The following is a 55,944-nucleotide window of genomic DNA, read 5'->3' on the forward strand; positions in this document are numbered from 1 at the left end:
CTAGGAGTCTGGGGGTCCAAGGTAACAGGCCAAGCCAAGATTGATTCAAAAGACCCATATGAGGAGAGACCGCACCACGCCCGGACGTGGGATACATGGGACACCGTGGAGCCAGGTGAATGCCAGCCCGATGAAGTCACACAGGATCTCCTCCCCATACACCCACCACCTGTGGTGGCAAGAATAAGGGTCTGGTGCATTGTGTTGTGGGTGGCTGTCTTTGGCGGCCATATCTAGTTCTTGGGACATGGAACGGCTTGCGGAACTCCTGAAGTACAGTATACTGTACAGCTTGTATAGATTTACTATCCACTGTTAAAATGAGTCAACACACACCATTACTGAGTAAATAACTGGCAACACAGCGACACGAGTGAGTGCACCTCATGGTGAACATGTCCAAATTGTGTCCAAAGTGTCAACATTTAGTGAGCGTTAGGAAGGAGAGCATGAGTGAAATAGTGGAAAGTATTTCTCCCACCAGAGGAATTTTCCCCAACATTGATCCAATACAGACATGACTGGAATGTCATCGGCACACCGTAAGGAAAAACGGCTTCCTGTTTTGTATTTGACCGCAAACAGCAAGCGGCCCTGACAAGAACCGCAGCAAAACATATGGTTTCATTTGATGCCCCCACCCTCACACTCCCTCCTTCCATTATCCAACACGCTCCACCCCGCCTCCATCATCTCTATACTTCCTTCTCCACCACAACATATTGACCCGAGAGTCAAATTACCATGACGCTGCTCGCAGGAGGCAGCAGCGGCGGGGGCCACAGGTCACGACAGCGGCGACTAGCTGTTTGGCAGCCTGATCAACCTTCAGCTAAACCTGCAAGGCCTCGCTTCGCTGACTCTCCCGCCTGATAAGGAGGAAGGAGGATGCACCATCTGGGATTGGAAGACAGCCGATGAAATTGCATCATTGTAAAAACACGCCTCAGTGGAAGAAGCAGCACGGTAGTGTCTGCTCTTTTTACATTCAGACATACAGTACACTGTCATACATACATGGTGTCCTCCTGCAGCACACAGCACTGTGACCTCCCACTGCCCCATGGCCCTATGCATGCGTGTTATTGTGCTACTGTGAGTATGAAGCAGGCAGACTGGGGGGAAGGTTTTTTCTTCTTTTAAACAGACGAGCTAATGGGGGTTGTCACACCAGGGAGTCGGGGGATGGACGGTCGTCTGCTCTTTGGTACCCTACAGGGGAAAAGAAATGATAGAAATTTGTATGGTAGAAAACATAAATATTCAACTGTCAAAATGATAAAAATATCTTCAAATAACCTTTTTACCACCATCTGCTATGGTCAAACCTTAAAAGGGCTTTTAGTAATTTAAACTTGAGTGGAAATGGACACAACAACTCCACATTGTAAAGCAGCAGTACTACCTGTATGCCATTTATCTCAGCCAGTCTCGGTCTGTAATGAAAGTAATGTAAGTTAGAATGACTTAAAACAAAAAAAAAACAAATATAATGAAAATAGACCATTTATTACTAAAAAAATGGTAATTGTACATTTTAAAAAGTATTATAATATCCTAAAACAATATTTGTTTGGTTTTTGTACTACTGTGTGTAAAAAATACTTATGTTATGGCAACAGCTGCTTCACAATAATGAGAAGTTAATATGATACACACATGTTGATATTTATGGAACAATCAAAATTACCCCGCCAGATGTGCAATTTTATTATTTTAATAATAACAACAATAACAACTTCCCTGTGCTGGGATAGGCTCCAGCACCCCCGTGACCCTCGTGAGGAAAAGCGGTAGAAAATGTGATTGGCTGGCGACCAGTTCAGGGTGTACCCCGCCTCTCGCCCGAGCATACTTGTGACCCTAATAAGGATAAGTGGTATAGAAAATGGATGGATGGATGAACAATAACAACAGTATTTTGAGACTGACTTATGCAGCTTCCACTGCACAATTACCAAGGATCCTGGTCACTTTTGGGATAATAATCACAATATCAAATATTTTTGTTTGCCACCTTAATAAGGATTTATCCAGATTTTCCAAAACCCCCCTCAAAGGAACTTTCACACAAAATTTAAAGAGGACCTATTATGCTCATGTTCAGCCCTTTGTATGGAGATGTGAACTCAAGCCAGCAGCATAACCCGGACAGAAAGCTTTCTAGATCTTCCAGAATCTGGGAGACTGATGGTGTGTGTTTAATACTTTAAACCTGACCATTTACAGCTGTATCCTATGATGTTGTAATAGTTACATAACAGCTAACATTCAGAAATGTGGGTGGGATCGATATATTCATTTGCTCAAGTGTGAACAGTATGTTTCTGAGTGTGTGGGTAGTTTGCATGTAAACACACATGTCTGCCATTTTCGACTAATAATCCTAGATAGGCATTACTATATAAGACTGCAGTAAAATCAGTTAAAATAAAAAAATCAGTGTTCAGGCCCCAATACAAAAAATAATAATGGTCAATTTTGATTGACGGTGTCAAACAGATATGCATTTAATACAGTGGTTGTAGTGGTGTACAACTGTACTGCATAGAATAATACAGGAACCAGTTTCAGCCCCCATTAATGTGTAGGATTAGACAAAGACACACTCATGCAAGTAGAGAAAAGATAACATACACATTTGCTTTATTTCAGCCGCCACATGTGATGCATAGACGGGGGGGGGGGTCAAGAAAAGGACAAGAGCTGACATGATGGCTGGAGGTGTGCATCCACGGCAGGATGCGTACTTGATGGTGATGGCAGGGTGGATGCTCAGTCATATGAATAATAGCAAGCGCTGAGAGGGCGAGCAGCCATTTTTAACACTCTGCATGCCTTCACCAGCTGAATGGCAAATAGTGGTGGTGGTTTTAAGAAGAGAATAGCCAGAAGACATTTATAGTCCATGTTGGGATGATACATTTAGAGCTGCATATTTTCTCAGCAAAGTAGGATGGATGATGTCTTTTCATTTAGTGTATATCAATTCCATGCTTGCTTTTGGTTCACGTAGATAACCATTAGGTTATGTCCTGTGTATGTGTAGTGGAGTGTATAATTTTATATATTTTGGAGCCGAAGAGGAACCAAAATTAAAATTCTGGCATCAGAGAAACATGGTTTCGGACAACCCATTAGATTGGTTTTGAAATGAAAGATATTGCAAGTGCAAAGCTGGATAACTAACTTCCTTTTTGATTTGATTAGTTTGTGTTTGGATCGCATCAGAGCTGAAATCAAAGGTCCGGTTTTCAATCACCTTTGCCTTTCACACAGAACCCAGCAAGACATTATGAGTGCACTTTCATACAGTGACTCACCATCTATTAATCAGAAAATTTGAGGGACGAATAAAGGCATATCTTAATCTTAATCTTAATTTGATAATAGATAATATCGAGCAGTCGAAGGTAAAATTGGTGCAACATAGACACAACAGTTGACCAGTGTCGTTTTTTATACAGAACCCAGCAAAATTGGATATTGTTGTAATTGTGTCACACAGGACTCCTGCAGTCGTACAATTACATGATATCGACTCTAATGTCTGGTGTGTTGGACAGCATGATGGGACAAGTTAAATTTCTGCGCCGCACAGAATTATTGAGGAACCATCTATAAAATAGACTCCCACTATAACACGGATGTAGCAATTCTGTTCACCAATCAAGAGACAGCAGCGTCACTAACTCGCCTCGTGTTCTCTGCAGTCCAGAAAATAAACTGACCGTGATTTGAGCAAACACTGTTGTTTATTTCCTTCCCTTTAGCTTCAGCATCTCCTTAGAGAGTCTCCAGCACAAATCTGTACACCAGCACACTAAAAAGTCTCAAAAAACGGCAACAGGGACAACACACTGAGGCTTCTGTGCCACTGTGGAGAGTCAAAAATCTAAAAACCAGAGCCACACCACAGCAGGGACTAAAATGTGAGCATGGTGAGATGCTACCTCGGCGCTACAGAAGAGCAGCATTCTGTTGAGAGTGAAGCATCAATCCACCCTTTTTCAAGCTCCACACAACCGTGTTCCAAACTGGAAACAGGTGCTCTGAAGAAGTGACTGGGGATTTTTTTTTTATTTTTATTTTTTTCCACTGCATGCATTTTAGTGTGGGCTTTGTGTGTCGGCACATGTTTGCAGGGAAGGGGGCGTAAACCCCTGCAGAAAATAGATTGGTGTGACCTACATATCCACGAGGCTACTTATTAGCATACATACCATTATTATTCACATAAACGCACACACACACACACACGCCAGACAACAGTGACTTGTGTCATAGAGACAGCCAAGAGAGAAGGCTATTTACATTATTTGCATTGTATCCTTTGTTTGCCATTAACCGTCTCGACACCAGAGCAGATGGCACGCACTCTCTCTAACACACACGCACATCCTATGCAAGTGACCCCCTCCAATATCATTTGAATTTTGCATGACTACTAATTTTCATGACGGTGTGCTTTCATTTCCATGATGACACAAGACAGACATGATGGCTGCACAATCTGCTACACGATTCTTTGTGGATTGAAGCACAAAAAGGAATCAAGAGAAATTGACCACAGGGAAATACACACGCCAGAACCTAACACGGGAACATTATGGTTCATTATTACAACTATTGACAATAGTGCAGCACTGACGTGCAAGTGGCCAGAGGTCAGAGGTCATCGGCATGACCCCCTTCTCCCCATGCAATGACATAACAATGACTTTGGCTTTTGATTTTGCTTTTATTCTCCTTTTGTCCTCAGTTCAGACGGCATGTTTAAATGTACATTTAAACCTGCTGTGTATTATTGTATACACTTATTTTCATCACATTTTACTTATTGTATTCTGTTACTACCATGTGTTTTTTTTAATGAAAGTACAATAGACATACAATGGATTGAACAAAAAAGTACAATATTTATAAATGAAACATGTAATGTTATCTGATGTTATGTGACGTGTGTATGGCAAGCCACGTCTCTGTGTTGGGATGACGGACAATGACACAGTGTAACTCCTCACACAAATGTTTTCACTCTTTTATAACTTTGTTCTAACCTGAACACATCAACAGCAGTATCTCCAACACCAAATACGTTTCTAGTTCGGAAATGACACCCGATGACTACGCGATGCATTCAGGACACTCCAAACAGTGGTGGAAAAGTGTATATTCTTATCACTCACTTTGCCACTCTAAATGCAGATGGTCACTTTGTTGCATCCCAGAAAATAAAACTCAAACCAAGTTAAGTGTGGTTTATTGCAACCCCTCATTGGTCATAATAACACGGTTAAAGTGCCATTCAAAAGTTCTGCTACCATTAAACGGGATCTATTATGTTCATTTTCCTGCCCTTTGTATGAGTTGTGGACTCCTAAAGAGCAGCTACACACAATAAACAGCACACAAAGCGTCCTAGTTCTTCCGGGATCTGCACCTATTCAGCTGTATTTCTTCGAAAACGGTCTGTTTTAATGTATTCCACCACGATGTAGTTGGTCACATTTCTAACAGCTTAATAGCAGAGCACAGCCACACCCATATAAGATATATATATCTGTGACATCACAAAGGAGGCAGTTTTACCACACCTTTTGAAACCGTCGTTTTTGCGCAAACCTCATTATCTGAAACTTTAGTATGGTTCAACACGACAATAGAACATTTTAACTATATTTAAAGGTCAGAAAAGTGGAAAAAGCATAATAGGTCCCCTTTAAAGAAACAAGTGTTAGGTAAATACATTTTCTTTCAATTTTATATAAATTGTCACATCATTTGGAGCTGTTAATACATACAAATACATTATAATGCTGTCCTGTCTTTTATCTTTCTTTCAATAAAATACAAAAAATGGGCAAACTATAGACATGGTGACAAACGGTGATTTATCTTAATTTGATAAATTTTTGACAGCCCTGGTTATGTTATGTTGATGTTTGATCAATAAACCTTTTACTTTTTTAACATGAACCTTATGTAGCTAAATAAGGTGATTAATTTGTAAAGGCAGAAATTTAGTTCAGTGATCGTAAGGATTGTAAGGCGTTGCTTGGTTGTAGTTGGTAACACAGTTCTCCTTGTCTAATTCTCCTCTGTGCTGTTTTTCCTCTCTCTCCTCCTTCACATCACTCACTTCACCCCCCTCTTCCTCTTCATTGCTGAGCAGCATCCCCAGGACAACTATTAATCATAGACAGAAATGATAGATGCGTTGCACACCGGCAATGTCATCTATTTTACCTAAGTATGCGCCATAGATGTGCGCTGCATATCTAATCGATGAGAGTGTGAAAACAACACAGCTTCTGCCACAGTGGCACAGGCTTCCGTGGAATAGATATGTGTAACACAACTCCAATAAAGTCCAAAGTACATTTCCGACAGCTTGTATGTTGACAATGTAGTTGATCAAGAATGCTGCAAAGCATTCAATCCAGTTACTTACGTGCTTATCACTTCCTTTGCAAAATGCATATTTTTACCTGTTTTCAATTCAAAAGGAGGTCGTCTAGACAGATTGTTACATGATAATCTGTTCTGTATCATCGCAAATACAGTCGTCCCTCTCCACATCACACTTGGAAGGGTGCTGTTTAACTCCATCCAGTTTTTATTGCTGTTTAGTCATTGATTACGCCTATCATTAATAAGAATATATGTATGTTTAAGCAAAATGTAAGTATTTTTGTCCTAAATTAAGCTCAATTAAGCACAAAAAATTACTAAATGAATTAAAATACAAATATAAGACATCCAGCTGCACGGTGGTTGAGTGGTTAGCGCACAGGCCAAACACAGCTAGGATTCGATTCCCCGGTGAGGCATCTCTGTGTGGAGTTTGCATGTTGCATGTGTGCATGTGTGGGTTTTCCCCAGGTACTCCGGTTTCCTCCCACATTCCAAAAACATGCTAGGTTAATTGGTGTCCACAAATTGTCCATAGGTACATATGAAAGTGAGTGTGAATGGTTGTTTGTCTATATGTGCCCTGTGATTGGCTGGCGACCAGTCCAGAGTGTACCCTGCCTCTCACTCGAAGACAGCTGGGATAGGCTCCAGAAAGAAAAAGGAACTCTCCCAATGCTAACATGTCTACATTATGTCATATTTTCTATTATTATGTCTATTATAAAGATAGCCAAATCGACAAAAATAAAAAAATATATAAGGCATTCGGAAGAAGCATATACAGATGTGAAATGTAGTATTCAACACTGGTCACTAGGTGTCAGTAAAGTTACTGTAGGGACAGCTGAATTGTGTAGAGCTAAGCTGAGCTGCTGTTTAGGGTGGTGAGCTATAGAGGACGCTGTCGGTGTGAGAGCTGTTCCAGCTGGGTTAGAGCTAACTTTTAGGAAATGAGTCCGTAGAAGAAGAGCATTCAGACATGTTGAAGTGTTCATGTTGTGTTTTGAGCATCTGTCTGTAAGACATAGTGAATTGTGTCTATTTCAAAGAAAAAGGCAGACTATTTACAGCCATCCAGATGTGGTGTCATTCAGCCGTTTAAACAATAGACAATAGCCAATGCAGGATGTATGCTCGAGAAAAAAGGGAACTCCCCCAATGCTAACATGTGAGTACTTATATTTCTGCCTTAAATGGCTTATTAGTATATCTTTATACTTGTTAAACAAGTGGGAACTGCATAATTATTTAAAATGTTTATTGTTGTATTCCTAATTTCTTACTATTATTATTGTTTATTCACTTATTTACACGATTTCTATTTTGTCGTAAGGGTATTTCTATTATAGTTCAGATTTTTTTGTATATATTTGTAATTTGTTCACGGTGAAAAGTTGATTGACATGTTATCTTAAAAATCAAAGGCCATGGTTAAAACAATATCATTTTGTTTCTTTTGTAAGGATATGTAAATTGCGGATGGAGAGGGGCACGATATAAAATCTCGCCCAGGGCACCACATTGGATAGGGCTAGCGCTGCTCCTCACCCTTCACCATTTTAGCATATTCGCAGGGGGTGATACTATAGATGCTTATAGATGCTTGGGTATAATGTACAGGGCATGTTGGAATTAATTTAATAATCATCAATAATCTTCATTTAATAATCATCATCTTAAGTAATTATTGCCGTTTTGAATTTTCCTTTTCATTGTATGGTAAAGCAATACTGCTGTACAAGCTGTACCCTGACAACTCAAAAGTATACCCAACCTCTGTTTTGATACCAATGTTCCTTGAGAAGATATAATGCAATAAAAATGGTTGGGGCATAAAATTGCCCTTTGTCATAACTTATTAATCCATGAATGTAGGAATAATCATAATAACAGCTGTTATTATTATGACCCCAGAAAAAGGCTTTATAGGATCTGAACAACACCAAGCAAGCAAACACTATTGGGCGTTTTGATAATGAGGACACAAACCTCAAGTTGAATCTGTAGCTCCCCTCACTCTGCTTGTATTTGTCCAAGTAGATAAATCAAAAATAATTGCCCAGTTTCGGTTGCCACACTGACGACACAATACAATCAGACACCATTCACCTTTCAGTCATCACGGGTCAGTGCCTAAAAAAAACAGGCAACATGGGGTCATTGTTTGTTGGGGAGGATGGCGACAAAGCTGAGTCTCCAATATTATAATGTGATTTCTTCTTATTAGTGTTCTATCCTTTTTACATACGAGTGTCATGGTATCATGTGTCATCATGACATGTGCTAAGGAGAAGCTGCTAGTGTCTGGATCAGCATCTATTATGCCATGCCAACAAGGTACTGGCACATTTGGACACCACGCCTGTTAGCAGCCTTTCAAACTGTCAACACTTTACCAATGTCACTACAGGAGAGTCTCGCAGAAGGAATAAACTAAAATACATACATTGAAGTGGCAGCTTGTTTTCAAATCAAATGCAAAAGGGACTTTTTAATAATGTTGTAACAATCCAACAACTAACCATTAGGAATACCGAATGTGAGGGGAAAAAAATCACTTTTGAGAGAAGAGGTGCTGAAGCTTAAAATTCCGGGTTTAATGACATGGCTGCCAAAGTTAACACAATAATAACCAGTGAACAGAAATTACCATGAGCAGAAAATGCAGTTGATGTTGAGAACAACATCAAATATTGAACAGAAATGGACAAAGAATTTTTATTTTCAACATTATTTGTCACTGTGATCGAAGTACAGTGAGACTCAAATGCAATTTGCTGGACCCAGCTGGAGAAATTGCTGGAACGCTGCATATATTATGTTATTGTCATTTAAACAGTAGTACCTTGGCATACATACAGTTGATCCCAACAAACAATAGTTTTTGGGTTTTTTTTTTTAGCTCAAAGCCATCTTTCGGCTGTTTTTTTGCATTGAACTGCCAAAACTAAAACTTAAAAGCTGTTAGTTACCAGCAGGCATAGCTGAAGACAGCTATTTGGAAGGTTTGTGTCACCTTAGTATATGGGGACAAAGGCGGAAGTGAGCAAACACACACACACAGCACTCAATGATATGACAGTAAAGGCTTGCAAGGGAATTTATTAGTGTTATTATAATTATTTCTTAGCAATTTATCAGTGTTTCTTCTTGTTGTATGGCATCGATTACATTGGACACATGCAGCGTTACAATGTAGACAATAAGGTCATAACATGGCGCTGTCATGGACAAACACAGCTCATTAGCATTAAAGCTACAGATAAAACAATGTTACAATACACCTCCAACACACTATTGTGAGACCTCTGAGATGTATTTAAAATGGAAGAAAAATATGGGACTTTTAAAACATGTTTTCATTCTAGTAGAAGATTTAAAGGCTTCAATTTAAGAGTGTCACAGGAAGCCATTACCAATCACTCTTCAGTCAGGCGGTTTTGAACTTCATCATGAATTGTTACAGCCAAGATGAACTGTTGTTACCCCTGGCGACTCGTTAGTGCTAAGCTAATTACTAGCACTTTGTTGGATGGGGGTGTGGGTGTGAAGGGCGGGAGGAGCCAGGCTAATGAAGGATTAGGCAGAGGTTGTTATACCGTTTTCTTTTGATAGGATTACTGCACTGAGGGCAATTGGTGGGCTGGCGTTTAATGGCAGTTGCTCTGGTGTCACTGGGAACAACACCAACATTGAACGGAAAGGATAAGACGCACTGGCAACATTGTGGCTACTTTCTACCATCATGACAACCACACCTTCCTACTACATCATAATGGGAGGGGAAAAAAGTTACTGTATGCACCAGCAAAGTAGGAAAATCAAACAAGTGCAAATATGAGACACACTGTCATGATATTCTCATATCATGGCGTGTTGTCATGGCAGCTCTGTTGTCACTGAAATGCACACTAGCTTAACAGAAACAGGATGAGTCTCACACACACACACACACACACACACAACCTACCACTTTACCCGTGTACCTCAAAGCTAGGATTCAAATCCTTCTCAGTCCTGTACAGAACTTTTAGAAAAAGTTTAACTTCTTTCAAAGCAAATGTATATATGTGTACATAACTCATAAAAATCCATAGATCTCCCATACATTGTATTAGAGTGGAAGCTCTGCCCCCCCAATTAGGATGTTTTTTTGGTCAAGGTTGAAAATATATGCCAAATATATGCCATATTTTTGCCTTGGTTTGCATACATTGCCCAGTTAGTGTACAATATAGCATGTATCTTGTATTATTAATACACTACGTGCATCCATTATTCTTCATATACTTTTTCATCACAAAACACAAGACAAGACAAAAGCTGTGATCAACCCAACCGTACTACAAAACATAATAACTGAAATTGTAAACATGTTTTAAATCCTTAAAAGTCAACCGAGTACACTGCAGTGCAGCAGCATGCTGTGTATTCATCATAACATACATTTAGGCAGTGGGGATGGTTCCACAGTACAAGAGGTACTGTGGTTGGATTAGTGTGGATTAGGTCATCTCTTAGTCCAGTGGAATGAGGAGACTGAACCTGAAAACACAAAATCAAAGGTTTTAAACAAAAATACACTCCTCACCTTGTTTCTCTCACATACTGTAAGCAAAATTGTATAGTCTTTGTTTTGTTTTGACCGGCTTGAATTCGATTGCTGTTGCTAAATTACACATAATTGCCGCCTGTGAAAGCTTATGCCTCTCATTCCACGCTCTCTCGTGTGTAAGCTGCATTAATACACACTCTGACACAAAACACAGCAAACTTCATGTATACCTTCACATATAGTATGGGGTCTTGTTATTGGGTTTCCTTATTTTGGTTGCCGTTGCCCCCTTGCAGTACACATGTTTGGTAACTGTTTTACTCCCGATACGCTTTTGTTTGTCACTTACTTTTCATATATTCACTATCTCTCCTCTGGACATGCCTGAACCATCTCAGTCTGGCCTCTCTGACTTTATCTCCAAGGCCTCTAACATGTAATGTCCCTCTGTAAATTGTAAATTTCCCCACTGAGGGACGAATAAAGGTATATCTAATCTAATCTGATGTACTCCTTCCTAATCCTATCCATCCTGGTCACTCCCAATGAGAACCTCAGCATCCTCATCTCTGCTACCTAAAGTTCTACTTCCTGTCTTTTTGCCTCAGTGGCACTGTCTCTAGACCAAACAACATGGCTGGTTTCACCACGGTTTTGGATACCTTTCCTTTCATTTTAGCTGAAACTCTTTTATCACACCAGACACATTTCTCCCCCCGTTTCATCCTGCCTGCACATGCTTCTTCACCACCTTTTCACAATATCCATTGTTCTAAATTGTTGATCCCCAAATACTTAAAATTCTCCACCTTCTGTATCACGTCTCCCTGTAACCTCACTCTTCCACTTGGGTCCCTCTTGTTAACACACATATACTCCGTCTTGCCATCTTGCTGTGGCTAATCTTTATTCCTCTCCTCTCCACCTGTTTCCTAACAATGATAAAACTGAGGATATTTGTATTACCGGTACATGCATTTTGACTACAACCCACAGGCGATGCCACAAATGTCATTTAAATCATTTGTGTTAAAAAAAAAAGGATGTACAGTATACTTTAGGAACATATGCATAAACTAACCTCTGTTGACAAATGGTGACTGCTTAATACATACATTTTCTCACTGTTGCACAAACATGCACACCTCAAGCCTAATAATGAGACTGGGGAAACATGATTTATGCTTTCATAGTGAATTCTAATTGAGTTGATTCATCACGTTCCTTCTCAACTAATTCAATTACCAAACATTACCGCGAGGTTGTTGTTGGTGTCACCTTCTTTGTTTACATGTTGCTGGATGATGAGGCTCAATTCATTTTAAGGCTCAAAACACAAAATCCATGATGAAGGCATGAGCCGCAAGAATATCCACCAGGGAATTCTATATTCTACGTTATACTACGTTGATATACTACAGTATGTCTAATCTGATCATCACTGTGCACTACTTTACATGACGCCCCTTGGCCTTTATATACAGTAGATTAGTTTATCCGTTTTATCCAAGCTTAGCATTAATAGTTTATTGCTGTGGTTTTATTTGACTGTCTATTCTGATTGGACAGTTTCTTATTTATGTTTTTTCATCATGGATTGCGGATTTACTGCAGATTCAGTAGACGTGTCGTTTATTTTTACATCCCCCAAAGTGGTTATGTTTTTTTTTTTTAGTTAGCGGGATTATGCAGTGTATTTGTGCAGTATGGGTGGACAAAAAGAACTCCACAAAGACCTTTTAAAAAGAAAAAAAGGGAAAATGTAATTTGCACGACAGGCCAGTTGTCATGCACTTTGAGTCTCTAATGTTTACTCTTTCTAAGGTTCAAGACAGCATTGCGTCAAGAAATAACCACCTGTTTTCTGTCTGTCTGATTTCAGGTTAAAAGAGCCTTAAAAATCTGGTGCAAATGCTGCATTTGCTTAGTTATTTTGGGTTTTGTTTGCTTGCAGAGAGGCAGGATACACCCAGGACTGGTGGCCAGCCAATCACAGGGCACATATAAACAAACAACCATTCACACTCACATTCATACCTATGGACAATTTGGAGTCACCAATTAACCTAGCATGTTTTTGGAATGTGAGAAGAAACCGGAGTACCCGGAGAAAACCCATGCATGCACAGGGAGAACATGCAAACTCCACACAGAGATGCCCGAGGGGGGAATTAAATCCGGGTCTCCTAGCTGCGCGCTAACTGCTCGGTTGGTATATTGCACGGTGGAGCCTCATTTTTCAACAAATTTTCAACATTGAAAAGACAGTGACAAAATATAGGCAGTGCGTACATATGAGATTGTATCATTTGGTGGCCATTGTTTTAGCTATCTCAGAGGTCTTAAAAAGGCACTTCTTATAACGCAACACAAACTCAAATTTCAAACCAACGTGGCCTGTGAAAATAAAAATTTAAGAAAATAAATGAAGCCGCTACGGTCACCTAACCTTGGCTGAACTTGGGTGAGGTCATGATGACAGAATCAGGAATATTTTTATGAGACTTGACAGCTTCACCAGCCTCCCTCAAAACATTATTATATAACAGTGGAGAGAAACATGGGAGGGGCTACATCTTTATGTATAATGTGTGCGTGTGTGTGTGTGTGTACCGGCACTTTAAGATTTAACCTCACGCATGCTCGGCTTGAGAGAAAAACATGGCTCTGTAACGAAGTATCACCACAATGCATTGCATCGACAATCGAATCAATAATAGGAACTTGTGAAGGAACATAAGCTTGAAATGTGAACATATTTTTGTGTGCTTGGCTTTTTATACCACATTTTCCCCCATCAATCTTATTGTCAATGTAATGGCTGCCGGACCCCATCATTGTTATATTACATTTTTAGGTGCCAACACAGGGCAAAGAGAGTTGGTGGCATAATATATAATGGCAGAACAGAAAGTGAGTGAGAAGTGAAAAAAGAAAAGAAGCTGTGAGGAAACGAAGAAGGAGGAGGAAAAAAAACCAGGAGCCCTGAAGTTGTGAAATTTAAAGCTACAGCTAGACCTTATAAAGCCGGTGAAAGAGTGTGAAGATAGCGCACATAAAACGGGATGGCAGGGATAGGGAAGATTGGAAAAAAGAGCAAAGCCAAACAGCAGACAGACTGGTGAGCAGAAAAAAATAGAACATGAGTGACAGGAAGGAGGAGGCGAGGATGCAGGAGGAAAAGATCCTAAAGAGGTCAGTCACAGAGTGGTTATGAAACCAACTCTGACCGAATCTGCCGCGTTTTTATGGCACTGGAATTAGAAGGGTGGTGGCTGTGGATGGACTCAAAGAGAGGAGAGAGACTGAACGCATACTGTGCTGCCTTCTTGTTGAGTTTCTCTCCATGTTTGGTACAGGATAAATTGTTTATAATAGCCATTTGTTTGTCATGTTTTCTTTAGATGCCTAACAAGTGAATTTTGATTTGAATATCACGGTACAAATTTCCCAGCTTCACTAAAATAACAAAAAAAATAATACTGTTTTGTGGTTGAATATGGTCTATTACTAAAAAAAGGGCACATTCAAGCCAATGAGCCTCAGGATCTCGTCACAGTATCTGTGCATTAAAAATGCCATCCTTGAAATGCACCCGTTTGTTGTGCATAACATACGCCTGCCCATACCATAACCCCGACACCATCATGAGCCACTTAATCCACAGTGTTCAGCAAAGCGCTCACCCCCACAATACCATACATGCATTTGCCTACTCAAATTGGTTACAACGACAAACTGCAGTTGGTTTGAAACCCCAATAAGGACGAGGATGCAGATAAGTTTCTCTGAGACAGTTTGTGCAGAAATTCTTTGCTTATGCAAATCCGGGTGGCCTGTCTCAAACAATCTTGGAGGTGAAGATGCTGGACGTGTAGGAGCTGGTGCGGTTACATGTGGCCTATGATTGTGAGGCCGGTTGGAAAAGTATGGTAGAGAAAGGAAACATTTCATTTGTGGGCAACAGCTCTGGTGGACATTCCTGCAGTCAGCATGTCTGTTGCTTGCTCCCTCAACACTTGTAACAGCAGTGGCATTGTGTTGTGTGATAAAACTGTACTATGTTTTGGACTGGGCTTTTATTGTGGCCAGCCTAAGGCACACCTGTCATTCTGTCTAATCACCATCTAGAGATGCGTTATCTCGGCAAAGGGGAATTTCTCACTAACACAGATTTAGACATATTTGTGAACAATATTTATGTTTATGGGCGGTGGTTAGCGCGCAGACCTCACAGCTAGGAGACCAGGGTTCAATTCCACTCTCTGCCATCTCTGTGTGGAGTTTGCATGTTCTCCCCGTGCATGCGTGGGTTTTCTCCGGGTACTCCGGTTTCCTCCCACAGTCCAAAAAAAAACATGCTAGGTTAATTGGCGACTCCAAATTGTCCATAGGTATGAATGTGAGTGTGAATGGTTGTTTGTCTATATGTGCCCTGTGATTGGCTGGCGACGAGTCCAGGGTATACTCCGCCTCTCGCCCAAAGACAGCTGGGATAGGCTCCAGCACCCCCGCGACCCTCGTGAGGAAAAAGCGGTTGAAAATGAATGAATGAATTTATGTTTATATCTGTAGAAAAAGGTTTACATTTTTAGCATGAGTTAAGATGGGAGCAAAAAAAAGTGGTGCAACTGAACCTCACATGAACAATCACTTGGCATTGGAGACAGGAAAAACCCAGTTTCGGGAAGAAACTTTGAACAGAACCCAAGCTCTATGGGGTGGTTGTCTGTCTGGACCGGTTTGGTTGTGATAGAGAGACCAAATAAAGGGGAAGAGGGTAAATAGAGAGAACTGTAAGACAGAGAGGGAGGTGGAGAAGAGAACAATGGGCTCAAAACATTCATATCCACAACAGCAATAGATGTTGTTTATCATTCATTATTTTGTTTCTGATTATATATATATATATAGTATATAATTATATTTTTGCCAGTGTCAAGAACATTGGTGTCCCCATGTGACATGCAGTCCTTGACACATGGTCTTGTTGCAGGTGATAGACATAATGGAGGTAGGTTGCAGTCATGACAAAGTGTCCTCACAAACATCACGATAAGTAGACTATCATGGCCTGTCCAGGACATATTTGGAGAAGTACTCAATGTTCCCTGTGTGCATGTGTCTTCACAGCCTCTCATCACATTGTGATTATAGTATCTGCTGCTGTAGGGACAGGGTGGTGTAATATAAACCTGGCATGATGTCTCCATCAAGAGCTGCAATTCATTAATTAACTTGTGTGTGTGTGTGTGCGTTTGAGTGTGTACTTATGTGTGCACTTATTTTACGCTTTCTGGGGCATTTTGGCTCATTGGTGGTTCTGATAAATGATCCAATAGTTTCTTCACATTAGGCATAGGCAGCTATGAGATTCAAACAGTACAATCTTGGGTTTCATGGTATTGTAATTACAGATCTAAAATTTGTTATTTTGAAATATCTTATTCATTCATTCATTTTCTACCACTGCTGGAGCCTATCCCAGTTGTCTTCGGGCGAGAGGCGGGGTACACCCCGGACTGGTCGCCAGCCAATCACAGGGCACATATGTATATACAAACAACCATTCACACTCACATTCATACCTATGGACAATTTGGAGTCACCAATTAATGTGGGAATGTGGGAGGAAACCGGAGTACCCGTAGAAAACCCACGCATGCACGGGGAGAACATGCAAACTCCACACAGAGATGGCCGAGGGTGGAATCGAAATTAGGTCTTTGAACTTAATGAATGAACTTTTCTGTTGAACATTCATTCGTTCATTCATTTTCTACCCCTTTTTCCTCACAAGGATTGCGGGGGTTGCTGGAGCCTATCCCAGCTGTCTTCGGGCGAGAGGCAGGGTACACCCTGGACTGGTCGCCAGCCAATCACAGGGCACATATAGACAAACAACCATTCACACTCACATTCATACCTATGGACAATTTGGAGTCGCCAATTAACCTAGCATGTTTTTTGGAGTACTCGGAGAAAACCCACGCATGCACGGGGAGAACATGCAAACTCCCCACAGAGATGGCCGAGGGTGGAATCAAACTCCAATCTCCTAGCTGTGTGGCCTGCGCACTAACCACTCAACCATTGTGTAGCCTTTTTTAAACAATATACAGTAATAGAACGTGGGGGACCACACACCTCAGCATCCATGGGAAAGTCTATTCCTCTAGGAGGGGCTCAGAGTACAGTTGCTGTTCCTTCATATCAAGAGGCACCAGTTGAGGTGGCTCCCGAACGCCCATCACCATAAGACATGCTGGAGGGATTATGTCTCACAGTTGGCCGAGAAAAGCATTGATTTGTTTGCTTCTTTGCTTCCATTTCTGGGACATGTAATTGTTGTCAGCAAGTAGTTGCTAAGTAGTTACTTAGTAAAAAGTAAAAGGTTAATACTAAGGATGGCCGATAACCGATGATATCTGCCTGATATCAGCATAAAAATATGATATCGGTAGACATCGATAACGGATTTTTTCCCAAAACCGATATTTAAAAAATGCTGAATCGATGAACATTAATGTTGACTAGGATGACACCATAGGGTGTTCACATAGAGTGCAAGCCCACCTCCTTAGTGCTTTCCATCAGCTCTTTAGTCAGCTAGCTCCTCACATTAGCTTCTGGGATGCTAGCTCTTAGCCATTCAGTAAAGCACAATTTGAAGCCCTACGTTTTTGTCACCTCATAGATCTTGCTTAGTAGTAAATTAACGTTCTCCATGATAATAGAAGGTCCTGAAGGATTGAATCTCCACTTCCTTGCGAGCTGGTTGGCTTTCATCTAAAGGTGTGTCGCTGACGCTTCAATATCAATAGACAGGGAATCACACATGGCGCTCACGGAACGTAAAAATATGCTTCAATCAACAAACAGAGCTGCTTGAAAGGCAGCCACTCTTGGCGACTGTGTTTTAATTCCACTACAATACATATGTACATACATGTACATCCATACCTAGATAGTTTATCACTCTCCAAAAGAAATTCACATTTCCAGCAGCTCTGCAAAAATGGGCTTCCATGTTTGCACCACGCAAAGGATGACCTCATCAAACCGCCTCTCAAGCGTGTAAACAAATGACAGTTGTCACCAGTAGCCGATTAGCTTGCGCCTTCCAACCATCCATTTTCTAGATATGCCGCCTATCCTCAGTAGGAATGTAAGGCAGTAAAATCTGACGCTGTGCGTGTGCGCTCGATTAGGAGGATCTGTGGGGACGTCTCTGAAAATGCTGCTCTTTCATTTGATATGGGGTGTATTTTCAATCGTATATATGTTTATTAGGTCTTCATTTTTGCATTGGATTGAGTGAACACCTTGAGTCATACGACAGCTTCCAATGTTAAGTCCAACTTTAACTTATTAGAGATAGGATAAAAATTTTGATATAATTTCACTTTAATATCTGTAGATAAAATGTCATTATCACATACTACAGTATTAATTGGCCCTGTACCCTAAAAACCGCCCATGAATGATACGGGAAAAGGCCGAAATGATACTGTGTCAAAGCCCAGGGTAATGATACTGATAAAATATAGAGTTTAACCATGTCCAGTATCAGCCCCCGTAGCTGTCCACTCAGAGCGCGCTGCTCTGGTATCGTGCCTGTGAAACAACCAATCAGAGAACAGCGCACGAGCGTGAACACACAGTTTACACTGTTTAAATATAATACATGTAATAAACTGAAAATTTGCTGGAAACAAAATGGTCTTTTGATTAAATAGTACGTGATAATAAGCTCATGATTAAATAGTATGTGATAATAAGATGCCAGTATCAGCCTGATCTGATCTGATACTGACACTTGGGGGCATGATACCTGGCCTGATACCAGACAAACCATGTGATAACCTATAATTCAAGCCTGGAAGGACTGTGTACAGTGTGATGTAAAAACCAATATACGTAGCATGCCGCTGCAGTGGCGATGGCCAGGGGTGGCCGTGACCACCCCACCGCTTATTATTGGACCAGCCTTTTTTTTCAATTTCTTGTTAATTGCAATGCCTGGTACCACTACAGGTGTTTTACCTGAAGAATATAACAAACACGACAACATGGTATGCCTAAAAGCAATGTTTTTTTACAGTACCTTTAGTTGTACTAGGCAATAAAGTGAACAAATAAGTGAAGAAACAAGGCTGGTCTAATCATTTTTCCCCAGACTGTATGTGAGTAATGGTCTCACCTTGGCCACCCCAATGAAACATTTCTGTCTCCGCCACTGCTGCTGCACTAAGAGTGCTCGCTCGCGCTACATGAAAATGATGAAACTTGATTTTCTTCCCTAGACTTTTGATTGTCCAAAAGCAAATTGAATGGCTATTTTTAAAACAAATGTCAGAGCCCAAGCCTAATGGCAAGTATTTCTCAGATGTTGTACAATGTAGTTTACAGCCATGTTGACAAGCTAACTGCTGATGCTCTACTCATTAGCTTCACAACACATGTGTTCATTCCATCACAGGAGATACTGTATGTCATGTTACACATATCGGTATCAGATGATATCGCCATCGGAAATTGAGAGTTGGAAAATATCGGGATATCTGTTATCGGCAAAAACGCCAATAACGGACATCCCTACCACTTATCCCTGTCTTCTGTCTCGTTCAGAATCATACGATAACGGCCGACAACCATATCAGCGCGGTAATCATGAAACGTATGCCTTCAATGTTTTCACCACGTGTCAATACATGTTTGTCTACACTACAAGCAATTAAACAATGCCATTTACGACTTATTAGGTGATGATTTTCACATAAACATGTTGCAAATGTACTTAAATACTGTTACATGCTTACACGTCAGTTCAATAGCTGCAAAGCCATTGAAATCAACATATTATGGGATGCAGAACGAGGGGTACACATCTCATCACACCGGCACCGCTTGATGTTAACGAGGCAGCTAATGTCACTGCTAACTATGGTTAAACTGCTGACTTCTGGCAAGACAGCTCGTGTCTGTGGTTTCAGCAGATCGAAGCCCATTTCCAAATGCAAGGAATAACACAGGACATGACAAATTATTTCCACATAGTGACCGCACTGCACCTCCACTTTCTCTCATACCGTAGCACGGTATGATGGACTACTTGAGTGGCTTGAAGCTGTGGCTTTTTCATACCATTGTATACCTTGAAATCGGTAAGCAGCCCATGTCTACTTGAAAAAAAAAACAACTCAAAATTGTCAGTTCATTTGGAGCTGTTCATACATACAAATATGTATAATCCTGCCCGGTCATTTATCTTTCAGTCAAGAAAAGAAAACACATGGTTTGCTTTTTCTTTAACCATTAAAATACACTTGATGTGTGCTGCTTTCCTGCAGGGAAAAGGCTAACCAACTGCTAACTACCTTCAGTATTTCTGGCTTCTCCTCCTTTTACAGGGCCTCTTCATCCTCCTCCACCCCCTTGTTCTTGCACACAGTCACACACACACCCACATTGTATACATGTGTGCGTGTGTGTCTGGGTGCTCACACTCTTTCAAAGATACATGAGAACACACACAAATCCTTACACACACACACACACACACACACACATTCCAAATCGCTGGGCTGAGACGGTATGTGAACAAAGCACAGACAGAGAGAAAGAGAGAGGCCAGTGATTACTGCAGGAGAGAGGAGAGAGAGGGCTAGCTCATGCCAGCTCTACTCCCAATGACCCCCCCTTATATATATATATATATATATATATATATACCTCAATGTTGCTGCAAGGAAGAAGATGCTCTGGCTTATTAGCGATAGAATCAGGGACACACGCATGCCGAAAATTACAACCACTGCAAGCACAATAATAAACAAACTGTGTGTTTATCAAAATTGAGTATACCGAGTGTTATTTTTTTTGTAAATGTATAATTTTTTATACAGCTCATTAGATACTACTATACTATACTAGTCTTTTTGTTGTTTGCAGTCCAACATCTCTCAGTCCTCTACAGAGTATCCAAAGTTGCCGTAGCTACGGTATAACACAGGCAAGCACAACACATTCATTTTACAAGCCGGCGCTCCAGAAGAAGCCAGCTCCCCGGGCCGCCATATTTATCATGTTGCTGGCTGGAGTCCTTTTCATGTAAAATGGTCGGTAAAACCTTCAGTCAAGACATCCACGCGCCTGGATACTGTAAATCATCAGTCCCCGACAGCTTGTATCTCTTTATTGCCACATGGAGAACAGCATCAAGCTTGTGTACTGTAAGCGAAGCCAAGTGCGGTCTTTGGTAACATCTTAGTATTTTACCTCTTTGACATCATCAGGCTTTAGAAGGAAGGCGCAAGATGTATCAGTATTAACACTGTGGTTCTGCCATACTGTTTTCACTATGATGGTTGTACCACATCTTATCCTTTGATAGTCTTAGTAGACCTTTGACATAGTATCTGGGAACCTGGAATGCTATATCTGGTAAAAGTGAAAATGTACTATAATACTAATCTACTAACTGTTACCAGGCCACACAGCTCGGAGTCCCGAGTTTGATTCCACCCTCAGCCATCTCTGGGTGGAGTTTGCATGTTCTCCCCGTGCATGTGTGGGTTTTCTCCGGGTACTCCGGTTTCCTCCCACATTCCAAAAACATGCCACGTTAATTGGAGACTCCAAATTGTCCATAGGTATGAATGAGAGTGTCAATGTTTTTTTGTCTATATTTGCCCTGTGATTGGCTGGCGACCAGTCCAGGGTGTACCCCGCCTCTCGCCCGAAGACAGCTGGGATAGGCTCCAGCACCCCCTCATGAGGATAAGCGGTAGAAAATGAATGAATGAATAACTGTTACCAGGTCTGACAGCCTCATTCAGCCTTTAAATTAGCACCTGACAACTATGAATGCTATATAAACTATGGCATCTTTACTCAAGTTGTCTATCAACGTCTTTGCTTTTTTCCCCCAAAAGGAGCTAGAGATCAAAGTCTTATGCATCTTGTGTGCAAATTTCAGATTTGTCGGCAATGTTTTTCTGTCCCAGTAGGGAGCAACAGTTCTGTTTTCCTCCGATCGGAAGAAGAAGACAGAAGTTGCTGAATTGTGCGCTGACAGATGGCTATGGATCTGTTGCAATCGCGACGGACATGGATGATGTTGGTGACGCCGTTGTTGTACATCTGGAAATAGTTCAGCACATGCACACATCTGTAAATAGTTCAAACAAATGCAAACATCTGTATATTGATTATGCTTTGTGTTATGTTTTAAATCTGTCAATAAATGTAATTATTTTGTCAAAATAGCCTTTTCTCTGTTGTTTTTGTTTCATAAAAGTAAACCGTTCAAAATATGGACGTGTGTGTAACATTGTGCTTGAATTTGCTTTTCTGCGGAAAAAGCTAATTTTCTTGCATTTTCACTGAAACCACCCAGTGTTCTATCGATTTATAAAGACCAACAACAACATCCAAAGAACTGCAGGCCTCACTTCCCTCCCTTAAGGTAAGTGTTCATGACTCCACCATAAGAAAGACACTGCATAGCAGCGTTCCAAGACGAAAACCACTGCTGAACAAAAAAAAATTAAGGCGTTTCTCAATTTTGCAAGAAAATATCTTGGATGATCCCCAAGACCTTTGGGAAAATACTCTGAATGACAACAATTTTGTACAGCACTGTAAGAGACGCATTGCAAGTTATGGCAAACACTTGATTGCAGTTGTTGCTGCCAAGGGTAGACCGGCCCGTTATTAAGTTTGGAGGTAATCACTTTTTCCAAACTGCTGTAATACTTACAGTTCTGCCTTAGGACAATGTATAGGAAGTCAAGAGATAGAACCTGTCTATTGAGGTAAAAATGTTCATGTACTGTGTTAGTTAAAATGATAGGTGTGGGTTTTTATCCCAATATTTTGGTCTATATAACTAGTGATATAAACAGAAGTAGAAGTCAGCCAGGCATGCATGGTTCATGCTAATGTGTCTGCTCATTGCTTTGCTATCACTTGCCAACATTTGCATGTTTATTGCCGACAGAAAGGGACCTGCTCCAGAGCCTCACATCTCCAAATATTTGCAAATAAGAAGACAAAAATATGCACTATTTTGTATGATATCCGTCGTCTCTTTTGTCTGGGCCCTGCTATTAACACACTAATCTCTCCAACCTGTCTTATGTCTTCTTCTTACCTAATTTCATTTCTTTTGCTCTTGTTAGTGCTCTTTTTTTTATTAGTATTAGCAGTCTGACAAGAGTGACGTTCACATGTAAGAGTTGCAGAGTTTATCTTGCCTGTTTTGTACAAGTGAAGCCCCTCGATGCCGCGGTTCCATAGGGGGTCATCGCTCATAATTCTTAGACTGCATTGAAACCTCATATCTTTCCATCTTTGTGTATATGAATAACACAGGAAATTGCTGCTTGAGAATAATACTTCACCACAAGCTGGATTCATTACATCAGAAGAAATAATGGGGATGAAACATGTTGTAACTTTTCATTTGTTTTATTACCACCACCAAGCACAAAAAGCAGGAGTTCTATTGAGTTCTAGTGGGACTTTTGATATAAAATATCATTTATATATATATAAATTATGGTTGTCTACTGCCTTGTTCCTTTCATAGCACACACTACTGGTTGCAGAAACAGCCACTCACCACAATGTGCATGATGCTTATTTTTTTTGTTAATAGTCCAGCCTTGGTGGAGTTCTGGCTTAACAACAAAAAATGTATATTGCCAACTACTGCCCCATTCTTGTCATAGTACACACTATTCTAGACATTACCACCCACTGCAGTATAATTGGGCAAACAAACAAATACAATGCTCCACTTTTTTACCCTGGCGTAGGCCAAGCTAACAATGAAAAGGCCAACCACTGACTCATTCTTGTCACAATGTACACTGCTGATTGCAGAAACTGCCGCAATGTAGACAAACATGTCAATTTTTGTAAATAGTTCTGTCTTCAGTTCAGTCTGGTTACACAATAAAACAAAAAATCTTTTTCTTGGCAGAGTGTACGTTACTGCTTACAGTAGCTGCCACTGACAGACGTACAAATACGGCACGGCACTGTTTTTTTTTTTTTTTTTACTATTGCTAATAGTTCAACCTTACCAGAGGTCTGCTTCCACAATAAAAACAAATATTGCCATCTGCAGCCTTGTTCTTGTCGTCGCTGGACAATGTCGTAAACAAACTATTACTATTTTACACTTGTGATAATAGGTTAAACTTTGCTTCAGTCTGGATTCATAATAAAAACAAAAAAATGCCATCTCCTGTCTCGTTCTTGTCATAGCACACATTTACAATTGCAGGACCTTCAACACACCACATTGAGTTGTTCTTCGTAGACTATGTGCTCCTGCATGATCTGTTTAAAGACACTCCAATGGCCGTGGCCATAAATAATAAGATTTAGCTCAATTAGGGTCCTCTTGAGGATTCCCAACAAGAAGAGAGGCTGCAGTTAGCCTGCGGTAATCCACGCCAGCTCTGCTACCGCCGCTTGGCCTGTTGGTGGATTACACCCTCAGGTCACAGTTTATCCTTTACGTAAACTATCTGCGGCGGCTGGTGGTGCGGAGTTGAGTCGAGCGGACACCTCCTGGCTGGATAACATCTGATCCGTCAGCTACTTGACGAAGACCAGGACCACACTGCGACTTCCTCCGGCATCACATTCATCCATCTTCCTGCTCTTGCTCGGGATCCCTATCGCACGTCGGCGCTGGAAGGGCAACACTATCTTTGTAACGCATGCTGAGAAATGGCCATGTTGCCGTCTGATACGCTGGGTGGGCTGCACAGCACATATTTGTAATACCACACAGGGGGAACATCTTCATCACTCAGATGGAAGACTGACGATTTACAGTCAAAATTGTTGGACAAATGGACATTGTGACTATTTCCATGTAAACAATAAAAATGTCACATGGAGAAAAACGGTGGACAGGTTTCGAGTTAAGTCTACAATTCATGTTAATGAGTTTGTACTTCTTGTTTTTGTTCTCGCCCTGTTGGCTTGATAGGACCCTCATGAGGTATTGAGCAGCTTCTGGGACTTTCATTTGGATTTTTTGAAATAGCTTCTCAGGCTAGCAGATAGCTAACTAATTAACGACTTTTAATGTGAAACATAAATGACAATCCCAAATCACAGAGAGGAAGTCCCACACTCGGCAGACATGCTTGTTCTGGATGCTGCAGCGAGGGTGGAGCTGATCGGCGTTATGAAGCAAGTATTGATTGGAGCACCCCTACTTTTTAAGTCACAAAATGTCCTTAGCAAGCTTGCTCATAAAATGGCAACTGGAGCTGGTAGTCAGCTCCGTATCTAGTCTATGATGTCATCAGCGGCTGACTCAAAAATGTTAACGCAAAACATGTTTTAATTTTTTTTTACCTGCAAAAAACAACTGGAAATGCATACAGTGTGTGAAAAAAGTGTTTGCCCCCTCCTGATTTATTTTGCATCTTTGTCACACTTGAATTATTTGCAATTTATTATTGAATTTATTGAAAAAGTACAACTTTATTCCCATAGGATCGCAATGTTTCCTCAAGACGCTACACAAAATTTTTCTTGAAAAAAAATGACTTAATTGGAATAAGATTGCTTCTTTTTTCCTCATAAGACTTGCAAACTTGTTCTTGGAAAAATTAAACTTTGTTCTCTCAATATTGTGACTTTTTTTCGCATGTTTGCAACTTAATCTTGTAAGATTATATATTTTTTCTTCTCAAAATTATCTCAACTTATTCTTATAAAATAAATACTACACTTTTCTGTAAAAACACACAACTTTTGTCGCCGAAGGTTATGACACATTTCTTCTCATAAGAATACACATTTTTCACGAAAAAAAAACCCATAACAAACATGACTAACTTTATTCTTGTAAGAATGTAATGTTTTTTTTAGAAAAAAATCTCAATTCTACTAAGTTTGCAACTCTGAGTTTGCAATATATTCTTGTAAGAGTAAGACTTTGTACAACAGCAGGACGGCAACTTTTTTTCTTAAAACTATTTAACTTTCTATCATTGCAAGGCCTTGTTATTTAGTTAAGAGTTAGTTTAAGGAATGTCTTATTGTTTTCAACATTAGACTAGTTAACTTATGTATGATGTTGTGAATTAAAACACTGCCTTCGCAATGAATAAAGGTTTTATGATGGCAAATCTGCGTGTTAATCTGTATGATCAGCCTTTTTATCGCCACTTGAGCAACTATATGACAGAAAGCGTAGCTTTGTTGAAGAGGAATGGAATGTCTCTGGTAGAGGTGTGGTCCCTCTGTCTGTCTGTCGGTGTGTCTCTTTTGGGTTTCCATTTTATGGCGTGTCGCTGAGGCACGCTCAGATATAGTTTCATTCCCCTTTGGCAGAGCTGGGCCTCGCTTGCTGACAGCAGGTTTTATTTGATGTGGACGTCCCGTGTTGGGTTTCAGCACGCTGGCTTCAACATATGATCTCCATTATGATCGAGGGAGGAGGAGGAGGAAGGCACGCTTGGTGGATGGATGGTGGACGAGGAGAGGAGGAGGGGGTGAGGAAGGAGAGATGGAGTGAAGCCAACAGATGGAGAGTGGTGTAGAAGTGTGACGGTGGGCAGAGCAATAATGGATCAAGTGGGTGAGGAAGAAGAATGGGGGGAAGGATGGATTGGATTAAATACATTGAAAGCATCGTTGGTCACCACTCCTTGCTCTTCACCTCACAGAGCATACTCATTGGACACAACATTAGGTACACTCGCACAATTCAAGACTTTTTGGAGAGCTGTTCCAAAAAGTCAATCTTTACCAACAATAACAATAATAGGCATCTTTGGGTGACTTCAAAAGGCACTACATAATTTAAAGTCATTATTGGAATTAAAGTCAATATATTTATATAAAAATAAAATAAACAATTACATTATTTGGTGGTTTCTCCGGGTACTCCGGTTTACTCCCAAATTCCAAAAACATGCTAGGTTAATTGGCGACTCCAAATTGTCCATGGGTGGAAATGTGAGTGTGAATGGTTGTTTGTCTATATGTGCCCTGTGATTGGCTGGCGACCAGTCCAGGGTGTACCCCGCCTCTCGCCCGAAGACAGCTGGGATAGGCTCCAGCACCCCCGCGACCCTCGTGAGGAAAAGCGGTAGAAAATGAATGAATGAATTATTTGGTGGATATCAAAATTCATACTATTTATAATTTCATAAGATGCACAAACAGAGATTCAAACCCCCGATCTCCACACAGCGCAGCCAACATGCTAATCATTATTTGTCAGACAAGTATATTATTATACAGTACTGTATGTTGCAGTTTGATGCTAATATTTTGTCCATCCAATGTAAGCTAAGAAGGCCATGCACCATTAAGGTCTGTGCTGGATTTAATGGTGCAGTGGTACCTAATAAGATGTAAACCCGGATGCACATCTTCAATGACTTGCACTCAGTGGAAGCTTCCTATTTTAATTAAGATGCTTGGTTAATAAACGTGATAATAAACTTGAAATCCTACATACCATAATAAGTACATATTACAGTTCAATGCGGTGTAAGTTTTATTTATAGTTCCACTGACATCCATTTTTACAAAACTATATCTGTGAGGAACTCTGGCGCCGTCTTTTTTAATCAAAGTGTCAACATATTTCATCACACAATAAACTTTATGAGCCAGCAGCTCCTAAAAGGATGAGGAGGAGGAGGATGCTCATCTCCGCACAACACCAAAATGACACCAAAACAACTATTAGCTCTGCGTACACAACACTGATGGGATACAGAAAGCACCTTGTGAAACTTCACTACACGTCCACATTATTCATGGATCGACTAAGTGATAGATATTAAAGCAACAGTAAGGAACATTTTGTGCTCCCCCTACAGTCAAGGTTGTGTTTAATTCCGTAGTTATAAAATGAGCATCTAACGGTGATGTTAGCATCAATGCTAAAGCTAACAAAACACGTCCAATGAGGATGTGCATCTCTGTGTATTTATAGAATATATTTTTTTAGCTATTATTTTTAGCTATTTTCACAGGTATACACATATATATAAACACTTAGCACTGTCATGCTCGGTGTTGACATACTAACATTGCTAGCATGTTAACTTTGGCAAAGTAGCATTTTTAGCCATTTCTATAGGTATACACTTAGCATGATCATACTCAGTGTTTCTCAGCATTGCTAGCATGCTAAGATTAGCATGGTAGCATTTTTATCCTTTTTTAAAGATAGACACACACACATATATATAAACACTTTTTTCATGTTAATGTTAGCATTGCTAGCATGCTAACATTAGCAATCTAATTCAGTAGATAAAATATATGTAGGAGTAATATTTATGGTGTAAATCATTTGATTTTACTCAATACTTTACTTAAAATCTGTATTTTATTACTGTATTGTTCTTGACTACTTTTTGGGATCAATGAAGTATTCTGATTCTGATGAGACAATTATAATGACTCATAGTATTAGCTATTTTTTCCCAACCGTATATAATGCTAGCACAATTGCTAAAGCTAACAACACATTGGTGGCCAAAATATTTATGTGATTGTATTTATTTATTACTTTCACACCCTATCATACACAAGATATGTATACCTTTTAAATTGTACTTTCATTTAATTTTTGTTGAGTTTAATTTGCAATATCCTGCTCTTGTATTGTGTGTGATCAATACAGCATTTCAATGTCAGCATCCATGCTAAGGCTAGCACAACACACAGGGAATCCGAAAAAATATTTGCATACAAAGAATGCAGTTCAATAATATTTTTTTTACATTTGACTACTTCCTAGGATCAACATCGTAGTGATGATAGACAATGCTGACATTTATTGCTCCCCATTCTGACTCAGCAACATGTGCACCAATGCTAAAGCTAACACAACACACATTGGTGTCCTGGCCGCTCCACCAATATAAATAAATATCAAAGGGGGGGAAAGCTTCTGGACTCCGTATTACAAGCCAGGATAGCAGCAAAATAAATCTAAAAATAAATAATAAAAGCGAATTACTGATTGTTCCTTTAATGAAGCCTGAAACCATCCTTTTATGTCATAAAGTGCAGTTAGAATATAGTAACATACGTAACATAAGCATTATGTTAGTAGATCATTTTCTGCATCACCTCGACTAGACTAGACATTTATTAGCATTTACACAAAATTATACTCATTTTAACATTATCACCGGTACATACACGGCAGTTTATTGCAAATAACAGCAGCACGTTGCTCATTTGGACATAGACTCCCATCTTGTTTTCATAATAACTTTGGTGGGGGTAGCTGATATTTATTGGATATAACTATTTTCATTGGATAATTCCTTCTTATCGGTCAGAAGCTGTAGTTATTTACTTCAAAATGGACTCATTTCTTATTCCAGCGGAGGGGGGACAGGCGCCTGACTTGAACAGCTGCTTCATGACCCAAAAAACTGTCAGTCTTTCCCTGGAATAAATTGTGGACTGTACCACTCATTGGCACAGGGGTGGCTTTTACTAAGCACCACATTTTATCCAGCTTTAAAACATGTTGTAGGTTGATGTTATCGATTTAAATGCAAAATACGGATGTAGTCAAACGCATATATTTCAGATTTTATTTGATTTGTCGTGTTTTATGATTCAATTGCAACACTATTTCCAAGCGTCTACCCCTCGCTGTCGCAGGAGAGCGTGGTGTGGCCTCATAGTAGAATCAATTCACAGAGAGGGCAGCTTGAAACCGGCCAACACGCCAGAGAGAGTGGCGTGTTGGCCGGCTAGGAGTTTTAATAGTCCGGGGGTAGCATCCGGGCTGTGTGTACATGTCTGTCCACGCCTGTTAAACACTCACTAACTTGGCTGATTGCCTCTTTTTGTTGTTTTAGCCGATATTTAGCACAGTAAAAGTTGTCCACGCGTGGATCCTACTATGCTTGCATGGTCACCTTCATGATCAAAGTGACGAAAATGCATTTAAAGGACCACTTCTCATATAAAATGTCATTTAACTCATTCAGTAAAGTCGACTAGCTCCCTCGACCAAATGGCCAAAATATGACAGTGTCAATATTTTTAAATATACCAACTGGCCACTTTGCTGCACAATTTAAATTTAAGTATTAATTCACATTATTTTGTGTTTATTATTGTAATTTGCAGTGGTGTAGAACTCTACTGCATCATACCGAGGTGTTCATTTTTAATTTAAGTTTCTGCATTTTATGACAATGAATATTAAATTAGTACAAATCTATTTGTGCTTAATTATCATCTTATTTTGGAAATATTAGTTTTCTTTTTACTTTGAGTTTAATATTTTTGATACTATTACAGTTTGTTTTTTGGAAAAGTTCCCTATTTACTAAATCAATAATATTGTAATTTTATTATTTTAATATTATGTACAGCATTTATACATGTGTACCCACAGGCCGTCACATTAGATACACCAGTACAATGACATTTAAATACTTATTGATATTGTTGCGTTAATTGTTGTATGTGTAGTTTCCATTAGTGTAGAAATTCACTGCATCATACTGGCATCATATTTTGACCCGCTCAGGAAACCAAAATATTAGAAACAACTCTGTGTGATGCAGCAAACTACTCTGTGTGTGCGTGCGTGTGTGTGCGTGCGTTGAGTCCTGAAGCAGGTCTGTCCAGATAAGAGCATCACATGACTCTCTGGCACATTGTCATCATCATCTTCATCATCATAATAATAATAATAGAGGTGCTGCCAAACCTGGAGGCATAGCTCCCCCTGTAGGTGACTAGCAGTAGTACCACGACCCCCGGCAGGCATTGTTGTGTATCATCTTAACCACTTTTACTACTTTAAATACACTTTCTTTTTCTTCGTAACTATATAGCAACTAGCTAGTCATATCTTATATTCGTATAGCTATAAAATAGGAGATTGTACATATATAAGCATGAATGTACTTACCTTTGTAGACGCTATTCGCCTGTAGGTCACAACACAAAGCCCCCATGGTCAGCATTAAATTCATGTTACGCTTTTATGTGTCTGATATTACTTTCATTTGTTCTCTTTTTTCCTGCTGATGTCTTCATGTGGCTCTATTTGGTCTTTAATAGCTCCACCACCTGTGTCCAATTGTGTCACCTTTATTAACTTCCCCACTTCCGCCTTCCTATTTCTTTCACTTCCTGATATTAAGGACATTTTGAATATGACCAGCCAACAATTACAAATAGTAATAATAAGCCAACTGTCGTAGTCGATCTTCTTAGGGCTACATATGGCACTGAAATGTTGGATTTTTTTTTAACTGTGCTCCTGCGTTCCTTTTATTGTTTTCATTGTTTCCTGCACACCAGCACCAGTCAGATATAAACGTCCGGTGTCTGGCCGGAAATTGTTTGCAATGTGACGCCAGCGTGTGTCGTTGACGGTTTGTTGAGAGCAGGCCAAGCGGGTCAAGATACTGAAGAGGTACTACACAAGGCAATTGGTCTCTCGTTACCATAAGTGAGTGTACTGTGTGTACTACAGCAGAACATCAGAGTCATGAGTCATGTCCTTACTCCCTTACTCCACCGTGGCTGTTGTCATCACAGGAGGTCTTCCACTGGCAGATGATACCTTCATGGACTGCAAGAACTTTCACTTTCCACAGTTCACCTGAACAGACACAGTCATTTGGCTCGCCCTAAATAATGCACTGATTCATTAATTAATTATAGCATTTGCAGGAGCACTCATGTAATTAATACAGAGTGCTCATGTAATAATGAAATTAATACCGAACACTCATATAATAGTAAAGCAATAATTAATCTGGAACACTTTATAATGATGCAACAATTAATACTGAGCATTTAGATAGATGCTTTATTATTGTCCAAGAGAAATTCACAATAATGTAATAATACTTAATTAATGCAATGATAATGTTCAATATTGAGCACTAGTAATACAATTAATACGCATGCTACACTCATGTAGCAATAATTAATTAATACTGAGCAGTCATGTACCAGTAATGTAGTCGTTACTTCTGAGTAGGCACCCAAAAATGATTACTTTTTATTTGTACTCATGACTCCCTACTGAGTACTTGTCTACTAATTACCTTTGCAATACTCAGTAAATACACTGGAAAGAACGTAATGTCTCATCACGTCCCAATATGCGTCCAATAATGTCTTATTTTTACTGAGCACTCATGGAACTGAGAACTTGACGTTGCCATGAGAGAAACTGGCGACCTATGCTGCCATCAAGTGGACAAAATAAGAATTGCACCTAAATAGGCCGTCAATGAGTCGGTCGTTTTGGACCAATCTATGTCAAGGTGATACATTTTTAATAACTAAAAGAAGAACATTATTGCTTTACTATAAACAGGAAGGATGTTCATTTTTATTGTGTACCATATAATAATATCTGTTTTTCACTCAAGCAAGTGTAAAAAGAAGTGAATTGCCAAATAAAACTAAAATGAAGTAAAACTACTCACCCTTTGAGGAAGCTGAAGACATACAGAAAGGAATCACACTGTCACTTAGTGGAGTTCTATACTTTACTATGGATATTACCACCAACAAAGTAGTATAAACTTTTTCCTGTCCTGTGGTTGTTGTCATATAGGTCCTCTTATCCATCAAAGGTGACAAGAGCAAAAAAGCTAATTTTGCCTGGAATAAAAAGGTGCAAAAAACGATGAAAACACTTTATTATGTTGCAATTATCATCTCCTTGAAAATGAACAGAGCCGTAAAAAGGAAACAATGCATCATATTATTTTGTGATATACCTCTGGATATTGACTGAATGGCTTCTTTTTTTCTTAATCATCTTAACAAGTCCTTGTGATGATATTGGCATTCATTATTATTATTATTATTATTATTATTATTATGTTACACATTCTAACCATGTATTAACAGCAACAGGAGCACTATAAAGTCACAAAGCTACAGTAAGTGTCCGTAAGAGGAGGACTGAACTGCTGAAGAAGCTTCACTCTTGCATGCACGGTTTATTTGTCGGCATACAGCCTGCCATCAAAAAAAAAAAAAAAAAAAGCATTACAAGACGGCAAAAACGCACAAACTAATATAATAAAATGTTTCTACTACTGTGCAACTCTGCTCCTTCAGAAAAACTATAAAAAAATGCTTTGTATATTTAGTACAGTATGTGCTCCTGGTACATACAAAATAGTCAGCTATTTATTGTAAGAAAGCACATGGCACATACAGTATACTTGAAACTGCTGTAAGAGCAATAACATGATGGGAATAATAATAATAATAATACAATAGTAGTAGGCGACGCCTTCCTTCAGTTTAGGTTACAATGTATTTAACAGGCAATGCATGGCACTTCAATCACACTCTTTAGTCACAATAAATACACTTTCATTTCATTCTACTTCTTCATTTAACGTGGATTGAATTAATGAGAGAAAAGATGTTGAAGCTCTCCGTTAACTTTATGTTAGCAGGATTTGATGAGATTACCTCCATAAAGTCTGTTGAGTGAACTGTAGGGTGCCATGCTTTTTAAAAATCATTTTTAAAAAATCCAGTGATTGAGTGAGTCTTCCTCGTGTCTTAAAGCATCTTAGCATCTTCTTCTTACACACGTGTCTTGTTGAGGTCCACCTTCACAGGCAGCGGTCCCGCCTCCTGGCCGTCCTCCTCCTCCGGCACTTGCTTGACGCTGACAGCCAGCAGAGGACTCAGGTGGTACGGGTTGACCTTGTGGCGGCCGTTGTCTAGGAACTCCTTATCCCCATTGATGCTCAGCTAGGGAAAAAAAACCAGGAAGATAATTAAAACAATAAATGACTGTCAAAAATAAGAAGTAGAGTAAAACTGTAAAAAGTATTATCTGTGATACAAGTATACAATAACATGAAATGCTGCTAATAATATTAAAAGGGACCTATTATGCTCATTTTTGGCCCTTTGTATTGAGTTCTGTGCTACACACAATAACTAGCACATAGAGCTTTCTAGATCTTCCAGAATCTGCACCTATTTCAGGTATATTTCCTTGGATTTCCAAAATGGTCTGTTTTAATTTATTCTATCCACGGCCCGCCTCCATGCTCGACTACTCTGTCAATTAGCAGACCAAATTCTGGCTCATATCTGCATTTTTATCCAGATGTTGCACCCAAATCTATTGTAGTCCTCGTCGGCGCAACATCAAATATTTGTTTGATTTTTGAATCATACCAAAAAAAAACAAAAAACATTCACACTGGGCAGAGGGAAAAAAGACTCAGTGTCAGACATCGCCTCATACACAAATCAATTTTATGTGTCCAGGGTCGGGATGGACTGTTACTCTACTACAATGCATTCATTTATGATGAATTCATATTTGTCTTATTATTCATTCTAAATGATAAAAAATATTAAAACAAAAGAGCATAGCAGATGTCAGATTGTTCTTTATTACATCCAAACGAGCGAGTGTTTAGCACGCAGGCCACACAGCTAGGAGACCAGAGTTCGATTCCACCCTATATGTGCCCTGTGATTGGCTGGCGACCAGTCTAGGGTGTACACTGCCTCTCCCCCAAAAACAGCTGGGATAGGCTCCAGCACCCCCGCGACCCTCGTGAGGATAAGCGGTAGAAAATGAATGAATGAATGAATAAATGAATGAATGGTCAACAGCGCCTCTGTTGGTTGCAGCCAAGTAATGCACATTTCCATCTTTCCTCCAAATTTGTGATGCCCTTTTGGTGTCCTTCTGTGTACCTGCGTTTTGATGTGCTGATCTGGCGCGGTCACCAGGCTGGCACAGCTCAGCCACAACATGACCATGATAGACAAGAACAGGCACGCTGCTAAAATCCACCGAGGAAGACCCGAACGTCTGGAAAAACAAGATGGAGTCTGACGATTAGCAGCCAAGAAAACTTACCGAATGCTAACAATCACATGTACCTTGACATGCAGCCGAGGAAGTCGTGTTCGGACGCCGTGTCGTCGACGTGCTGCACCTGGTGTTTACCCCTGCTTCCTGTTTTGGCTCCTCCCTTCTCACCACGCCCCCTCACACCTGTCAATTCGACCACCAATGATATCCTACATAAGAAATATGCAACACACAGATATGAAATGTGTGTTTTTCTGTGTCTCACCGTGAGGCTTCTGCGTGTGGGAGTGCACCGGAGGCCAAGGACTGTCAGCCACGTTGGAGCGAGGAGCCTGCAGCTCGGGAAGAGAGTATTCCATCTCTGGTTGGCTCTGAGGGAGACGAAGAAGTCAATACGGTCAGTCTAAACCTATAGGGAATGACTGTTACTGTACTACTATGCATTCATTTATGATGAATTCATATTTTTATTATTATTCATTTTAAATGATAGAAAATACTAAAACAAAAGAGCATAGCAGATGTCAGATAGAGCGCTCAAGAGTGCAGGCTGCACGGCGGACGAGTGTTTTTCACGCAGGCCACACAGCTAGGATACCAGAGTTCGATTCCACCCTATATACATACAGTACAGGAATACAGTAAACCCTTGTTTATCGCCTTTATTAACTGGTTCCAGACCTAACTGTGATAAGTAAAAATATTTTGGTAGTTAGAGCATAGATGTTATTGTTTTTTTATAAAGGGGACCTATTATGCTCATTTTTGGTGCTTTGTATTGAGTTGTGGACTCCTATAGAGCAGCTACACACAATAACCCACACAGAAAGCTTTCTAGACCTTCCAGAATCTGCACCTATTCCAGGTGTATTTCCTTGGATTTCCAAAATGGTCTGTTATAATTTATTCTATCCACGGCTCGCCTCCATGCTAGCCCACTCCGCTGTGTTTGGCCACACTCCCAAGCATTCCCGAAGACTTCCGGACTACTGCCGAACATCACTTTCTAATTTTATCGGTGATAATGGAGAGCTTTTTTGCGGCACTACACTTGTTTAAAAAGCTTGAGGACCACTGACTGGTGGTGAAAAAAAGACTAGTAGCAACTTCAGACACCAGTGAGCTTGTAATTTGCATCCTGCTCCCGCTCTCTGTATGCACACACTATAATGCTACACTGACAAACGCTAACTTAGGGTGGGGGGCAGAGCCTACAGTTTGTATTCACTGTCGGCACACTGTGATGTCACAAAGAGTCTATGTTGGAAAAAAACTTATCTTCTTCCAAATGCACAAACCTCATTATCTGAAACTTTGGCATTGTTTAACATGAGAATACAACATTCGAACTACATTTATAGGTCAGAAAAGTGGAAAAGCATAATAGGTCCCCTTTAAGACGTTGAAGGAGCTCATCCAAATTTACACTCATTTCACTCTCCCCCCTCATGTAAAAATGACCCCCACCGTTGAAAGTCTTGTCTTAAAACTCTTGTGTTTATTATCGATACTATCGATATTATCAATTGTTTTTTATTGTTTTGAATGTTTCAATGTTTCCTTGTTTTTATTTCATTTATGACTTGTTACTGTACTTTTTCCATATTTATTGATTTACTACATTGTGCAGCACTTTGGAAACTGTATTTATAAAATGGATTGGATTGAAATAATCACTGCTGTGCAGCAGCAGGATACCAGCAATAACAAGTTATATTGACATTAACATTTGTAATCAATCAATTCTCCGACAAACAAAGGAGCATGCACAAAAGTATAATCCAGACATCCAGGAGAAATCACCCAACCCAAAACAAAAGTGTCTAAGTTTAATTGGTTGCACAAAGCCAGGATGAGTAGACGCTGAATAATCAAGCCAGATGAAACCAATCCCAGATCAGTGCATGTATGCGGCTTCCTTAAATAGACCTCAAGATCGATCACAGAGACACTGATTCACCATTGCAAATGAGAGGTGTGTACTTTGCCCCGATGGAAGCGGAAATCCTCATAGCGACTTAAAAGAGCAAATAAAAAAGATACCACAGTCAACAGCATTTCAAGTTGTGTTTATTTCCAATCACAGGGCACATATAGACAAACAACCATTCACACTCACATTCATGCCTATGGACAATTTGGAGTCGCCAATTAACCTAGCATGTTTTTGGAATGTGGGAGGAAACCGGAGTACCCGGAGAAAACCCACGCATGCACGGGGAGAACATGCAAACTCCACACAGAGATGGCCGAGGGTGGAATTGAACCCTGGTCTCCAAGCTGTGAGGTCTGCGCGCTAACCACTCGACCACCGTGCCGCCCCGATTGTGCATTGTTGTGTTTATTTGTAATGATGCAAAATGAGAGATCTCATCAATACCTGGTGGCATGACATGACTATATGCCCCAGGCCCGAGTCCTTCAAGCATGTACTGCACAATAACACAATGTGCTCACTGTTTATCAAGCAAGAAACTTTATCTCGTCTCCACTGTCACTGAATACTTTTTCTTCACTTCACACCACCACACACTCGCAATCCTCTGGAGCCTGACTTCCTCGTGGTGCTTCAGCCTTCACGTCACCACCAGAGAAAGCAAACATCCATCATGCAGTCCAAATAAAAAAAAGCAGCATCTCTATAAGAGGTAAAGCTTCTCCTGAGAGGATGCTGCATTTCACCATATCATTACAGTCGTTCCTGTAAGGCTTAAATGTGCATAAATACTGTCAGTTGCCCACACAGTCCTTTAATTATGCAGCCTAAATTGCCTTGCAGAGTCACATTCTCCAAAGGGGAGACGGAGGATGCAGACGGCCAGTTTGCAAGGCTGCGGTTGGGCGATGTGGCGGGTGAGACAGACCGGATTTTACGATAGGTGGTTCACGTACTTTGAGAGCGCACAATCAGAAAGACCTCTTGAGAACGTGCTGGCCTGCCAAACCTCTTCCTTTGCTATTTCAGCGATAGACAATGTTTTTGTTGGTCTGGAAATAGATCCTACTGCAAAACGATTAAGAAAATAAGGGTTTTCACAGTGGATGACTTTTTCAAGCCGTGCAAATACGAGGGTGGCGACATCTCTTAAAATAACATTTATGAGCGGTGATTTCGTCGGAGAAAACGTGGCATTCTCAGCCTGCTGTGTGTCCCTGCTGGATCACGCAACCTTTTATGATTCTAAAATATGCACAAAATATGCATAGTTTTGACACTGAACTAAAGTCTGCGAGGAAGTGAAAAAGCAGAAATCATTTGACCGTCCATATAATTGGGATGTACACAAGGATAAGGATGGTAGCATCTCTGTCGTTGCCATGGCAACACCTCATTTTCGGCACTGTGTATTGAGTTGCGGGCTCCTATAGTGTAGCTACACACGATAACCCGAACAGAAAGCTTTCTAGATCCTCCAGATTCTGCACCTATTCCTGCAGTGTTTCCATGGACTTCCTGTTTTCGACTCAAACGTTCTGTTAAATTTACTCCACTAGATACACCTACTCCACTGTGATTGGTCACAATCGCAGGGGCTCCCATGGACTTCTGGATACGTAGGTTGCCGTTTACCAAGTGCTGGCAATCTGCAGCCTATTTAAGGAAGTCCACTGACATCAGTCGAATTCACTGTTACAAAAAAACTCTATAAAATCGAGCATGCAGAGCCATCCAAAACTTCAACTTCAATGCAACATTATAACAACATTTATAGGTCAGAAAAGTGGTATAACCTTTAAAAGGACCAAAATACAGCTAAATATTTACGTTTACCATTGTATCTCTGCACAATGCATTGCATTTTTCTTTGGGATGGACTTTATTTAACGGATATCCACAAATATGTGCGTTGTTTCCCACCAAAAGTGCTTTTTTGTAGTTATTTGTTTTTACATATGCGATAGGCAGCCATGTCATGCATTTTAAACATCTGATAGACCACCACCTTTTAGTTATTGAAGAGCCATGTTTAGCACTTTTAGTCTCGCTTTGGTCATGAAAATGGTATTGTCAATTAAACTATTTGTCATTTTTGACAAAACAACTGACAATGATTTGTCATATATTGCCAGTTATTCATGATAACCGCCACCTTGCACAAGAAAACTAAACAGACGACTTGAAATAAGCCAGAACGTCAGCTTCTTTTTACGCTTCTATGACCACAATGTTACAACATCAGTCTTACCTGAAAGACAACAACCTTGCCGTCATCCGCCTGCAGGTAGAAGGTCCAAGTGGAGGAGATGAAACTCTGGGCGGAGCTGACGATGTCGTTGCACCAACTGGATACAGCCTCCATGACTGAGGGTGGCTTGGGGCGCAGAGTCATGGCCTTGAGCTGGGAAGGGTGGATAGAATTTACCCATCACTTGCTTGAAAGTGTTTTTGGCTGGTGAGCATGAGCGTGAAGATTCTCCTACCTTTCTCCTCTTGATCTCGGGCTCAGAGGGCTGGCTTGAGCAGCCGGTACTGCAGGCTTCCTGCTCCAGAAGTTTGACATAAGCTTCCTGGCAGGCTGCAGAGACACAGATGGAACGTTTGAAAGGAGAAGACGACGAGATAGGGAATGACGACAATGGAGGGCTGAAGGCCCAGGAAGAAACAGCTAAAGCTATTACTATGGTATTATTAATGTTCCCTTCAGCAGTGAGAGCAGCCACTTACCTCCCTGACACTCGTCCTTGCTGGTGTTGAAACCAGCGTTGCCGTTGACAAACTGGCAGATGGAGTACAGGCGACACCCGCGGTGGCAGGCATTCATTATGGAATCCTAGAAGAAAAACATACTTTTTTTGTAACATATTATAATAATAATAATAAAATATTTCATTTATAAGTTCATTTTAAACAACCAAAACAGAATTAAAAAAACTGAAAAATATTAAGTATCAGAAGAAAAAAAATAAATAAAATAGAATTAAATAAAATAGAATAGTAAAATATAAAATACAATATAATAATAAAAATAGACTCCTTCGAAAAAGACACACACTATAATAACAACAACAATAACATATTTTATTTTTACTTATTTTTTAAGTACTTTCCCAAAACGGATTAACAGTAAAATATATCATCAATATCAGTCATACATCAGTCATCATGTATGACATATCTGTGGGGGGGGGGAATAATAATAATAATAATTACATACAATACAATTTCATTAAAAAATGCCAGTTTGAAAAAATAATTACCAGGATTATATTTAACAATATGAATAAAAAACTAAATAATTGCTCATTAATTAAATAAATGATGATTAAATAATAATCAGCACTAGACCGTCATTTCTCACACATAATGCCATATAAAAACAAGCATTAAACATATATATTCCAATAAATATATCTACAGTCATGTAAAAAATGATTGGACCACTCTTATTTCTTACTTTTTTGGCAGTACAATGCCACAGTTATTCATGTAAGAACTTAACTAATTTAACAAATTTTGGTTATTATCAAGAAAACCATGGAAGTTGCTAGATATCAGTTCTTAAATTAACTTGTATCGGCGATTTTTGTTATCATCATTGTGTTTGTCCCAAACAAATGTACCTTTAGTTCTGCCAGGCATTAAAATGGATCAATAAACTGAAGAAACGAGGGTGGTCTTTTTTTATTTTTAAGAAACATTTCATCCCAATCCCAATTTCTCCATTATTAAAAAAGAAACAATCATGTCCCACTCTTTGTCTTTTGTTATATATAATAATGCATTACGCACTGAAAAGTGTGCGGGAGGGGGCATAACTTTAAATGTAATTGCCAATAAAAAATAGTATCAAACAGGAAATATTTCTTCCTTGTTTGGCTGTAATGAAAGCCCAATCAGATAGGAAACAGCTACCTCTAGTGGCCAACACCAGCCAGTCATAGCCAGGCTCATAACAGCCTTGTCATCACCTCTGCTGCTGCTGCTGCTGCATTTCCGTGTTTACGTCCAACGAAGGCAAGGCTTTTGACAAACAATCCACATTAAAAAAATGATTTCAACATGAATTTGTCATTTATATTTTTAAAGTCACAGCAGTGTGGTCCGTTTGTTTACATCCATTGTTCTACTGCAGGATGTGGGCCACACCTGAGGGGCGAATAAAAAAAAACACATCCAATGCTGCAAACCTTTGTGCTCCACGCTTCTTATCTACACGGTATTGCTCGCCTGTAGACGTTTGCATTTTCTTTTTCCAATACGGGGCATTCTCACTGAAGGATGCAAAGCTTTTTAGCCTGACCTTGCATGTCTTAATTGTGGACTCATTCGCGACAAGGATGCATGTAATTAAAGGCTCCATTATTGGCCCTTATGATGCGCATAAACATGCATGTTGGTGCAGCAAAAACAAAAAGCAAGACTACTGCAGCATATCTTTAAAAAATACACTGGATATATTAAAAAAAGGTATACGAGGTGCAACTTACTTTAGCGGGGCTTCTGTTTCTGATGGCGAGCTGACATTGCTTCTTGCAGTAGCTGATGTCGCCCAGCTGGTTATCGAACACTTCCACCGAGGACGCTGCAGCCGCGAGCCCCGCCAGGAGCACCGCGAGCAGGGCCGAGGAGGCGAGCATGCTTAGGCCGGAGCAGAGAGCCTTGAGGACGGCCTGGAGTGGGGAAGAGAGTCGAGGGTTCGGTGGCGATCAGGCTGAGGAAGAGGAGGAGGAAGATGCTTCAGTCTGGCTCTACTGCTACTGCTGCTGCTTGCCTGTGTGCTCGTGCACGCGTCACACGCATCATTATCATCACGCACATATTGACCCCCCCTCCCCCTCCCCTCCATTACTCCTCCACAAAACCCTGCAAACTGCAGTGTGTAATCTGGCATCCATGAAAAGTGTGCATGAAGGCAGATGACCCATTTGTCACAGAAATAACCAAATAACCATCACATTACCCTCTCCTGACATCTTGCTGTTTTTTCACGGAAAGACTTGAAAAAAAATAATATAATAAAAATAATAATATTTTTGTCAGTGAGTACCTCACAATAGTACAAAAATAATTATGTGGACAGTTCAAGAATATATTGATTCACTTTTTCTCACTCATGAGTGTATATTGCATCAGAATCGAAAATAATAACCTTGCCATATTTTGTATACTTATAGGATATTCTAAAAGAGAAGTAAATTATAACCAACATATTGTAGCTGTCAGCAAAAGGAGCTGATAAAAGATAAAACTCTAAAAAGGCAGAAGAGTGTGTGTGTGTTACTGTCAACATCAGTATCATCCTTGACATCAGATGAGTCAGAGTAGGCATGAACCTGTCCCGCCCCACCTCCTTGCTTCAGTCTACTGTACTTACTACTAAAGGCCTCCATCAAGTCATTGGTCCAGAGTCTCCTTTTGGTGCATATACCATGGTCTGTCTTCTGGTGGCCATCTGCAGCCACAATGTGGATTGTGGTGTCCTTGCATCAAAAGTGTGATCCATCCAGTTCTGAGTAGGCCAGATTCCTAGGTCCCACTCATGATGTCCACCTTGTCATCAGTCACAGCATACTTGCTAAGCATCAATTTGGATGCGTGTCTGGAAGCGATTGATTGCAGTCATAGAACACAGTTCATGTGATCGATCCTTCAGAAAGTTGAACTAGAGACATTGGCACAGCAGATGACATCGGACTCATCATACAGATTGGTGAATGGAGATGTTGTGGTTGTTGACACAGCAAGGGTGGAGGAGTGCGATGAAGATCATGGTCCACTGACACTGATGCACTGTAGGATAAAAAAAACCTATTATGAGAAGTCTTGTCTGTTTCTTTTCATGTCAGTCTGTATTGCAGATCTTGTAACTATAATCATTGCAAGCCTTGCTCTCAGTGGTTTGAAATTTTCCTTTTTTTCCCCACTAATTTTTTAAAGCAAAATACTTTGTTCTTTGCTATTCTCCAAAATCATCATATTTTAACTGCTACTTTTCATGTGTGATTTTAAAAATATGTGTTGTTCCCTTCGGCACAACTACGAAAAAGCTGAGCTTTTCAAACACTAACTCTTTTTTACTAAGATGCCATTCAAATACAAAGTATAATATATCAAGTATATTTAGGTACAGTACGTGACTTACTCTTTGATATTATTGAGATCCCTGAGCTGGACCTCCACACCAGGACCTTGTTCTGGACCCTGAACAGGTTGTCCACCAGCAGCACCCACGGCATGGTGGTGGTGGTGAGCACCCACAGCCTCGGCATCACCATTCAATGCCTCTGCACAGCAGAGGTAACAATCTGGAGACAACCTGGTGTGTCACACAGCAGATGGACATGTCCTGGCCGATGCCTGCATGTCTCTATGTGGGTAGGAAGCACAGAGATGATGACGAAGAATATGGTAATGAACACGCTTGCTATTGACATATATCTATAATGTACATAGTCAATAATACAACATTATAATAAAATGTTGTATTATTGTGTTAAACGATGCCGCAGTTTCAGATAATGAGGTTAGCGCATTTGACAGTGAGCCCTGAAAGACATTTGGAATGGTTCTGAACACTTGGTTTCAGAGATTTTTGTGACATCACAGTGTGCCTGACTTCCTATGGGCATGTGCTGTCGGCCAGATACGCTCTAGGACTGCCCTCCCCACAGCTACGCTCTGTTTACGGTTGTATGTTAGCTATAAATATTCTGTCAAGGGCATTTCACATGGGACTGTTTTTGTGAACATATAACAATATCCACCAAACTGTTGCTGAAGCCAGAATTATTAAGGTGCATTCATGTCGGACATACTATGCTGCCATGCATCCAAATGACCGCATTTCAACAACAATGTTGAGCCAATATTGCCTGCACTCAGTAAATGCGGACCTACGTACTTTACAACACTTCATACACGATAAGTCAGGGATCTCCAACCAGTAGCTCTGAGTTACCAGTACTCCTAACCACTTTTCAAGTAGCTCTCCAATGGCTTATTAATTTATTATCAACTATACTGACAAAATTTTAAAGTGGGGTTCGGCAGTAGTCCCGAAGTCCTCAGGAGTGCTTGGGAGTGTGACCAATTAGAGTAGAGTGGACGTGCCTGGAGGGGGGCCGTGGGTGGAATAAATTAAAACAGACCGTTTTTGGAAATCTAAGGACATACAGCAGGTTCTCGAAGATCTAGAAAGCTTTCCATGCAGGTTATTGTGTGTAGCTGCTCTATAGGAGTCCACAACTCAACACAAAGGGCAAAAAAAGAGCATAATAGGTCCCCTTTAACATGACAATACGTTTCATTACATATTAAAAACTGAAAAAGAAATAAAAGGTTGAAAACCAAAACACAGGATACACAGCAACAATGCTCTATTTGGATTGACACCAATACGTTTATCGAACTGAGAGCATGGTGTTACTAATTACGTTCATGTGGCAAAATACGCTCACCAACAAATACTGTGAACAGACACGAAAAAAAAACACTATGAAAGGATTAACTCTATTTTTGTTTAATCTTAATATGAGCAGTGGTTACTTGTTTTTAACACTTGTATGACAGTTGGTGAAAACAATGGAGTAGATGAAATGTACAGTATATTGTTTGATAAGTAATTACTGTAAAAGGTTGCAAACATTGACACATTAGTCCTGACCTGCCATAACACCATGCAGAAGAAGAAAGGCTGAATGAGTGTGGAATAAGACTGCAGCAGAAAGAGGGCGGAGCCAGAGCAGGATCAATACATGCAGCTGTGTTGTCCAAAGAGGAAGTATAGACATCAGTTGTCCTGTCAATCACACTCCTCCGAGTCGTACTTAAAATCTTGCATGATGTCGCTTAGTGCCTCTTTGTTCGTGATGAGCCTGCATGGTGAGGAATATGTTTGGTACACATCTGACCACCACGTTAAAAACAAATCTGTTTATTAGGGACACACAACACATTTGTTGTTCTTACCCGTGTTTGAGCTTGTGGATCTTCTCTTGACAGGCGTCGTCTTCAGGGTGATCCTGAGCACGCTGCCTGGCCAGCTGCAGCTGGGCTGTCTAAACGCACAAAAGATGCAAAGAGGGACAAGCGGATGAACTCAAAGAAGCTTTGTTACCTTTCACGCAGACAGGAAGTTGAATGACTTCCATACATTCAATCTGTTTACTCAGTGTGTTTGTATTGAATTTTATTCCAAACACTTATCCTAAACTCAACCTGAAAACACCCCCCCCCCCCATAATTACTGTGAACTCTCTTAAACCTCCTTGTATTCATTCCAAAACCAACCTTTTCGTTAGGATTTGCTTGTATTTTATACTTAATCATGTCACATATTGTTATACTGTATCTGCAAGTTCTTCAAATTAATTTCCATGTCTACATTAATAAATTGTTTGAATCATGATTAATGTCAATATTTTCTATCAGTAAATTATAATTTGGGGGTGCACAGCGGTCCGGTGGTTAGCGCTCAGACCTCACAGCTAGGAGACCCAAGTTCAATTCCACCCTCGGCCATCTCTGTGTGGAGTTTGCATGCTCTCCCCATGTATATGCGGGTTTTCCCCGGGTACTCCGGTTTCCGCCAACATTCCAAAAACATGCCAGGTTAATTGGCCACTCCAAATTGTCCATAGGTATGAATGTGAGTGTGAATGGTTGTTTGTCTATATGTGATTGGCTGGCGACCAGTCCAGGGTGTACCCTGCCTCTCGCCCGAAGACATCAGGGATAGGCTCCAGCACTCTTGCGACCCTCATGAGGATAAGTGGTAAAAATGGATAAATGTATTTTGAGAATGTTTTGAATACTTCTGCCCTCTTGTGGTGAAACTGCAAAATTGCATCTAAGTGTAAATAAAAGTGCTGCTATTAAAGGTGTTGTTTAGGTTTAGGTTGTTGTTGGTTAGGTAGTGCATGGGGGCAGAAAAGGGAAAGAAAGAAGTCTTAATTTTTCACATAGGGATTGGGAATCATTGCCAAAATTCCCCAAAAAGTTCAGTTCTCCTTTAAAATGGCTGAAAAGCCAAAGTTAAAAAGGATAATTCGGATGTGCTCTCAACCTATTCCAGTGAGCCCTCTCAGTTCTGGCTCTTCATTGAAATCTGACCAGAACTAGGTTCATGGGACCAAGTCACCGTTGATGCACTACACTACTGATGGGGATGTCATCCAACTTCATGTAAAAATAATCTAAACTGTACCTTTAAATCTAAATGGCCACCACATCTCACTTGTCAGGCTGCATAATTGCATTATTCATCTAATTAAAGAGTAACTTTCTGATGCAAAGAAACTTTACTTCACTTTAAAGTTTTTATTTACCAGTTCGAGCTTCTGCTTCTCTTTGCACTGCAGTTTCTCAATGTGCTCTGAAAGGTCGGGTCGGTCGAACTGCTGGTGGAACTTCTCCTTGATGTCTAGCACCTCCAGAGAGATGCCACTGAAGGCCTTGGTTATCTCGTGCACCAGTTGCTTGTAGTGGTCGAAGTCATACTGGGGGCTGGTTCTCAGGTAGGCCTCGTGTCCTCTGGAAGGAGGTTAAAAAGATGATGTTCTTAAAGCAAAGAGTACATAGGACATGGCATGACAAGGCGTATTTTGGAGCATTAATAAACACAAACATACTCCTCAAAGAGTCGATATGCCTCCAGACGCTCTGACTGAAGCTGGTAAAACCTCTGGATCAGGCCTTTAAAATCTGTAGACACCTGAAGAGAGGAAGTGGAGTAAAGCACTTAGAACTATACACTACGGCTGTGGCTACAACTAGCTTCGTCATAATGTAAATGTGCTGTTATACATGTTTTGTCATGCCATATCGGAAGACATAATATAATATAATACTTCCTCAAAATACGTTTTCTTTTTAGCTCGTTCACGTTATTTTAGCGTTAAGTGGCTAACACATTGTAACGTCACGTGGGAAATCAACACACACACTGCGTTAGCCTAGCTTACCATGTCTATTTAAAAGCGATTTGATATTTTTAAAAAGTACTTACCATTTTAACTTATTAATGAAATACTTCGTTGCTTATCACAAAGACATCCTTCCACATTGTTTTTGTTTCGAGTATTTGGTTAGCCTTGCAGACATGTCCGCATGGAAATGACGTCACAGTAATTAGCCTTTGAGTAGGCTTCAGAATAAGGGTCACGCTATTAATTTTTTCTCTCTTTTTGAATAGTACACACATACAGAAGTATCAGTTTAAGGGGGGAATATTGTGCTATACACTGTGTCAGACAGCGTGCTTAAGAAAAGGAGAAGCAGGGTGGTTGAAATCATGTAAAATGTTATATACTTTCATTTTGAAAGGAAGACATCCAGGCTGTCAAAGAAATGAATTATACCAATCCCTTATTTATAAGAACTGGATGTTTACGAAGCATCACCCAAAGTAATTTCATTCATAAAAATCATATAACAGAAACAATTCTATTGATTCTGTATAACAATAACATGCTACATGGTGTCACGTTTCATAACAATACAATCAAAGCAGTACAGGCATCAACTATGGTCACTTTTTCCTTTTGTTTTCTTTTCTGTTATCTCATTTATTGTATTTTTTTTTCAATATTGAACAAACAAAGATATCTACAAACCATTACAACATTACTACTACACTTTTATGCTTTTCTTTTACAATTAAAAACAAGTTAAACATTGTCAGTATTTTCTGAGACATGGAGAAGGAGCATGATTAAATAAAATCAGGTTTTTACTACTCCTTTTTGAATACGTTGAAGTGTGTATTTCAATGTTTAAGCTAAATCACAACCATCCCATTCTTCCAGGACAAGACAAATTGTTTTTCTTTGTTATGCATAAAATCATAAAGTTTAGGGTTAAAATGCACAAGCTTGTATTGACTTATTGATTAATAGCCACCTACGGACTTGTATAAAACAGAATGATGAATGATTTGAATGATGAGAAACTAAAATGAAGCAAAGAAGAGCAATGGACATTACTTACCTGCATTTGGAATGATGAGGTGATTAATAAACACAATGAAGAGGAATTGGGGAGGGTTTAAAGCCACTCAACAGTGTGCAGACGCGGGCACTCCCACGCACTGTGTGTGCCGTTCATTGGTCCATTGGGCATCATCATGTTCAGCACCACGCAGAATGAACAGCGACACGCAGGATGGTTCGGGATGCTGGGCTGCACCTAACGGACCTCCGGTCTCTGGCAAACATGTACACTGGGTAGATGCTTTTGGATTGAGATTACTGGACTGTTCGCCGAGTGGCCTGGATCGTAAAGCCGCATCTCAGGTTACAAGCAGCAGCCTCTGATGTGCTCTTCTGCCGCATCGACAAGCACCGACGCCCGACCTCCAGGTCCCCATGCCATCGCCCCGGTGCCTCGATCATGACATGACATGACAGCTCCGGGAAGAAAGAGGAAGTCACAGGGTAGGAGTGGATCAAGGGACAGAACTTGACTGGTCCACGCAGGGACCCACCTGCGGGCCCCCTCAGACCGAAGACTGGCTAGTGGCTTTGTGAGTGTGGTGATCACCCACCTTCTCTTCAACCCCCACCGGATGCCCGGACCTCGTCGCGCCGCAGCAGGTCTACCCCCAGTCCGCGGTGCAGCTGCAAATCTCCCGGCCGGTCTTCGGGCAGGTCCTCACCGTCATGGGCTGCATCCAAAGCATCGCCTGCAACAAGTCGCGCATCCGGAGGGAGAACATTGCGGTGTGCGAGCTGGCGGCGACCATCGACCATTGCCCCACGGCCATAGAAGAGGACTCGCCCATTGTGCTCCGATACAAGACGCCCTATTTCAAAGCATCGGCGCGGGTCGTCATGCCGCCCATTCCGCGCAACGAGACGTGGGTGGTGGGCTGGATCCAGGCGTGCACCCAGATGGAGTTCTACAACACCTATGGAAACATTGGCATGTGAGTTTATACACTTCTTGCATCAAACACCTCCACTTGCAAGGCCACTGCCTCCCAGACTGTGGCTTGGGATCCAAAATGGGAACCCAAGTGTTAAGTTGTCCATAAACCCTATGAAAAACCTTGGTAAATTCGTCTGACATTTTTGTTGTGTGCAGTTTGTGCCTTTCAAATGGTCAGTGCCATTTTCGTTTTTTTGGGGTTATTAAAGATAATTTATAGTTCCATTTAATTTCACCCAGGGTTTTTATTAGTTTATTGACTGCCATCAGCACTTCCGTTTCAATTGTTGCAAAACAATGCGGTTCATTACTTGATACTGTGTATTAATCTTATTGTATTTTTGAGCCTTTAAGGCCACTGTACATTTTGTTTGCGTTTCCTGTTCTTACTTGGTTGCCTTGTAAAAACCTGCAACTTTTATAGGAAAGTTTTTACCGTTTTACTAAAAATGCATCTTTTAGTAAGGCCCCTATACTTTTTGTTTGCGCACAACAAAAAACCAAAAAGCTACCTTTGTGATCCTTCAAAGCCCCCATATTATTTGTACACAACAAAGAACTAGAGTTGCCTTTGAGACCCCCATGTAATGTGAATACGTTTTTATCCACATATTCCAAAAATATTTGAACAAAAACTTTAAAGGCTTTTAGCTGGTATCTGGGGAGTTGAATCAGAACATTTGCTCAGGGACCTGAGAGGTGAAACATCAAACAAGCGAGTCCAGTTGCTCTGATTCAACACTCAAAAGGCAAGTTTAATAATAGGAGGACCATTTTTTCTGTAAACACCCCTCTGCCTGAGTTTATACATCAAATGGGACATGCAGCAACTCCCAGTATGTAACACACCATGCACACTCACTCAATTGGAGCAAATAAATTCAATTCATGATCTACTTTTGGGTACCGACGCACAGGAGGAGAACCTCATCTCGCTCACATGGTTGCAACCCAGCAATGTATTCTTAAACTTTTTGTCTTTAGAGCTGTATGACAGCATCATGCTTGTTGTATCACACATCCATATGTCCATTCACACAAACACACACAACAAACAAAGAAAAAAGTTAATGGCCTTTTTATGATGACTTTAGGAATTGTGGCTCATGAAACTCAAAGAGCAGCATTTGTGCACTCAGCAGGTGAAGCATACACATTAAGACACCCACCGAAAGATTCTGTTCCTGTGACTTTGGCACCTACATAGAAAAAAAAAATCTGCAAATACAAAGTGGAAACAGTTGCTGCTCACACACACTCGTGCAGCCTCATTTGCAGGATGTTTTTTCTTTTAATCATCACTGGTGTCAATGGTGGGTGCTGGACTGTGGGGGGACGTGGGCCTGGCCAGCCCCCAGAGTGTCATCATATTGGTCGCAAGACGACAATGCTAGATCTGGATAGTCTGCAGGGGGGCATACAACAAAGCGATGACAATCCGTTGAGAGCATTTGCAGGCTGCGAGTCAGTCAGTGTGTGGGATCAGATGCAACAAGAGGAATTGTCATCCTATTAGCGGCTTTAATCCATGAATTATTTAGCATATAAAAATGGCTGAGGCGCCCATGTTTACGTTGTACAATTGTTTTCAAAACAGAGAAAGGCTGTCTGCAAGAGATGTCTGTCGGCAAGATGGCATCAGCAATTACTGCTTGATTACTGATCCATATTTACAATATTTTAACCCAGAAAATTGTGGGGACTGATTAGAATGTACACTGCAATCCACCATAATCAACACTGCTTCTCGAAACAGTTGCTAGCCAAATTTCCTGTTCTATGATTATCGTCACATTTTTCCACACTTTGTACATCCACATGAAAGAAAAAGTTTTTTTGATCATGTAAACATATGATCCATCCATCCATTTTCTACTGCTTATCATCACTAGGGTCGCGGGTATGCTGGAGCCTATCCCAGCTGTTTTCGAGTAAGAGACGGGGTACACCCTGGTTGCCAGCCAGTCAACAGCCATTCACACTCACATTCATACCTATGGACAATTTGAAGTCACCAATTAAACTAACGTTTTTGGAATTTGGGAGGAAACCGGAGTACCCGGAGGAAACCCACGCACACATGAGGAGAACAAAGTTTTGGGACTCCAGCAAACTACAGTGAGAGCTATTATCCACGTATGGTGAAAACATGGAACAATGGTGAACCTTTCTACAACATCCAAAGAACTACAGGCCTCACTCTTCTCAGTTAAAGTCAGTGTTCATGACTCCACTCTAAGAAAAGACATTGGGCAAAAGCAGTCTGCTTAGCAGACCCCCAAGATGGTTAAATATGGTGGTAGTAGTGTAATGGTCTGGGGGCAGTTTTGCTGCTTCAGGACCTTCCAGACTTGCTGTGATAAATTGAAACATCCATTCTGCTGTCTACCCAATCCTGAAGGATAATGTCCGGTCATCTGTTTGTGACCTCAAGCTGAAACCATTTGGGTTCTGCAGCAGAACAATGATCCAAAATAAACAAGCAAGTCCAAGAAAAACTAAATGAAGACTTTGGAGTGGCCTAGTCAAAGTCCTGACCTGGATCCTATTGAGATGCTGTGGCATGACCTTAAAGGTGGTTCATGCTGTAAAACTCTCCAATGGGGTGAATTACAACAATTCTAATCAGTGGGCCAAAATTCCTCCATAGAACTGTAAGAGACTCATTGCAAGTTATCACAAATGCTTTGATTGCAGTTGTTGTCGCTAAGGGTGGCCCAACTAGTTATTAGGTTTAGGGGACAATAACTCACCATGGAGCTTTGGAATTTTTATGTTTCCATAAAATGTTGGTTGGACAAGTTTTGAGGCGTTTCACTGCACCGTATTACCAAACAAGAACATTTTGTACAACCATCTGACATATTAAGTTTCTAAAAAAAACATGCAGTTGTGATTGTAATAATGTATACTTACAATTTCAACGCGATTTCCTCCTAAAATGTCAGGGCTATCAAGTATCTTTAATTCCAGGTCAAGCTGGGAGCTGCCTCAGCTGCGAGAAGGCCATGTGAGGGCCATCAGCGACTCAGACGGTGTCAGCTACCCCTGGTATGGTAACACCACCGAGACCGTCACAATCGTGGGCCCCACGTCCAAGCCGTCCCGCTTCACCGTTAGTATGAATGACAATTTCTACCCGAGCGTCACCTGGGCCGTGCCGGTGAGCGAATCCAACACGCCGCTGCTGACCAACATCAAGCGGGATCAGAGTTTCACCACCTGGCTGGTGGCCCTCAACGCCGCTTCCAGAGAGAAGATCTTGCTGCACACAATCAAATGGAGGATGAGGGTGGACATCGCCGTGGAGCCCTCTCGGCCTCTGGGCTACAGGGCCAGGCTTGTGGGCCGGCTGCACCAGGAGCAGCCACGGGTGTTGAGCCACATGGAGCAGATCCCCACCAATGCCATGGGGAGGCCCAATGCCAATGACGCACAGGTTCTAATGTGGAGGCCCAGGAGAGGTCCTCCGCTTGTAGTCATACCGCCCAAGTAGAGTTCATACTGTTGGCACAACATCACAGTAACAGCCTTTCTCCACTTATCATTCTGAGGGTGGGGGGGACAACCGCCTTAATTCCCTACCGCTGCCTTCGATCATCCAGAAAGTCTCTTGCCACAGCACAACTGAGCAAACAAACCCAAAATAGATAGACTGTAGCTACAGAGGCTCAGAAAAAACAAAATATGACAAAAAACAATGGATCTTCAGCCTTAAGATACTTGCCTAACACTGGGTCTACTGGGGGCGTTCACTGAGAGCCATGCAGTGACGTAGAAGTCGCCGCTGTATCAATCAAAATGTGGCGGCACAGCGCATTTTGAAGTGCGTGAAGGTCTGTGTGTATGTTTTTCTATAATGGGTCCAGATTGCTGCTGATTTGTTACACGAGACTGCCTCAACCTGTACTTACGTTTACATATTATCATCAGAAGAAATGTCAGGATTTTTTTTTCACCTGTATTTCACTTTTATGTCAAAGTGCTCATTTTATGGAGATAGCCTGAACAAAAAACAAACCAAACTAAACCTTAAAGGTCCTCTGGTGCAAAATACGTAAAAAAAAGAAAATATATTCTAATAGAGCAAAGAAAATTCTTATCTCGCTCACCTGTTTGCTCCACTTTTGAGAGCTAGCCCTTTGTGATGTCGCAGAGGTTCATAGTTAGGAAGCACTTTGGGCGTGTGACCAATCACAGTGGAGTGGGCATGCTTGAAGGCAGGCCATGGGTGGAATAAATTACAACAGACTGTTTTGGCAGGAAGCACAAATCAAAGGAAATACAGCTGGAATAGGTGCAGATTCTGCAAAATATAAAAAGTTTTCTGTGCGGGTTATTGTGTGTAGCTGCTCTATAGGAGACCACAACTCAATACAAATGGTTGGAAAATGATCATAATTTGTACCCTTTCGAGCTACAGACATACAATGCCACGTGGTCCCAGCAGGGCTAAGAAAAAGCACTTTTAAACTCCAGCATCAAAGGCTAGATTTTGGATGATAGACTTCCAATACACTGTTTTTAAAGTACTTGCAAAATACTACATCATGGGACCTTTAAGTGATGAACAATTGGGACGAATGAGGAATAAAAGGCATAAATGCTCACTTACAGCTACTTTGATGCTCCCAATTTGTCTTTAGAAAGCCAGTAATACCTGCTCTGACCTTCTTCTCTACAGCAACATGATTTTTTTGTTTTATCTCATCAAAACTGAGACAAGATTATGTATGTTTACAAATAGTAATACACGAGGCCTATGTGTTGTATCACAACTGACAAAGATTTGATGTTTACACTGAGAATATACCTCTCTGCGTGTGACTGTATTTTGAGGACCATGACAATAGCATGTTGTTATATGGATTGGGGAGGGGGGGATGGATTATAAGCCCCTTTATTTATGTTGATCTAAAAAAAATGCTAAGTTTTAGAATTTATTTGTTGGGTTTTGTTTGCATCAGTAGAAAAAAATGGAAGCTATGATTTTGCTGGAGGGGGTATTAATTTAGTCAAATGCAGACCGTACCAGTCATCTATTTGGGGTAAGGTGTTTACAGGTATTACAGATGAACTTTATTTGTATTTTTTTTTTCCAATAATTTTTGCCGGAAGAAAATATGACTTAATCAAGAATATATACAACAATATAATATGCATTACAAAACACTTTACTTGATTTTTTTAATTCCGCATGAAATAAATCAGCAACTTTTTTTCTGCCTTTTCTTATCAGTGGACAGAATATTATCTATTTTCCCCCCAATTCCCAAATTCTTTCCCAATATTATTATTAATAATTGTGTCAATTTGAGGAAATGGAAATGCAGTGAGTTGATTGTCACTTAATAAAACGCACAAAAAAGACATTTTTAAATAATTTTGGTAAACTAAAAAGAGCAAGTATGAGTTTTCACTGGCCTGTGTTGTTAAAATGTCATATGGAGTGAAATAGTAGCTCTGTCTACTGCATTTCTGTAACCACGCCATTTGCCACGAGTCTATAATAAGCCTTCACGCTCCCATGCACACACCCTGTTGACAACCTCGCCAAGCAGAGGTGTGGAACTTAATTCATTGTAGCTGTTACATGGGAGCCATTTATGAGGCGTTTGAGCCCCCCAGCCCGCCCACTGACAATCATGGGGAACATCCACACTTTTAAACATAGCAGGAGCATGTATGTAGTGAGGGAAACATTTTGTGAAAGTGCATCAGGGCTGTTAAAGTGTCTTTTCCAGTGACAGAAGCTGTTTTACATGGAGGCAGACCCCCGTTTAAAAAGTGAATGGTACAAGAGGGGGTACACTCTTGTAGCGTTCCATTGTGTTACATATGAAAGGACGGCAAGAAGTTCTTCTCTAGCATTTGCATGCAGTGTTTTTAATTCATTAAAACAAATGACTACATTTATTTTACGTGTGAATTCATTCCTTCAATTGTGTTATTTCCTCATAGCAAAAAGGGTGAAAATGTACGCCTTTATCTGGAATATACGTAGATACAAGCAGCACAACATTCAGAAAGATTTTTTTGGGTGACTTTATAAAAAGATTCTCTTAGTAGTAATTTCATTAACAACGTAACCATACCCGCTTTTGAAGCAAACATACAAGTCATTTCTGAAGAAGAATAACAGTCAAATCAAACAATTCAACTCAAATCTCTGATCAGCATAAAAAAGCCAGTGCGTTTCAGACATAGATTACATACAGTTACATTTCTTTGACCATTTGGTTCCCTACAATTAACAGAAATTACAGATCAAATCAGTGTCTGTTTCAGTAATTTAAACCCTGATTAAGAGACAAATAAATTAACCCATTGACATTAGTGCTGTATGTTAAATGTGCCATTATTTACAACAATGCGACATTGTATATTTGAATTAACCCCTTAGCATTCCGTGACTTTTTTTTGGCAACATCTCTGGAAAAAAAAAACTACACCCAAATGTAAATGTAAAGCTGGCTTTGAACTATTTGAAGTACAGTCATGGTTGTGAGGTCTTTTTAAAAAGGTAAGAAGCGGTGTTTTACCTGTACATACACCGTAATCTTTTGTTTATTTTCATAGTTGGAGCATAGAAAACCTGTTTACCATCTTGTAAATATGCTTCTTTAACATTATTAGAACGCTTTAGACATTAAATAACACACATACAATTACCTTTACATTTGTATTATATGTATCGCATATATAATCAGAGAAAACAGCCAAATAAAATGTATGATCGCATTAAATGCGTTTCGGTGCTAGTTGGGAAGAATAATGTGTGGTGGATAGGAAGTGACGTAGGGGCTTCAGAGTTGTTGTGTGTTATGGCCACAGTAGCCTGTGTTATTATCATTATTATTATTATGTTATTATTATTGTGCCTGTTGTGATAGCAATTAAACTTGCAATAAAAGCCTGTTGTGGCAATCAAGTCTGGTGCGGGTCTCACCAAACACTTACTGATACCTAGTGACCAATATGGAATACTACATTCACAATTTGACTGCCTTCCATTTAGCCATTTTTATGCCTGACAATATTAATTTAGGTTAAAGATTTGTACAATTGCTGAAATATGCCTATTTTTGAGTATTTAATCAGTTCATTTCAACAAGAAATTGATAAATGAACAATTAACATCACAATTTCCTTGACTGATGATTTGTTGGTGAACACTGTGATGAGTGAGGGGAGGTAGGGTGGGGAAGGGACAGAAGATTTGGAAGGTTTATTTGC

At 40.4% G+C, this 55,944-nt stretch overlaps 3 protein-coding genes and 1 long non-coding RNA gene across 4 annotated transcripts; 1 reads left to right on the forward strand and 3 right to left on the reverse strand.

Moving 5' to 3' along the window:
- Positions 1–297: 297 nt before the first annotated feature.
- LOC131129122 (uncharacterized) lies at positions 298–31,126 on the reverse strand. The gene is made up of 3 exons (XR_009129760.2): positions 30,924–31,126; positions 1,018–1,212; positions 298–897 (listed from the first exon to the last, which is right to left on the reverse strand). It is a non-coding gene; the product is annotated as an uncharacterized LOC131129122 (long non-coding RNA).
- Positions 31,127–32,659: 1,533 nt separating this feature from the next.
- Positions 32,660–41,570, reverse strand: tmem59l (transmembrane protein 59-like). The gene is made up of 8 exons (XM_058073218.2): positions 41,271–41,570; positions 39,508–39,613; positions 39,264–39,358; positions 39,029–39,181; positions 35,107–35,212; positions 34,910–35,024; positions 34,721–34,838; positions 32,660–33,754 (listed from the first exon to the last, which is right to left on the reverse strand). The coding sequence occupies exons 1-8, from the start codon at positions 41,418–41,420 to the stop codon at positions 33,584–33,586; spliced, it is 1,014 nt and encodes a 337-aa protein (XP_057929201.2). The 5' UTR covers positions 41,421–41,570; the 3' UTR covers positions 32,660–33,583.
- A 2,685-nt stretch (positions 41,571–44,255) lies between these two features.
- On the reverse strand, positions 44,256–46,942 carry rex1bd (required for excision 1-B domain containing). The gene is made up of 5 exons (XM_058073713.2): positions 46,790–46,942; positions 46,413–46,495; positions 46,110–46,314; positions 44,752–44,840; positions 44,256–44,657 (listed from the first exon to the last, which is right to left on the reverse strand). Exons 1-5 carry the CDS (start codon positions 46,790–46,792, stop codon positions 44,585–44,587), a joined length of 453 nt encoding a protein of 150 aa, XP_057929696.2. The 5' UTR covers positions 46,793–46,942; the 3' UTR covers positions 44,256–44,584.
- Positions 46,943–47,888: 946 nt separating this feature from the next.
- On the forward strand, positions 47,889–55,199 carry fam78bb (family with sequence similarity 78 member Bb). The gene is made up of 2 exons (XM_058073717.2): positions 47,889–48,706; positions 51,682–55,199. The coding sequence occupies exons 1-2, from the start codon at positions 48,441–48,443 to the stop codon at positions 52,202–52,204; spliced, it is 789 nt and encodes a 262-aa protein (XP_057929700.2). The 5' UTR covers positions 47,889–48,440; the 3' UTR covers positions 52,205–55,199.
- The last annotated feature ends 745 nt before the right edge of the window (positions 55,200–55,944 follow it).

The sequence above is a fragment of the Doryrhamphus excisus genome, linkage group LG4 (genome assembly GCF_037039965.1).
Source record: "Doryrhamphus excisus strain RoL-2023G ecotype Guam linkage group LG4, RoL_Dexc_Guam_v1.1, whole genome shotgun sequence".
In the NCBI taxonomy this organism is placed as follows: Eukaryota; Metazoa; Chordata; class Actinopteri; order Syngnathiformes; family Syngnathidae; genus Doryrhamphus; species Doryrhamphus excisus.

Coding starts and splice junctions, on each gene's coding strand:
- fam78bb (XM_058073717.2), top strand. CDS start 48,441: ATGGGCTGCATCCAAAGCATCGCCTGCAACAAGTCGCGCATCCGGAGG. Junction 48,707..51,681: donor ACCTATGGAAACATTGGCAT/GTGAGTTTATAC, acceptor CTTTAATTCCAG/GTCAAGCTGGGAGCTGCCTC.
- rex1bd (XM_058073713.2), bottom strand. Junction 44,841..46,109: donor AGAAGCAGAAGCTCGAACTG/GTAAATAAAAAC, acceptor TTGTGCGTTTAG/ACAGCCCAGCTGCAGCTGGC. Junction 44,658..44,751: donor ATCCACAAGCTCAAACACGG/GTAAGAACAACA, acceptor CTCACCATGCAG/GCTCATCACGAACAAAGAGG.
- tmem59l (XM_058073218.2), bottom strand. CDS start 41,420: ATGCTCGCCTCCTCGGCCCTGCTCGCGGTGCTCCTGGCGGGGCTCGCG. Junction 39,614..41,270: donor GAAACAGAAGCCCCGCTAAA/GTAAGTTGCACC, acceptor TTTTTCTTCTAG/GATTCCATAATGAATGCCTG. Junction 35,025..35,106: donor CCACACGCAGAAGCCTCACG/GTGAGACACAGA, acceptor TCGAATTGACAG/GTGTGAGGGGGCGTGGTGAG.